At 39.4% G+C, this 60,948-nt stretch overlaps 1 protein-coding gene across 2 annotated transcripts; it reads left to right on the top strand.

Annotated features, from left to right (window-relative positions):
- Nucleotides 1-3,491: 3,491 nt before the first annotated feature.
- Nucleotides 3,492-36,786, top strand: TGFBRAP1 (transforming growth factor beta receptor associated protein 1). Of its 2 annotated transcripts, none has more exons than XM_066313699.1 (12): nucleotides 3,492-3,591; nucleotides 6,259-6,960; nucleotides 13,747-13,941; nucleotides 14,892-15,046; nucleotides 20,689-20,771; nucleotides 26,444-26,785; nucleotides 28,606-28,663; nucleotides 29,989-30,132; nucleotides 31,107-31,253; nucleotides 32,541-32,700; nucleotides 34,320-34,753; nucleotides 35,366-36,786. In XM_066313699.1, exons 2-12 carry the CDS (start codon nucleotides 6,276-6,278, stop codon nucleotides 35,552-35,554), a joined length of 2,592 nt encoding a protein of 863 aa, XP_066169796.1. In that variant the 5' UTR covers nucleotides 3,492-3,591; nucleotides 6,259-6,275; the 3' UTR covers nucleotides 35,555-36,786. The 2 variants fall into 2 exon arrangements, with proteins under 2 accessions (XP_066169796.1, XP_066169798.1); XM_066313701.1 differs by lacking the exon at nucleotides 3,492-3,591 and adding an exon at nucleotides 4,819-4,839.
- Nucleotides 36,787-60,948: the final 24,162 nt, after the last annotated feature.

The raw sequence follows: 60,948 nt of genomic DNA, 5'->3' as shown, positions 1-60,948 counted from the left end.
CCTAAAGCGCCTTATAAGTTCTGTCTCACAGAAACACATCCTTCCTAACCAAATGAATTGTACTGATTAAGATTTTTACCCTGTGATTTTCGTATGTTACTATTTACTTTATAGGCATTTGTACCCAAAATTATAGTTCCTCTTTGATTAACAAAAGCATGTGATCTCACAATAAAGTTCTGAAAAGGATGGAATTTTAATGAGTTATATTGTTTTCATAGATTTGTTGCATGATCCTATTGCATTTCACAGTAGAGATAGTTTTTTGTAATTTTTTGTTAATGCAATGAGGTAATTTTAAATAAATAATACCAGGTATCATTTCCCATTATTTTTCTTTTTAAGATTTTACAATTCAAAAAATAATGCTTTACATCGGTTCTGATGCATTCTGCTTTACTTTGTTCTTTAGCTGTGTCTGTTGTCCCAAAATAGCTTATTTCACCCACTGCGCAAGAGGCCAATGCACAAAGAAAATGGAGATATTTTAATTACTTACAGTTCTGTGCAGAAAGACGTGATGGACAGCAAATCCACAAAGCCAGCAGGATGACCATCAAAATGTAGCATCTACATATTTTAGCAAACAAAGGCATTAATGTTCATTGGCTACAAATGACATCGTTCTTTCATTAATTAGTCTTCTATTGCTCAATGATTCCCTCACTTCTCACGCTAATTAGCCCACATGCTCAGTCTTTCTCTTTTCTTGACCCAGTCGGTTTCTTGGGTGGGTGGCTGTGAGCCAGTGATTGTAGCTCTCTCCCTGCCGAAATTACTTTTTACCCAGTCAGAGCTGATTTCGGCGGAGTAGTTGAGCAGGCTTTGCCTGTTTCTTCCCTTTATTGGGAACTCTGCCAAATATATTTGTGACCCACAAAGTCTGCATTCCTTGTGTCCATTATCAGTAGCACACCACTCTTGCCAAGTTTCGTTAACCTCCTCCTAGGTCACTGAGGCATGTCAAGCCCTAAATTTTAAGAAGGCAATTCTACTGACAAGTAATTTATATTTTTAACATATAATAATTGAGGGCTTTATTTATATTTAAAATTTATATATATATATAATTTGTGTATAATTTAAATATATTATACATAATATATTTTATATATATAAAAATACAACTATATATATATATATATAAGTGTATATATATTATATGTATATATATAACCTCAGAGTTTATATATATATATATATGTATATGTATAAGGACAAGAAATGAATGAAATAGCATGGCTAATGGGAAAAAATAATCTTCACCAAAGGGAAAACAATCAAATGGATTGGGATGCTATCAACTGCAGTGAAAAAAAAAAACCAAAACAAATATGCCTAAATTTACCTCACAGAAATCCCCAAATCAGCGGAAATCTCAAACAAAAAGACAGAAAAGGCAAGAGAAGAAATGTATGACATGCCATGGCAGACAATAAAATGGCATCGGATAGCATTAAATGCCTGGATACGGACCAAAGCTTGAAGAATTGATCCTCATTGAAATCAGAAGATTTAATTTCCTTTCCTGGAAGGAAGAGTTTTTCTTCCAGGAAAGGAAATGAAATTTTGAAAACAGAAGAGAAAGTGTTACAAACACTCTGGAAGGAAGATAAGATCAACTCTCAAATCAAATGAAAAAAAAAATTTGGAAATGGAGTGACTACAAGCAAATGGATTGGCAAGAAATGATTTACAGTGAAAAGGACCAAAACTTCCTAAAATTTGCCGTACTGAAACCCCAAATGCAGGAAACAAACCTAAAGAAGTAGAGGATGAAATGACATACAAAAGGAAAAAAAAAAAAAACACCTTCACTGAATATATATATATAGTATAACTATATATATGGGGATATATATATATATATGTTATAGATGAGTGTAGACGAGTCTGCGGACAGCTGGGACAAGGAATTCTGCTAACCTGTATTTTCTAGAATATGTGGTTTTATTGCAAGGGTCGTGGGTAAAAGGGCCTTGCCTTCAGCCACCAGCCTCGACTGAAGGGAAGTCCCAAAGAGAGAGGGAGAAAGAACAGGAGGATATAGGCTAAGTGAGGAGGGAGTGAGAGAGCAAGGTGGCAGGGGAAAGAGAGTAAGAGAGAGCGAGGGTAGGGGGAAGAGGAAGGGTAAGAGCGAGCAAAGAGCAGCAGGAAGGAGAGGAGGAGGATGTAAGAGGAGGTAAGAGAGCGAGGTCCTTGTTACAATACATTATATCTACTTTTGTGATGAATATTCTAATTTTCAGTGACCAACAAACACAAGACACAAAATCTTATAGAATCTACATACAGCCTATAAGAACCACTACATTACCATACTGTGTTATATTTTAAACTCTAAAAACTACTTTTTAAACTTCTGTTTTGCTACATTGACCTTTGGATCCCTTAGCCAGCAGAAAGGTATTGTTCAATCAAAAGGGATTCTCCTTCAGCTAGCTAGACTATTGTTTTCAGGTTATATAGTAACTAAAACTTAGTATCCTACAACTGAAAGTAAGCTTTCATTTCTATTTCGATTATAGGTTTCATATTTTCAGAATCTTTTGCTAAGCAATCATATTTATAAGGTTTCCCTGATTCATCCTCCCCAACAGATGAGTAATGAGATGATTTGCTCTCACAATTAATGTATACATGTTATGTATATGTTAGAAGAAGTTTTGTAGATGTATAGTAATGTTATTTTGATATGTCCTCTCATAGTCCTCTTTCTCTCCCCGTTATATTTTTGTCACGGGACACCCTCGGTGGTCGAGGCATTTGGGGGCGGGCAGTCTTGTTCCTATGGTAACAGCCGTCCTCCAATCAGGTTGTGAGGCAATGATGTCCACCAATAGACGGAAGAGAAGGAGTTGACTGACAAGACTTTGAGAGGGGCCAAGCAAAAGCAGAGCATCCATTTTGTAGATGAGCACGTGGCTGGTGGTCACGGAGACTCCTAGCGCTGCTCTTGCTCCTTAATCAGACTTTTGTTGTCTTTTGTTAAGGTTTAATAAAACTTTTAAATTTTTAAAAGTGAGCGTCGTCTCTCACATATATAATAGTATAAGTCTCCTGTAATATATGAGACTTATATAATATATTGTATGCAAATAGCATTATTGTAAGTCTCTCATAAGAGATGCAAGCCTTATTCTGTTACTAAGTCAAATTTGAATGAAGGCACTTTCTGGGAATCTGAAAAAAGCATCTCGCATATATATATATGTATGTGTGTATATATATATATGTCAAGGCTTTAGATTCTCTTATGTATATACTATAAATATAAGCATAAAGTAAATGCTTTTATACATATAAGAAATAGAAGTGTTAGTCTCTTCTCCCGGCGGCACGGTCGCAGCGCTCCCGGAGTCGCTCCCGGCCGGAGCGGCCGGCGTTTCCCGCACGTGACCGGACGCGGTGTCCCGCGGCCGCCCGGGCCCGGTGACGCGCGCTGGGGGCGGGGCCGGCGCCGCACCGGAAGCGGCGCGTTGCCCCCGCCCGCCGCCGGCGGATCCCAGCGCGCCCCGAGGCGGCCCCGGCCGCCGCCACCGCACCGCGAGGCCTCGGAGCGGCGCGCCCGGCTCCGCTGTGCGCCGGCAGGTGCTGGGCGACGGCAGCGGGAGAGGCTCCGCGTCCCGCCGGGCGGAGGCGGGCGCACCGGGGCCGGCCGGCGGCGGGCCTGGCTGAGCGCGGTGTGTGCGAGGGGACGGGCGGCGTACCCCTGTCCTCCCGGGGGCTCCGCGGCTCGGGAAAATTGTATCCACAGGTTAATTAGAGCCCGCGCAGGGTGTAGGAGTGCGCGCAGGTGAGGGAGCGGTGCGGAGGTGAGGGAGGCAGGGTGTTGCTCTCCAAGGCAGGGAGAGCACAATGTAATGCAGGGTTATTGCTTCACTGGAGCGGGGGAGAGCTGCTTCCCACTTCTTGCAGGAAATGAGTACGTGCGGGGTTATTACTGCGCTTAAAAGTCAGTGTCTTCTGGACTGATAATTTTCTTAGCTATTGTTTTATTTTTCTTTCACAGCAAAACATCCCCGCTATCTTGTTTTCTGGACTTCAGAACATGTAAATGCAGCATCAAAAATACTGTCTGTAACTATGGAGTGGCCTCTTCCACTTCAAAGGAACAGCGTGTTCTACAGAACCTGTTTCTTTACAGTGCTCGCTGGCCCCTAAGGTTTCGTAAATGAGAACCAGAAAAAAAATGCTAAAAAAGAAGTTACGTCCAGGTCATGAGTTCCTAAAAGCTTTTTCTCACACCTTTTTTATTTTTTTCTAGAACAAATGCTTTCATTTATTTGTTACCAGACTTATGTAGTACTATGGATTTTTTGTTCTTTCAGTTCAGGAGTCATGAATCTGTTAAGATTTCTTTCATGCTTTAATTTTCATCAGCTTTGATTTAGGAAATTCTTTTGGGCTTGTTAACACATCTGGGTCAGGAGCAAAATTCTGTGTTTCTCTCAATGGCACATATTAACATTTTTACTTTGGGTTACAGGAACATTAACTAAGTCCTTGGCAACTTCAGGTATGAAAGCTGCCTGACCTCTGCAGATGGTAGTTTATCACTTCAGGCTACACACACAGGCTCTTAAGAGCTGTTGGGGTTGTTTTGGCAGTCAACCTTTGGACAGCCCTCTCTAACTTAAAATGCTGTGTTTGTTTTGATCATGTTGGAGAATAAGGTGGCTATGTTGCCAGACTTGCATTATCATTTTACCCTTGGCTATTTCTCTAGTGCTTACTGGGTTTGTTTGGTTGTGTTTTTTGGGTTTGGGTTTTTTGTTGTTGTTGTTGTTTATTTGGGGCTTTTGTTGTTGTAGGTCATGCCACTAATTTACACTCCAGGTGAGGATGAAACTTGAGAATGTCATGAAGGCCCAAACTAAAATCTTTTTAACTCCTGAAAAAACCCCCGAAAATGAACTCTGAACTATTTGGCTACCTGCACATTGAGTATCTTATATTTTCTCACTCAGTTATAAATATTTTTGGCCATGGTTTTTAGTATTCCCTTGCAAAAATGAAGGGGTTTGTTACCTGTAACAATTGGAAACTAATTTTGTTTTGACTCTATTTAGTTTCAGTTTTGTTTGCAGGAGCATTTTGTTGATTTTGGTTTCTCTGTTGGTCCACAGAGATTTCATTTGATGTTTTGTATCACCACTGTACATGTGGAGTAGAAGTTATTGTGTATCTTTGAGATATTTAGTGTTGTGTCTTCCCTTGCATTGGCTAAGTGGCCATTACAGACCAGTCATGACAAAAGGTGATTAAAACAAGGTCAGCAGTTTCTCATCTGCTCTTCTTTGGAGTGTTGAACACAGCTGCCTGCTGGTTTCTTATAAAAATAACACGAGTCTGGAGTATAATAAAATTGCATGGACTGTTTTTAAAACACTGTTATCTGCTTCGTAAATTATATCTGTCCCTTGACTATGCTTGATTGGAGGAGGGTAGGTATACTTTGTAGAATAAATATTAGAAGTGCTGGTTAGCACTTAGAGACAGACTTTTGGAATTATTGTGGTAGTGGAGAACAGAAACACTCTGAATTTCTGTGATATTGCATCTTGAGCCCAATGAATACTTTATGGGCCATGCACTCTGCATATGTTTAAATAAAACAAACAAGCTACAGACTCAAACCAACAACTTTTATTATAGGTTGGATCATACCTTGTATAAGTTATTATTTAGCTGGCTTGGGAAGTATGTATTTCTGATTGCTGGAGACTAAGAAATGTAAAATATGTATTAAAATGGAGTATACCTGTGATATTTTGTGGAAAGACTATGTATTAACAGTGAAGTGTAAAGCAACATGACATGTTAACTAGGATCACTAAATGCCTTGTGGCCTCTCAGGAAATCTAAGACCAGAAGCTTGTCTATTTTCCTGTACAGGTAATAGAAAGCTGTGCATGATAGGTTTATAAGTAACTACTGGCCATCTCCTTTTTTAATGCCAGTGTCTGAGAGAGCCAATAACATGCTGGTTACTTGTGGAGAAAGCATCACTTCAAAATAGCTGGGTGCTGTTGTGAATCTGTCTCAGAATAGATTAGAAGTGGAAGCATACCATTTGATTAATTTCTGTGGTTTTTAATGTGCTTGCTCTGGCTTGTGTAGTCGGGTTGGAAATAGAGTCTAGACTATTAAAAAATGTAATAGTTAAGTTTTTGTATCAGTGAATGTTAAATTGCTATCTCTGATATTTGGTTCTATGTGCAGAGGTAAATGGCAGTGTTTTTTCTCTTTAATTAGATCACCCAGAAGACACAATGAGCGTTAAAGCCTTCAAGCTCGTTTCTGCTGTTGAGCGGGAGATGTTAATGGGAGACAAAAATTACATCAACATCGAGTGCATTGAGTGTTGTGGGAAGAACCTCTATATTGGAACCAATGACTGCTTTATCTATCACTTTCTGTTGGATGAAAAGGTATCAACAGCTGGAAAAATAAGTTTTGCTGCCACCAAGCAATTACACAAATACCTGGGTTTGAAGAAGCCTGTGAGCGAGTTGAAAGCAGCTTCTGCCCTCACCAGACTGCTTGTGCTTTGTGACAACACGATAACACTGGTGAACATGATCAACTTGGAACCTGTCCCCACTGGTGCTAGGATCAAAGGAGCTGTGACATTCACTCTGAATGAAAACCCTGTGAGTGGGGATCCTTTCTGCGTTGAAGTTTGCATTATCTCGGTCAAGCGTCGGACCATTCAAATGTTCATGGTGTTTGAAGACAGAGTCCAGATAGTGAAGGAAGTGTTTACTCCAGAGCAACCCTGTGCTGTGGCTGTAGATGGTTACTACTTATGCCTTGCCCTTACTACACAGTACATAATTTTGAATTATAATACTGGTGTCTCCCAGGACCTGTTTCCTTATTGCAGTGATGAGAAACGGCCAATTGTGAAAAGAATAGGCAGACAAGAGTTTCTGTTGGCTGGCCCTGGAGGCCTAGGTGAGACTAAGGATTTTAATTTTTTGCAATTTTTTAACTACTCTTTATTTCTCTGAATTTCTGAAGCAAAGCTTTACTAATTAAGTGTTATGCCTGATAATGTTGCTTTCCTTCACAGGTCTATATTGGAATGCTGAGGTATAAAAAGGGATGGTAAATTTTTGATACTTAGTACTATTATAACTCGGTAATACTATTATAACTATAAAAAACGCACTAAGGTTTTTTTTTAATGCACAAGGTTTTATGATTATTTTTATTCTAATCACGTGTTACATTTTAATCAAAGTTTCATTTCATTGTATCTTGCAGGCCTTAGCCAAAAAGTTGTTGGGTACCTAGTGAAATTTCAGAGATTGATAGACAGTCTGTAGTGACTAGGGGGACTGGGTTTGTGGAGCCCCACATTGCTAAAAAATTGTTTAATTAGTGTAGATGAAATAATTTTTTTCTCTATTTCTGTTCAGAGGAGCTCATATGAAGTCCATTTTATAGGTTTTAACAGATTCACAAGGAGATATGTTGTACTACAGTGTTAGTTAGAAATTTTAGTGGAAGTAAGTTGCATCCTAACTCCTATAATAGTAAATGCTGTCCTAAGTGTAGGGATTATCAGATACTACCCAGTTTTATGCTCCCATTTGCTTAACGTTTTTAGTAGTACTTTTCAGCTCTGTGTTACAGAAAATGATAGTTTAAGTATTTCAAAACCAAAGTTAATCATGTGAAATTATGCTCTTGTCTAAGAGATGACTGTAAGGACTACTGTAATCTATCTAAATTGACAATATGTGAGGTTGGTAATCTTGGGCTTTTTTTGGAAAAGCTGCAGTGTCCCAGAGCTGACAGACCACAGGCAGAGTGCTTTCATGCTGTTTGCCATATGACTCTCCTATCAGGAGACACAGTTTATGTATTTTCCCTGAAACATTAGGAATAGCATGGCACAAAGTTCACAGCTATTTAAGTTCTTAATTCAGGTTTGACTTTTTAATATAAATTCCAAAGAAAATGAGTTGCTTATATTGAAGTTTTCCTTCATGACTAAAATGCAAGATGTACATCAACTCACCAGCTTATCTCTAAAGTAGTATACTTTCAGTAGAATTGGAATTTATGTGAGTAAAAGATGTTCCAAGATGAACTTGGAGTGGTTTTTTTTTTTTCAGATACAGGGCTTTTGTAAGTCATTCTGGCTGCCCAGTTCCTGTTAAAGTTCTTAGTTGTTTTAAGTATGGACGTGTAGTTTTCACCATTAACTGTTTCACCAGTGCTAGAGAAGTTAAAATTTGTGCATTAGCTGATTTACTGAGAAGATTCCATTCTTACTTTAATTTTTTAAAAAAATGTAGGCATGTTAAACTAGACTCCATTCAAGTAATTTCTCTCTCTCTCTTTTTTTTTTTTTTTTTTTTTTTTTTTTTTTTTTTTTTTTTAAAGAATATAGTTCCAAAAGCATCATTGTATTTAGTTAGGAATCAGGATTTTATTTAGTCTGACTTTTGCTTTTGTCAGGTATACTGTAAGAGAGATACATGAAAAGAAGGTAACTTATAAAGTCCAACATCTTTGTGTAAGTAGAATGTCCTGGGGTTAGAATGTTAGGTGGGAGATCTAAAGCAAATGCACTTCTGCTGCTGTAAGCATGCTATAAACCACTCTTTTCCTTATGATACAGGTAAAGTCTTGTACTGCCTCAGAGACTTTTTGGAGTATTTGCTATCAACTGTACAGCTTTTCCTTGCTTAATTTATCTTTTTTTAGCTCCTGTTCTCTCCCCACTGATGTTTTGACTAAGTATAATCCATCTTGCTGTTCCACCTTGGTAGAATTCGAAGTGTCTTTAACATTTGTCTCTGAAGTTATGAAGATGGTTGGGCACATTTATAGTAGATAAGTGTTGTGTATCTTGATATCTCAGGTAGGCCTCTGCTGTGGAATGCATGGACTTGAAAAGGCCTGATGTAGATCTTCACTTCTAATTTTGATTTGCTTTTATATGTCTCATTGATCAGGGCATGCTGGTTTTGCACTTAGCATCTATGCTAAGTTCAGCCTCTTTTACAGAGGTGGAGATATTCTGGATTAATGCATTTGGCTTTAGAGTATTTGAAGTGATATTTATATTAATTTTCTTTTGAGTTAAGACTGGAATTTAGATTGGCAAAAAAGCAAGTGCTCAAAATGAAAAAGTAAAACATTTCTGAATTTATTGTGTATGTAACCTTTTTCTTTATGTGGACACTGGATTTTAAGCTGATTGTTAGAATAATTGATAGCAGATCCTCAGCCATTTGGTAGATTGTTGTCTTTACTTGCAGTTAGTGTTTAGATCCTTCTTTGAAAAGGAAAAGAAGCTTAATTTTTGGTGCTTCTTCATTCAGTAATTAGTTAATTTACAGTTGAAAATCAATTCTTTCTGATATATTTGAAACTACTTACCAAAATTCAGTTTTTGAGTTTGTGAAGCTCTGGTTGCATATTTTTAACCAGATTTCCTGCTTTTCAGAGGCTTTAAGTGTTTAAAATAACAGCAGACACTTCTTGATACTGGCACAGGTTAGGCTTCCCAGCACCAGCTGCTCCAGAAGGTCTCAGGTGCTGACTCAGGCTAAGCTCCCAATGGAGGGTGCAGCTCCTCACACTTTGAGCTCAACAAAGTGCCTCTTGCTGAGACTGGACCAAGTAAAAATGCTGTCCTTGCCCCATGAGAGATGTGTGCTTGGTTGAGGATTTCTGCTGCCAAGTAAATGGGATGCAGTAGGAGGTTAGCAGAGTACGTAACACCAGAGATGGTGAAAAGGAAATGGAATCTTCTCCAGGACCCAGGCGTGAGCCTTCGACCTCCAGCTGTACAGAGGGGAAGGACAGGCTGAGCATGTGCTGTTCTGTGATGGCCTTATAGTTTCAACACTGGAAACTTGTGACTTCTCATAATTGGAAGATTTCTCCTTCTCTGCTTGCTGATCTACATCTATAGAATATGCTCAGTGCTTCCAGTAGCAGATGAAAAGCAGGAAGTGCTGTCCAACAAATCATCCAAGCCTGTACAATGCAGTATCACCAGGAGGAATTAGCAAATAATAGTGGGAGACTCCATCATATTGGAGATGGAGGTTTTCTCATCAGTCCTGCTGGTGAGGAAGAACATCTTGAGGAGGAGTACTTGGCTTGTGCAGATCACCAACTGTGGTGATACAGCTTGTGGGTGATGGGTTTTGTCTTTTACGACTATGGATCCCTATTTAAGGAAGATAAGGGATCCACCAGGTCAAGCGAGGCAAAAATGCTTTTGTCAGCTTGACTGAGCAATGTGGTAAGTTGGATTTAGATTAAGCGTGGTGGTAGTGATAGGCTGTGTTGGCAAACAAATCAGTGCAAGATGGTGTGATAAGGGACTTCATAAGCAGCAAACAGAGCTGAAGAAATTCTGCTTCAGGCATATGCAGAGAAAAAAGTCTTTACAAAGCATCATGGTAGTTAGTGGAAGCTCTCTCACTTTTTCTGGGAAATCAGCGCAGCTGTGTTTTAGCAGCTGAGAGGGGAGTTACCCTTAACATGGGAGCAGTAGGAAAATGTGGTGGGGTGCCTTGGAACAAATGAGAAGAAAGATGAGAAGAGAGTTTATGGATTTGGGTTAGAGAACAAGCTGACATGGGTGACAAAACTCATTGTGGTGAGTGTGTGGAACAGACTTCATCAGGATGAAGATGTAGGTAAGGGAACAGGAAGAAGTCTACATTTGCTGGTTACTAGTACCTGCTTAAGGGGCAGCACAGCAGGAGACAAGCAGGCCAGGAGTTTTCTGGAGTGCATTGATGGTGACTGAGGAGCTGATGAAAGGGTGTGCTCAGTTGAACATCAGTGTGTTATCAACATCATTCTCATACTGAATCCAAAACACCAGCTGCTAAGAAGAAAATTGACTCTATCCAAAACCAGGATAAAGGCCAATGTCCATCTGGCATTGACTCTGTTGAACACTAGGAAGGGCAACATAAAGACCTTTTACAACCATAGCAGCACAGGAGGACTTAATGAAGCCCACTGTTAAATGGGGTGGAGGACCTGATGCCAAAAGGCATGGAAAAGGCTGAGGTACTTTTAATGCCTTCTTTATGTCAGTCTACTGGTATGATCTTCTTTTGGGAATCATCAGCCCTTAGGAACAGCAGGAAAACCTGCTCTCAGCAGAGAAGGATCAAGTTATGGAACATTTAAATAAACTGGACAGACAAATCCATGGGACCTGCTGGGATGTTCTCATGAATGCTTGAGGGTGATGGGCAATGTCATTGTGAGGCCAAATTATTATCTTCAAAAGGTCATGATGATCAGAGGAGGTTCCTCAGGACTGGAAGAAAACAAATGCTTTCACTCTTGCTTTAGGTGACTGAGAGAAAGGAACCAGGGAAGTACAGCTGGCCGTGCCCTGTTCCTCAGGAAGGTGATCTGAGAAAATCTTGGAAGCTGTTTCCAAATATTGAAAGGGCAAGAATATGATATGAAGTAATCCATGTGGATTTTAAAAAGGGAAATTGCCTGACCAGATTGTCTTCTGTGATTAAACGCCAGCTTGGCAAATGAGGGAAGAGCTGCAATCCTGTGTCGTTCAGCAAGGCTTTGACACTCTCTGCCACGACACCCTTTGTAGACAAACTGATGAAGAATGAGCTGGAGAAACAGTTGAGGTGGACTGAAAGCTTGGCTGAAAGATTTGTAGTCAGCAGTGCTGAGTGCAGCTGGTGGCCAGTCACTAGTCTTGTGCCCCAGAGGCCAATGCGAGGTCAATACCAACATCATTTTAACAACATGGCTGGTAGGGAAGGGCACACCTTCAACAAATTTACAGATGATGCAAAATATTTCTGTATCTCTTGTGCTGAACACAGTGTAGCTTTGTATCAGGTAACTCTTGTAATCCTTGTAGCCTATGCAATGTAATATGGAATTGATTGCCAGCCTTATCTCAAGTTTCATAAGATGCATTCCTATACTATAAAAAGGCTGTGGTTTCTGGTTGTAGTTATATTTATTGTTATCCTTAGGTGAGAGCTGGATGAAGAGGGAAAATTCATCATTCTGTCATAGAAGCCCTAGCTATTGAAGGCAGAGGGGTGTAGAGAGACATTGACTTGAATGCATAACTTTTCATTTCCATGAAGGATTTTTTTAATTACTTAAAAAAGAGCTTTTTCATTTAAAAAAGTATGGGGTTTATAATTATTTGTTAGAACATCACAGAAATAGAAAAGCATAAGAATTAGTCTTTCAAATATAATAAGCCCTAAGTTTAGTACTGGTTAGTATGTATTTAGTACAGATTTTCTCCCACATTTTGAAGTGGGATTATATAATGGAATAACTACTGAAGGCCTTTAAAACTGGACGGTACATTTTGCCTGACATAACATTTTAGTATCAAGATCTATAGAGTAAATTAGGGATTATATATTATGACCCAGAAAGTATTTTCTGTAAGGTGCTCTGGTTGAAAAGCTGATTATTGTAATGAAAAAAACCCCTTAGTCAGGGGAAAAGTCTGATCATTTGAAAGATGTTGTAAGGGATCCAAAAGCTTGGTCTCTAAACTGTAGTCTACAACCTTCTGTTTTGTTTTCTCTGTTTTCCTTTTTCCTTTTTTTTTTTTTTTTTTTTCCTTCCAAGAAGGTCCTTGTACCCAGCTTGCCTTGCCTCATTATCCTCTGTTTGGAAGAGATTTTGTAAATTGAATAACATAATCTTTTAATCTCTTCTGTTCTTTAGGGCTCAGATTTATTCTACCAGCTGTCAAGTGGCTCACTGCTGCCAAAGATCAGTTTTCATGGGCATGTCTTTTTAATGGCATGAGAATACTTGGTTTAAGGGGTCTGAATTAATATTTAGAACAGAAGTTTAGACTGGTAAATCTTTATGAAAATAGGCCTGAAAATTGTGACTGAAATTTCTCTTCAAGTCATGTCTCAGAACTGGGAAATATCAAGTAGCATGAGCAGAACTTGTGACATGTGGTCCTAAAGCAATTGGAAAGTCTGTTAAGTTAGGAGAAGAACGGAGGACAGAATAAACATGAGGAAAAGTAATGGCAAAAAAACACCCTACAAATTAACTGAGGATTTAATATGATTATTCTGAAGACAGCATAGGAGTGGGATAATAGAAAGTCTTTACTCTGTGCTGCTTTGTACACAGCCTCTGCATTTTTTCAAATGATTGAAAAGGCAGATACTTTACAGGGAGTGATTCACTCCAAGGAGCTGGGCTCTTGTTCTCTGAAAATGTTGGCTGTAGCAAAAGTGAAAAAGTGCAAGTAAGCAATTGTGGCCGCTAAAATGCTCTTTAGACATTAGACACTACAAGAACAAACACATTTGCATTGCCAGATGGGTCAGGTGGTGCGGCTCCTACTAAGGCAAGATTGTTTGAAATTTGGGTGTCAATAAGTGTTACTTTTCTGAAATGAATCCAAACTACATGGCATAATTCCTTTAAGACAGCTCTTACACTTACTAAACTTGATTAATTCTTGTGAGTTTGTTTCAGTACTCATCTCAGTTTTTGGCATTGTCTGTTCCTGTGCTAAAGGAGAATGGAAAAAAAAATGAACTGAATTAACCAACGTATCTGTCAGGTCCTGGGAGGTGTGCTGTGTTGTCATCATGCTGCCTGATGCTGCACCTGCTCTGAGACTTTCCATTGCTGTACCGTGGTACCCATGCTTTGTATTGGGAAAGCAACAGTCTTCTACTGGCATGAACCTCAGGCTTTGTTTTTCCCCTTTTGTAGGCATGTTTGCTACTGTAGATGGGATTTCACAGCGTGCCCCAGTGCACTGGTCAGAGAATGTGATTGGGGCAGCTTTGTGCTTTCCTTATGTGGTTGCTCTCGATGACGAGTTCATTACGGTGCACAGCATGCTGGACCAGCAGCAAAAGCAAACCCTGCCTTTTAAAGAAGGTCACATTCTACAGGACTTCGAAGGTATTAAAAAGGACACTTTGTTGCACTTTGTAATTCTGGAGCAACCCCTGCAGCCGCTTGGGGTTTGTTTTTTAAACAAAGTATCTAACAAGTATGTTAACTGCTGAAACTTTTATTGCAAGGGTTTTCCTGGTTAGATTCCTTGCAGATTTCAGTAATTCAAAATTCCACAGTTCTAACAAAATGTATGCTCATTAAATGTGCTGTAATTGTCAAGTTAATTGTTGGGTAGGAGTCTATGGAGTTGGAGCTTTTTCTTGTAACTTGATTATTTCTTTCAAAGGAGCAATGTTAATTCAATGCTACAGCTCAGTAATTGTGACCTACAGGTATTTGTCCATAGACTATCCTGACAAAAGTCTTATATATTAGAAAGGAATACAAAAGAATAATAGCTTTTAAAATATCTGTGTAAGAGGTTTAAAATTGGATCTTTCACATAGAATTGTTAAACAAAAAAATGCAAACATTTCTATTGATTGGTTCTTCAATTGAGAACCCTTAAGAGTGGAATATACTATGCTACTTTTTTTCTTCCCCCAGTAAAGCTCTAGCACTGTGAACTGTGTATTTCTTGCTAGATTTGATGTATGGCTTAAAATTTTCAAATATAACCCTGAAGAAATACCTGTTAGTTGAACGTTCCTACTCTCTGGAATCTGGGCAATAATTTCAGTGGCCTTAGCAGCTTAGTTCATCATGAGTGATTCTAGCCAATTTCTCTTACTTTGAGTGGAACAAAATCTGCTGTAACTAAATAAATTTACCATTATCTCTGTATTTCTGAGGTGGAATTTGTAGGTAAACTGTACTATCAAGTAAACATAGTAGCAGCAAAGGTCACTTCTTCTGGGATTTCACACTGTATCTGTTCTGGTATCATAAACTGTGTATTTTAAAGTTATTTCTGTAGAGGCTGTAAATTGAATATATCTGTTTGTTTTGTGCAGGAAAGGTGATTGTTGCTACTAACAAGGGTGTGTATATCTTGGTGCCACTACCTTTGGAAAAACAGATTCAGGATCTTCTAGCTAGCCACAGAGTGGAAGAAGCCCTTGTTCTAGCAAAAGGAGCTCGAAGAAATATTCCAAAAGAGAAATTTCAGGTCTGTCCTTCCTTTAATTTTCATGAAAACCTAAATTTCACAGTGGGCTCATGTATTCAATTGGTCAAGTGATTGGAGAAGGTGGGGGAGGAATTTACATTGTAGAGAAGTTGTAATACCTTTTATGATTTCAGCCTGAGGAAACAAGTATTCTTCTAAATTGTTTTGTTCATGCAGAAGCTGGGACATTGGCAGGGTTGAATGCTGTTGTTCTTCTTTTGTTGAATTTTTTCAAGTGTGTAACTTGAGAGAATTGAAAATAAAGCAAAATCAGAAAGCTAGTGGAAAACAACCCAATGGATGCTCCTTTGGTACTAGATTCAGTTATTATTTGCTATTGCTGTTTAAAAACGTATACTTTATTTCAAATTAGAATTTTGAAATTTTACTTTATCAAAGATTCTCTCTGTATCCTAAACTCCATGGTAGCACTTAACTTCAAAGTTAAGCGATGGGAAATCTTGAGCAAAAGCATCTTATTTCCAAGCTCTTACAAGCATTGGTTGTACTGCTGTGTAACTCAGATTTAAAGGTTTTTGTGTGGTGAAGTGAAGTACAAACTCTTTGATTATAGTGTTGATTAAAGATTTGTACTCATTCCTTTCTACCTCTGATTTATATTGCCATACGTATGCTACATATTGCTCCTGTTAAGAGACTTCTAAAATCAGCATGACATCTCTACTCCTGGAGTAGGTGAATGAACATTTGACTTAGTTTCTTTCCTATTGTAAAAGCAAAATTTGATCTGTAACCTGAAGAAAATCTGTGGTTTCCCTTTTTTTAATATATTTTGGAGCCTTTTGTTGCCGTTGAAACAGTTGTATTACTTTTGGTTTGTTTAGAAATGTGTAACATTTGGAACATGATTCTGGAAGTTACAGGATTGCAATGGTTCAAAATGATTCTGACTGTCAGGATATTTTTTTTCTTCAAGAAGCTTTTAATTCCTTTTCAGTTTTGGTCAAGGCCCTTGAAAGGCAATCATTAAATGAAACTTGTATCAGCTTTCATTTTGATCCTTAACTCCTCTCTTAAATGAGCAGCTGGGAGACTGGGAACTAAAAAGCTTGTTGTGAAAAGCTTTCCTATCCTTTTATGAAGGTCCAACTACCTGAAAGTACTTGAAGCTGAAATGTATTTAGGCAAACACAGAGTTCAGTTTCCAGCATGGTTTGCTTTGCACCTTCACTTCCTACTTTTCCCTTCCAATCTATTTAAAGAAGCAAACAAAACTCTCACTGTGAGGGCAGGATGCATGAGCTAATCAATTTCTTCTATGTATGATAATTTTCCAGTTATTTCTTTACAGTTTATATAGGTTTAGTGTGGGAGATGACTTTTTGTTTTGCCACAGGATGAATAACAATTCATTATCTAAAATACATGATGTAGAATCTCATTCCTCCTCAGTTTTCTTGCATTTAGAATTTTTTAGCCTTTAAAATACGTTACTTTCTTTTCACAAATACCTTAAGTGCACAAGTTTAATCTTCCTGAAACTAGTTTCTTGAAGAAATTCTAAGTTCTTTCTAACTTAGTATGCTTTTAAGTGTGTTTAGTTACTTTAACTCAATGCTACCACTGAAAAACAGAAAACACAGTACTTGCAGGCAAAATAGCCGGTTCTGTTTCCGGGGATATTTGCAAACTGATATTAACCAATTATCAAATTCTTGAGTTGGTGGAGTTTCCCACTGACTCCTATTAAAATGACTTAGCTTGGCTTAGTTGTTGAGACATTACTCCAGTTTTTCAGAGCTTGTCTGGAGCTAGAAATATAAGATGTTGAGTTTGCTTTCTAAGGTGACTCTGATGCCTGGTGTCATTACAAGTTTGTTACAGGCACATCAGACTTCCTTTCCTTTAGTCTTGTGTAATGTAAGTCTGATGAACTTCAACCAAATTGAATGCCTTACATATGTTTTTGCAACATTTCTTTGAGATACTTTAACTGATCATATAGTCACTCATTTCTAACTCCTTTCTGAGAGCTGTCCTCAGATAATACATATCTATTAGAGAATTAGATATCTGTTAGAAAATTGGTATTTTCTAATAGGTATCTTCTGGTATCTGTTTTGCAGGCATTACAAAATCCTGAGCAGCTGACACTTCGAAGGCCTTATTTTGCCATTTTGTACAAGCAGTAGGATGGAGTGCATAGGGTTGGCATCAAAATATTGTGTCCAGCCACTATAATATGGATATACGTAATAGTGATTATTATTGTCTGGTTCATGAAAGTAGTGTTCCCTTTGTCACATGATGCTTTAGTTCTGCAGTTTGCAATGGCTGAATCCAACTTACTTGTCACTTGAACTCAGGGCACTGCAGGGCAGATCTTGAGGACAAGGGGATTTTTCCCTACAGTTCAATACTTTGTCATTGCATGCATACATGAGTGCATGCCCTCCCTCTGTATAACAGCACAAATATGTATTTGTGTATATATATATATGCTGGTAATGCAGAATGATGGTGGAATAGCAACAATGAAGTACTGTACTCTCAGAATTCTTTGTACAGTCAATATTTAGTTATTGCAAAGTAGCAGGCCATGCCTTAGAAGCTCTAGCCTGTTATTTAACTTGTGGTCCCTGCAGACTGCAAATTTAGCTCTGCCATAACAGATGAAAATTTTTTTGGTTTTGAGCATCAGGAATTCCTGCTAGATAAAAAACAGTAAGCAAAAGTGTTCCAAGGAGATGGCTTGGCTGGATATAATTTTTGACAGAAGAATACAAAGGCCTTTCTACCATGCTACCATGAAATGACTGAATACTACTTATTAATTTTTCAGGACAGCTGACGTTTGCAGAAATCATGGTTGATGGTAGTGAAGACCTTGGTTAGATTGACACACATCTTGCATAGGTATCTCTCTCTTCTTTTTTTTTTTTTTTTTTTTTCCTTCCTAATTTTTTAGTTTCAAAAAAACATGTTAACTCCACCCAAATCTGACCAAAAGACAAAGTGGCCTTCTAGAAAAATTCATTTGGAAAGTGTAGTTGGTAATTCTGGCAATTTTAAAAAATGATTTTTTTAGCAGTTGAGAGAATTAAGACTTCACTACAGCAATCACTTCAGCAGTCATCTTTCTTTTTTGTATTGCTTTTTCAGATGTGAATTTTTTCAAAACTTATGTCATGTTTTTGTAGCTACTGGGTTTTTTTATGTGAATTCAGTCAACAGTGCAGAATTTGCAAGTCCTATGGTGGTTCTTCAGAAATTATAAAGGACTAAAACAATGTGTTGAATTTTGACTATGTGTAGCTTAATACCTTTTTAAAAGAAGCCTGTTCCAGATCTGACAAACAGATCTGGAAGAATTGAAGGGTTCTTTCTGTCATAAACAGAATTTAACTCTGTATGTTTGACATGTAGTTCTAGCCCATTCTTAAAAGTCTGTGAGAAAGGGAATATTGGATTTTCTGTTTTCTGCTCAGTTTACTTCCATAATCTTTACCCTAGGACATCTTAATATCTAGTGTTTATATTGTCAGCTAAAAATCTACCTGGGCACTGCTAATCTCATCATTGCATCTTTAAAAAGTTCAGAAAGTGTCTGCCTGTAGATATTCTACGATTTTTTGTTGCATGTCTGTAAGGGAGAATTGAAGATCTGTCAACATTTAAATGAAAGTGAATATCACTTTATCAGTTCAAATTTAAAACTGGTTCCTTCAGCCTATAGTTACACTATTAATGAGCTCTTTTCCACTTTTTTGTTAAAAGATACTTTACAGACTAAGCTCTGCAATTAAAGGAGTGCTTTCAGTGAGATTAATTCAAACTTTATTACAATATCATAATTGACTGAATATGTAAATTTTAGTGATCACTCTACTGTAATTGAAATTGAAAACAGGCTTTGGAGGGAGTGGGAAAAACCCCAAACTATCTACTTTTGATACTAGTCAGCAGGGTGAGAAGTCTTTCCTTGGAAAGTCAGGCAGGATTTTTAATGTTTCTCTGCTGCTATGAGGTGCAAATATTTGCAGAAATAAATTCTTCAGCAGTGTCCTTAGGAAGGTGACCAGATTCATAGATTACTGTGTATTGATGTAATAACACTGTCAGAAATCCAAAATATTTTGGCTATTTTGTGAGTCAATCCCCAGAAGAAGTTTTACTTCGTAACTCTAATTAAATTCTCTTTTAGCTTTAGTTAACTCTATTTTTAATCATTACACTTGAATGTAAAGCATTAGTTAATATAAAGATGTAATGAAATATTGTTTGTTTAATTTTGTATTGTTATATTTGTCTGAAAAACTGCCTGATAACATTTCTGTTTCCCCTTTTCTTTTATACACTGGGGAGGCAAGAAAAGGCCCACAACCTTACAAAGCATTTTAGAGACTTGCTAACAACAGAGATTAAGTCTTTCCACTAGAAAAACCATTAGTAAAGCATGCACAGACTAAGTGGACTGAAGCCAAGCTTTTCTGTTGGTAAATCCATAACCTTTAATCAAGGTGAAAAATCATCAGTCAGAGTATCAGTCCACTGTACTTGAGGCCTGGTGCCTCAACTTCAGCAATTCCTTCCTGGAATACTACCTTGTATTGTGGTTTCTCTGGGTATTTTTATTGAAAATGTTTTTTAAGTCTGATATTAGTAACAGCCTTCTTGTACAGTGTGAAGCATTAGAAAGCTGTGTATTCATGGGCAAATTGAAGGGAAAAACTGAGGATATGAAAAGGTAGCTGGGTGTGTTTGCCAAAATGCCAGTGTTGTCATGAATGGGAATGCTCTGCAGAGCAGTTTATATTCCTTGCTTTTAGTACTTCTCTTTTGCTGTTGGAAATACTCTGAGCACAAGGATTTAATTTAATCTTCTAATTGGTAGTTGGTTGACCATTCAGATTTAATAACTACTTATCATTGAAAGTGGTTTTTGTGTTTTCTTTCTACTGAGCTTCATTTAAACATTTTCTGTCTAGGTGTGACCTTAACAGTAAGACTTGCTAACAAATAGCTTTTCATATTATTGTTTACTTGGTTTTTAACCATATTTTTATGGTACATTGTGTAATGTACTGCATATTTGATAGGTAGAGCTGTTTTGGAAGAACTTTTTATTTAAAAAAAATCAAAGTAGCAAAACTGGCAGAAAGTCAAAAATATGGCCATCAACTGGGGATGAGACTATGGGAATTGCCAGCAATTTTGCACCAGAGAGATGAGACAGGAAGTAAGTGGCTGTGTGTGGTCAGGTGGGACCCTCTTTATTATCTGTGCTTACTGAATTGTGAGGAGCTTCAAAGACAACCATTGGTTTTTAAAATAACTCAAGAAAAAACTTGAGGCAAGTCAGTGTGATGTCAGCTAAGTCATTATTTGAACAAGAAAACCTAAACTTGCTGTTTGTTGATTTTGCTTTTAGTAGGTATTCATGAGCAGCGTTGTGTTCACGCACATTTGTGTAAGAAACTGAGTCTGGGCAGCAAATTCAATATATTCAGTTACATAATTTAAAGTGTAGGGGATCAAGGTTTATTTTGCTTGTGACTTCTCAGGTGTGGCTGAAGATTGTTCGTTTGGTGTTTTTTGGCAGGTAGCTATTGCAGTAGTAACTAGCAGTACATAAATACAAATATAATAAACCTTTTTTCCCCCCTCCTTCTTTTTTATAGGTAATGTACAAACGAATCCTGCAGCAAGCAGGTTTTATACAGTTTGCACAGCTTCAGTTCCTTGAAGCAAAAGAACTCTTCAGGTAATTGTGTGACAAGAAATTTAATAATTTACCTTCTTTGAATAAGGAGTTAGTGTTCTTGGTTTGAAAAACTTAGTTTCTTGAATGTTTTTTGTTGTAGATGTGAGTTCACTGTAATAGAATGGTTTGGTTGGGGTTAAGAACAGAGTAACATTGAAACAACTGTATAGCTTAAGAGTTAATGCAACTCATTTTTTGGGGGGATGCTAGCATATAATAGCATTAAGAATTTGAGTGTTGTATGTATGGAGATTTTTTACTTTATGCCCATGAAGGTCAAGGCTTTATCCACTGTGACTCTGTGCTGTGATTTACAGCATAAACAGTGCTTTGTTCTTCTTTTTTTTTTAATATATATAATACTTTTTAAAAAAGGTATAATTTAAATATTAGTTACAATTTAATTATTATTGACACAATTGCACTAATTTTGGAGGATGCTGATACTGTATTTGCTTTTACACTTGTTCTGCTAGACCTTTTCCAGAAGACAGATTTGTTCTTGAAGTCTGTACTAACCTTGCCAATTTAGCAATTTCAGCAGTCACTTGTTTATAAATTGACCTTGATATTCCACTTTCATTCCAGAAAATGCTGCTTGTTATCTTTATTCTACTTGATAATTTCATTTCTGGTAGCCATGCCTCATTCTGTGATTCAGTAGTGTCTGTGGTTAGTGGAATGCATGCTGACCACATAAAATAACTCTCCTTGTTATCTGCTGAAATTCACTTTAAATCAGTTTAGAGTCTATGGAATAGGATTAAGGTTAGACAATTTTCAGTATATCAGAAGTGTATTTACAGTGCAGGAAAAATGTTGTCCTTGGATTTATGGAAATGTATTGAGGAAGGTAAAGCTTTAAGGAATGTTGCTATTGGTGAGGGACTTTGCCATTTTGCCTCCTGCTCACTATTATGATGGGAGACACTGGGCTTGGATGAGCAGTGTACACTGAGTGAAGATGAGGGAATGACAGGAAAGGCCTGAACAGCATTTAGTGACAATTTGTTCTGGCCACAACCACTTCCTCTATTACTATTCACCTAGTAATTGTTGTCATTTGTGAGCAACTTGCAGTCTTTCTTCACCCTTATAATATTTCAGACACTTGTGTATCTGACCCCTGGGTCGTGTATCTGAAGCAGAAGTACAAAAGGTCCATAGTTATGAATATTTTAAGAGCATTGAAAAGAGGGAAATGTATCCTGTGAGGGGTTCTACCACCTTGTGGAAGGAGGCAAGATTGCTTATGCATCCTCCATCCAACTATCAGTCTATCTGACAAATAAGCTTTAATTAATAGGATTGTGAGAGCTTCTGTATAGAAACAAACATGCTTCATGAGAAAATGTGCTGTCCAGCCACAAATTTTGCAGCTGAGTCAGCATCCCAGGGTGTTCCCTTCCTCTAAAAGCTGCAATTCCTGAGCAGAACAACAGTTCTGCTGATGAATGAATTACTGGTATCCGCTAAGGGAAGATAGCCAGAATAAGTTTCTGTGCTTTTCTTCTGTCCAGCCATATATTAGCTAAGCAGAGTATTTTGGCAATTCTGAAAAAACTTGTTATGGATTCTGAAAAAACTTGTTATGGTAATCAGGTTCCTTGATTTTCAGCCCTGGTGGGCACACTGAGTTAGCGTTAACAGCTGGGTGTGCCGTGATACAGTCTCAGTGTTGTTCATTTTGAACTTACTGATGCTCACAGGCAAAATGGGAAAGATAGTGGCAGTCTATGAAAACACTTCTCCCATCTCAGTGTGTTGCTCTGCAGATGTTTCTACCTTGTCTTAGAAATCACTTCAGTCTTAGTATCAAAGGGACACTTGCTACCTATCTGAGAAAAGAGAAATTTCAGCAGTGAAAGAGGGTAGCAGCAGTACCTCAGATCTTGGTGTGATACATGGGCCTGCTTCTGGCTAAATATGGAGAGAGACTGTCTTACTACTTGGAAAATATCTGACAGTCACAACTTAGCGGGGGAATGATACTGGATTAAAGGTCTTCATTTTCTTGCAATATTACTCTTCTTGGATAACCTTGTCAAGAAACAGTTGTATCTTATGCTTAAATTTATAGTTCTTAAAGACTGGAACTTTTAAGAGGAATAATTTGTCATGTTCCTTGTGGTTAATGCTGATGCTTCTGAATACAGAAGAAGGTTGAAAAAAAGGTAGAATGTGGTAGCTTTATTGCAACTCAAGTAGTTCAACAGCAGGAGGATGATTTTCTTCAGCTAGATCCATTACCCTTAAAACTGAGTGAGAAGTAACAGTAGGGCTTCTTTGGTCTGACAAATTCTGTTATAAGCAATAACAGAATTGTGATTGTGTTACGTAGTTGTGATTTATAGTTATGTTATTTTATGTTGCTATCTTTATAGTTATACCAAATAGTGCTCTTTATGAGGTCATTTGGTGAATTTTCCATGCCTTACTGAGATGTTTGGCAGCTGTCATAGGGAAACCAGTTCTCTTCAGTGTTTACTGGTTAGATATTACTTGCCTTCTGACCCACTGGATACTGGAACTTTTCTAAACTTTGCTCTTTTTAACAAATAAAAATGCTAACTCTTCACACAGTATTTCTCACCTTGGAAAGCCTTCAGATAGAATTTAGGTATAAGTCCCTCCTATACTGAAAAGGTTAAAAAATTGCCAGTACTTGTACCTGTAGAAAAAAAAAGTAGGAATGATGTGAGATTTGCATCTTAAATGTGATTCAAGAATATAAGCTTCCAATACAGCCAGTGGGATTTAGGCAGAAGAGTTAACACTGTAGGCTTCTTTGATGTCTCTGATATCTGTAGATACGAGGGTTTGAATTTAGACCTAAGTTTCCTGAGAACTTGTAGATTCTGCCTGTTGCTTTGCTTATATATATGAAGCCCAAAGACAATTAATGCAGAATTGCTCAAAGGGAAGTTACCTCACAACACTGATGTCTCAAGAGTTTGTTTTCTACTGTGTGATAAGTTCCTATCTGTATTTTGTTGAGCCTGAGATGCAAGAAGCTGAAGGCCCAGACATGTTTTTTAAAAGAGATGAGATTCTTTGTAGCTGCTCTGGAAGAGTTTTGTCCATATGTGATGGAAGGATCCACAAGACATCCACAAATCCCAGGAGCCATAAGCCTTGAGCTGAATGTTAGCCATTTGTGCAGGTGGGGTCATTGTTTAGTATTTGGTGTTTTTCTGAAGGACCTCCTGGGCAATGTGGTGCTTTTAAGGAGGCTTCTTGATTGCTGCTTACCACTGCTCTGGGGGCAACAAAACTGTACAGCTGAGCTTGAGTCGGACCTGCTGAGAGAGCCACAGGTGATTCACAGCCCAGGCTCTGGGCTAGCCAATGTTGAAGGTGGAATTTACTTTTGGAAACAGATCATCATTGAGGCCAGAATCTCTGAAGTCAGAGGTAAGGTAGCTAACCTCATCTAGGAAAACTTAGATAGTAAGGTGAAAGGACTCAGAAGCTACTGTAGAAGTTGAAAAAATTATTAAAAGTGGCATATTAAATATAGCATTTTTTAACTTCATCCATTTCTATGGTCATAGTCTCCACCTCAAGCTTAGGCCATCTCCAAATACTTGATGGCATAGCTATAAATATACTTGATGTTTATATTTGAATTTCTCCAGATTTATTAAGGCTCCTTTTTTTTGCAAAAATTTTGAGCAGCCTGTGGAAATTATTCAAGTTATGGATTGGCTTTTGTTCTAAAATGAATCAGGGAAGATTTGTTTGGATTTGAGGGAAAAAAAAAAATCATCTTTCTTCAAATAGGGCTTATTTTCTAGTGCAATGCATCTCATATAATATATTTAATCTGGTGGTCCTCAGGACTTGAAATTTCAGAGTAGTTGCAGTAGCTAAAACTGCAGTTAGGTTACTGTAGTAAGTTCATGCTGAAAACTCAAATGTTCTTGGAAACGTCAGGTCATGCCACTGACAGAACTTGATACTTCTTGGTTATTCTGCCTCTTATCATAATATAGATCTAAGAATTTCAAAGCCAAATCCCGAAAGAGGGATTAAAAGAAACTTCAGCTGCAGAAATCTGTGAAGTAGACCTGAGTGCTTTACCCTCAGTTAGAGGTGGGTCTTTCTAGTGTAGAGGTGGGTTTTAGGCTGTAGGAGTTCTCTGCATGAATTGGGAAAACCTGCTGTTCAGACCTTTCCTCGTGGGAAGGCTTCCTATTTTTGTCTGTTGTGGTTCATCTCTGTTGTCTGTGTTGCTTCTCCTGTGCTCTGCAGTCACTAGGTTCTGGAAGAGAGGATGCTGCTTTTAAATTTGCTGTTGTTGCTGTCTCCCAGGATTTCTTTATTCTGGTATAGATTTTTGTAGTAAAGGACTGTATTAACTTGAAGGAAAAGTTCTAAATGGGGATTGTCATGGCTGATGGTTCCTATTAGTTTGTATTTCCTGGATTGTTTTGGAATGGTGTCTCTGGGAAGAAATGAACAATGCAGGGCATGCCTGTTGTGAAGGGATGAGCCTGTTTATGATGATCTTTCACACTTCATTTGCCTGTAGAAATCTGCTACTTTTCTACTTATTTGTTATCATTTGTTTCTTTTTGGAATTCATTCCAATCAAAGTCGTAAAGAGAACGTCTTTGAGTTTGCTGATCACCTGGTAGATAAGGTTTATTTTTAAAAAGTTCTATTTGCAACAAAAAGGGTTTCTTTTAGAGAACTATCAAATTCATTTTGATTTTTTTTTTCAGCAACAGTATTTTCTTCACTTCAGGAATGTTAATTTTTAAACGTGAATTCTGGGTAAAGACTTTGACAGTGAAATAAAATATTATAAATATCCTGATGTCTTGCTGTTCTTCCAAAGCAAGGCCTGGAAAGAAGTTTCACTCTAGCTGTGAAAATTAGGGATTGTTTGCCATGTGTGGAAAAAACCAAATTCTACTATCACAGCATGTGTTCTTTAAAAGCTTGAAGAATTTCAATATAGGTTGAAAGAAAAATGTTTTGTGGGGCATATGTATGTTACAACTTGCTGTTGAATAAAAGTATAGGGTGTCCTTCACACCAGAAGTGGAAAAGCCACTCCAGAGGAGCCTCCATAGATGCATACCCAAGGCCTCTCTGCCTGTACAACAGACTTACTGGTTAAATTGATGCATAATCAGTCTTTATGCATCAATTTGGTTTGCTTATAGAGCCTCTGTAAGAAAAGAGCCAGATGAGGAATCTGGTGCATTTTAGGGTTGGGAAGAATGTTTTCATCATGTAAACACAATGTTCTGAAAGCTTTAGTTTTGTAAAGGAAGTTGCTGGTTTTTCCAGAATTACATTGCCACAGTTTTTGTGGCTTGCCTGAAAGGATTCACATTTTTTTTTCTGCCATCAGAAGCAAAATGTATGGATGAAGACTAGGGCAGTCCTAGGACTGCTGTAGGGCTGTTCAGCTGATTTTTGTATATGCCATAGAACAGCTGTGGAAGGTCAAAAGCAAAAGGCTGGTCAGTCTCTGAATTCTCAGAGCTTTCAATGTCTAGAGGAGGAGGAAGAATGATAAATAAAGATACATCCAAAAAATATTCCAGAAACTACATGTTAGTATCCTGACTAAGCATATGTGAGCACACATATTTTTTTGTGCCTATGTATACTTTTTCTTTCTTTTTGCTTCATCTAGTTTGACACTGTAATTGCAGAAGCGGCCAGCTTGATGTCCGGGAGCTGATCTCTCTGTACCCCTTCCTGTTGCCTACTTCCTCTTCATTTATCCGGTCTCATCCCCCTCTGCACGAGTACGCGGACCTGAACCAGCTGACCCAAGGGGACCAGGAGAAGATGACAAAATGCAAACGATTCCTCATGAGTTACTTGAATGAAGTCCGCAGCACTGAGGTCGCAAACGGCTACAAGGAGGATATCGACACAGCTTTACTCAAACTCTATGCAGAGGCAAATCATGAAAGCCTCCTGGATCTCCTAGTTTCAGAGAATTTCTGTCTTTTAACAGATAGTGCTGCCTGGCTGGAAAAACACAAAAAGTAAGTGGATTTTTTTTATTACTGCACCTTCTAGACCAGAGGGAAAATTGCCTTAGATGCTCTTGGCTTCCAGAACAATGTGTTCAAGTACTTGTAGCTCCTGTGCTTACACTTGTCCAAAAGACAACTCAGTCTGAATTAACATTGTTAGCCTTTAAAAATGTTGGTGAAAAGCTACTACTCGACAGTCTAAGGTAAAGGAAATGCATTCCATCTTATCCTGGTAAATGCACAATTCTCCATGAAAGTTTCTGTATCCAGCACAAAAATGAAGAATCTGTACAAGTCTGGAAGAAAAAAGTTAATTGCTTGACCTTGTGATAATGGGAAAGTGGAATGGCTGCAGTAGTTGTACACAGACAGAATGAAAAGATGCCTTAAAGTGTGCACTACCTTAGGTAAAAGCTATTAACCAGCTAGTGGCTTTAAAATTGTAGTTGCTTATTCAGGGAAAGAGCTCTTCTGAATGGCAAGCTTTCTGTGTTCCTCAGAAAGATTGACCAAAAAAGGTTCCTTAAGATGGCTGCAAATGACTTCAAACCAGAAATGCCAGCAGACAGAGAATTGACTCTCATTAAGCAGGAAACATTAGATAGTAGATGTGTAAAATACAAACTCCAGCCTTAGGTAGTATTGATGCTTTGGGAAGGCTGACTTGAAACAGAGACTGGACAGAGCTAGAGAATTAAGTGGATATTTATTAAAAGGCCTTTTTGGGTACACCCTGGGCAGCACAAGAGCCTGACCAGGGCTACACCCAAGGTGGGCTTGGAATGATCAAAATGGATCACCTGTTATGACCTCTTACAGTTGTATAAATTTTGGGCTATTTGCATATTGAGGTTTAATTGTCCAATTGCATCTTCAGGTTGTGAGGTCTCATCCTTCTTGTTTTCTCTCTTCAGTCCATTGTTGTTTATGCTTTTGGGCCTGAAAGTTGTACTCCTTGTCTTTGGTCTTCAGCAGGAAAAGGATTTGTCTACCTACTCTGTGAAGAGAGCTTACTAACACTTAATATGGGGCTCAAAACTACACCCCTAGGCAGCACAGAATCTGAAAAACATGAAAGCTAAAACTTAAGGCATGAGTATGTCTATTTTGGTTTTCATTTCTTTAGCTTTAAACTCTGGTGCAGTAGTAACAACTGTAGTGGTGAGGAAGAATCTTTAATTGTGATTATATTTGGAGTGATTTCATTTATTTTAGCTGCTTTGTTAAAACCTTTTGGTAAGTGTGGTTTCCATGGCATACTTTTGCAAGTGTGAATTGAATGAATGTTAGAGCATTGTTCACTGAGGACAGCCATTACAGAAATCGGCTGTATTTTTCTTAGAGTGCACAAAACCCTCTCTGTAGTTGCACTGTACAAAGGTCTTCTTTGCCTGACCTCAGTCCGTGCCACAGTAAAGAGAAAAATTTCTGATAGTAAAACAGAGTTTTAAATAAACACATAATAAAATATGATTTAATGACAGCTGATGAACAATTGGAGGAATAATTACTTGGAGGTGTGTGTTGTGTCTGTACATGAAATTGACAGAACGGCATGGGAAACATCTCTAATTGGTCACATACTTTGTGTAGTTAGATCTAGTAACTACAAACTGTCCTGGGGACAGGAGTGACGAAGACACACTTTTAGGGCAGAACTTCTCTTCTTTCATTCATAAAAATAGCCTACAGAGGCTTGTTCAAGTGTAGACATGGCCATGTGCATGTCATTGTAAGCCATTATTTGTTGTACTCTGTGCTAATCTGTCCATAGTGAAATTAGTGGGAAAGTTCTAGCAATTTTGATAGTATTTTCTCTTTCTTTACAGGTATTTTGCACTTGGTCTCCTGTATCACTACAATGGTCAAGATGCTGCAGCAATTCAGGTTAGAATAAAGCTTTTAATGTCATCTGTAAATCATTCAAAAATACTGTTTTATCTCTGAGATAAAAATCTGAAGTCTTAAATTAGCTGTTTGAAATGTTGTGAGGTGTGTGTATATGTATATGTGTGTATATGAGAAACTTATGCTAAGACTTCCTTGAATAAGTTAATATGCTAGATGTGAAAAGCCTGAAACGATTATTGAAGTTGACTGCTATTTATATGCTTGTTTGATATTTTCAAAGCAAAACTGTACATATCAGAACATGTGTTTATACTCTTAAAAGATTGACAGAAGGGGTAGAATAATCAAGGAATCGCTTTAAAAGATATTTGTGGGACTGAAGGAGCGTGCCGTGTGCTGATTGATCTATATTCACACAGCAAAAAAGCATTGTAATCTCATGGCGGACACTGACAGCAACTGAGGATTTATTTCCTTACCTGGTGATGAACAGTGAACACATTCTGCAAGATCTGTGGGTTTCAGATGGGTTAGTAATCCTTAGGGGATCTTCCATCTGATGTCACTAATACTAGTAGTGGCCTGTACACTTCAGAGTAAAGAATTCTGTTCTTCCTGTCTGCAAAACTTCATCTGGAGAAATTAGAATGTTCTTGATGTATCTGAAACCATATCCAGCATCTTAAGTTTGCCTTATTGTGTGGCTTTTTGAACACATTATTCACAGTAACCCAATCAGACACATTCAGGTTAGTTATATAAATAGTAATAATGGCCTGAGAAGAAAACAGGTAAGGGCAACAAAACACATTTGTCACGTGCAAGAAATCTTGGAAGAGTTTTGATGCTGCAAAAACCAAAGTTTATTAGTTTATTGTTAAAACTGGTCTGCTAGATGTAGCACATTTTAATTCCAATTATAATGTGTATAAAAACAATATCACATGGTACTTGTAGTTTCAGTCAAAATGAAAGAAAAGCAGAAAACCAGATTTTCTTCTAAATTGCTTGTATAATTGGCTTTTAATCTTACACACACAGAACACATGAAAAGTGTACCATGCATTGGAGAAAAGGGGTTTTGATAAAAGCTTTCCTTGTGATTAGTGTACCTCCATTTGTCACTCTCAGAAGGAGAGCCCACATGATATGGGGCCTGAATTGGGTGAATATGGCAGGTGCAAGAGAAGGGTGTAATGGCAAAAGTGAGTGACCAGCAATGTTCCTTGCAATTGGTGTTCTTGTCAACTCTTTCTAACTCCACAAGTCTAGGTCTAAGGATTTTAGTAGCTCACATAAATTTTGAGCCGGAAGAGCTGGTACATGTTTTAAGCACTTTATTCTGTGTTTTTTTGTTGCAGTTATGGGTGAAAATAGTTGATGGAGACATTCAAGATTCTACACGTTCAGATCTCTATGAGTACATAGTAGACTTCCTTACGTTCTGCTCAGACCAAGACCTAGTGTGGAAGTACTCTGAATGGATTTTAGGAAAAAATGAGGAGGTTTGTGATTGATACGCTTTTCACAGAACATCAGTATTTCCCTGCAGTGGTGTTTGGGTTTTCCTTAGTGTTGATTTTTCTTGATAACTGATTGGATCTTTTGCAGAATATTTAATGCCAGTTAAATAGTAATCAGCAGAAGAAAATTTGCAGGTTTCTTAATTCATCCAAGTCCCTCTATTAGCAAGTGCTAGTAATAATTCCCTCTTTTTATTCTTAAAATGTAGTTAAGGGCATGAAAAATACAGTATGTCTTCTGTTTTCTTCATATTGAGTAAGAAAATTTTTGAATCTTAAAATAAATAAATAAATCACCTGGCAGGTTAGATGTTGCTGCTGCTTCTTATTTTGAAGTGGATGGGAGATATCTGTGTACACCAGGACATGGAATAAATAACCTCCACTCAAGACAAAATTTCATTGCTAGAAGAATTAATGTAATCTAAAAAAAAAAAAAAAAAAAAAAAAAAAATAGAAGTGTGATGCTCTATCAGACAGTCTGTGCTGTTGTAACTTGTCACTGCCTGATTTATATTAATTTCAGCATAGCTGTTTTGTGCAGTGGCAGATTTCTCAGCTTTTGGTTTGGTAATTACAGAAGTCTCTTGCTCTGTCTATATCATCACATGGGAAAAGGCTTACAACATTCTGGCCTTTAAGTAGAACTTTCCTGTTGCAAAGGCTGAAGTCTCTTGTTCTGCTGTGCAAATCCATTTAATACTTTTTGGGGAAGTTGTGCCGAAGCCAAGGTTTATAGGCTGGGTAATGTATAGACTACAAATTGAGGTTAGAGAAGATAGGAGTGAGTGAGATCACAATAAGCACAGGATAGTGTAATCCTGCAGTGTTTTTCAGGGTTTTGTGTTTATCTTCCTAAATAATGTACTAACAGTAGTGCTATTCCTTTTTCATTTTCATTATTTATTTAATAAAATTATTGTCACTGGGTTCCTAAATGCAATTAACTCTTCTAGATTGGTGTACAGATTTTCACTAAAAGGCCTTTGGAAGAACAGGAGAAAAACAGCATTAATCCAGATGATATCATCAGTTGCCTTAACAAATATCCTAAAGCACGTGTCAAATATCTAGAACATCTAGTACTGGAAAGAAAAATACAGGTAGGTTCTGTGAGAATGCTGAAAGTAGGCATAGGATTCAGAATGCAGATTATGATCAACAAGCCTAAAAATAGGCAATGTCTGAAAGAAATAGACATAATATGAAGTCTTTCAAATGTATTCAGAGTAGGGCAGGAGTATTTTTAAAGTCAACGGTGAGGAGTGAATACCTTCGTTATTTTTAATTTTTCAATGTTTGTGATAGTAAGACAGTTGCTTATGTCCTCTCAAGAGTTTTGTGGGGTTTTTTTACATCTGGTTATTCCATACTTTTCTGTTTTACTGATAAGGCTCAAACCTTCTTCTGGTAAAATCATAGAAAATTATCAACAACATGTTGAGCAACTGCTGATCCTATTGCACTGCGGCAGCAATATATTAACATTGCTAATTCAGCGTTTTACAAGTAAGAATGTTTTATTCTGTCTTTCTGGAGAGATTTGAACAATTAAGAATAACAATTAATTATCCTCACTAGAAATCCAAGCCACTCTTGATGTTGAATGCCCCAAACATGCATTCACAAGTCGTAAGTGACAGTTATACCTTTGAGGGTTTTAACTCAATACAAAAGAAGCAAAATAATGTATTTGGATGAGACATTTTAAGCACAGGGGAAGTTCTTTAACCCAGAAATCAAGGAAAAGAACAGTGAAAGAACTCTGTAGAACTGATGATCGTTGCACAATTCATGTTCTTCAAATACACATCAGATCAGGGTTTCCCCTTATTGGTGTTGCAGGTGTGACTGATGAATGTACTGATGAATGTACTTGTCTCTAATATCATGGATATTTCCAAACAAGCTTTTTGAGTTAAACACAGTGCCTTGTAGAATATTTATGAAATATTTGATAATAAAATCTACTTGCTACTAAAGGCTGGGTTATAAATCAATTTGGTCTTTAAAGATTACTAGATTATTGTGAATGATTTGGTGAGAATGTTTAAAACAGTCAAATCACCAGCCTCTTTTGATGAATATTGGATAGTGGATAACAAAAAAAAGCACTGTGCCTTCAGAGTGCTTTTCTGCCTCTGGTGGCTTTGTCAGAAATAGAAAAGGTCAAAGAGCATACCTGAGTATGAGGAATCCCATATTTACAATGCAATTTGTGAGGCTGCCCTAAAATAATTATCTATCTGTATGGACAAAAAACTTTGTGATTAATTCAGATTAAGTTAAAACACCTTTCTATGTAATTAAGTAAATATTAATCACTGTTATTGATGGGGACAAGAGATTGTCATTGCAAACTGAGCTAACGTTGTTCTGTTCATCTGTAGAAAGAAAAGTACCATACTCATCTTGCTGTCTTGTACTTGGAGGCAATACTTCAGCTAAAATCCGTGACCACAGATAATTGTACAGAAACAACTGAACTGCTGTTGAAACTGCGCAGTCTGCTTCAGAAATCTGATCTTTATAGAATTCGCTTTATTTTAGGTAGGTTGCATGTTGTCTGTTACAAATGCTGTATGAGATTTCAAGCTGGACACAAAATAATAGTCCTTTCAAGATAGAAGAATAAGAGATCTAAGGTTTCTGTGTGTATTTGTTCGATAGGCTGTATTTCTAACAGACAGAGGTTAATTTAGAAAGCATATGTGTTGGTGTTGTCCTTGGTCTCCATAGCTCCAATGGTATATTTGCCCCTGCACCAGAGACAAAATACCAATTGGTCAGAACAAATATCTGCATACAATTTTCTTAATAGTCACCTTCTTTTTAATGATGAGCATGGAACTTTTGCATGACATGACATGACAACCTTTTGCAAAAGAAAGACCTACAACTTAATTTTTTGAGCAGCCTGCTTCTAATTAACAGAAATTAAACTTTGAGGAATCTATTTGCCAAGGACTTGTTTGTTACCCATAACCCTGAAACTCACTCTGGGGTTCATGTTAAATAAAAATATGAGCATCTTTTAAAGGGAAAAACAGTAACATACATGTTACTGTTGCTATAAGACAAGCAACAGTTGAGCTAAATATTTTCCTTGGTCATTGCTTATAATGGTTAATTTTTAATGTTTCATTTACTGGAATGCAAACATACAGTGCAATTAAACAAGCCAAGTGTTTGAATCTTCTCTAGTATTCTCTAGATTATGGCTGAAGAATGATGAAATAGTGGATGAAAGGGAAGTAACTTGTTATTGAACTGAAAGATGTGAAATGAGTTTTTGAAATTCAATGGAAAAAATTTCCAGTGTATGTGGAAATAAAAATTGCTGAGTAGCAACTAAAGTAATTGGCCAAAGTTTAATGCTTCCTTGCCTTTTCAGGGAGCAAAATGTTATATGATGGATAATGTACAAGTAGAGCACAGTCAATGAAAGTCTTGTTCTTTTTCATCTTTTGGTCAGTTTTTAAACAAAAATTTCAGGTCAAGAGTTACAAAATGGATTATTATCTTGAAATCCATGTGCTCCAAAACAAAGGATTTCTTACACGACAATTCTTACGTTACATGAATGTGAGATCAGTGCAAGATAGTGTGTTCCTTCCTAAAAACCAAAACATTTTGGTGAGAAAAACGTTATATTTCCATGCATTTTACATAGGCTTGTACCATACCTTTATCACCTTTATAGTAATTAGATTATTTTCTACTTTATTTTGAAATGCCAGATGAACTTGCCATTTTACCTGCCTTTTGCTGACACTTAAACTTTAAACTGGATTAAGGGTTTGTAGTGTCATTTTCTTAAAGGGAAGTACTGTTTGATTTTTACTGTCTTTTATGGAGTTTATTCTGTGACCTCCTATAATATTGGGAGAAGCAGAGGTAAAAAATATTGCAGCTTCGTCTTACAGTTTATTGCACATGGTAGCAGTGTCTGCTAGAATTTAGAAGGTGTCAGTGACAGTGGTTTATCACCTATTATTTAGTAATTTTTTTGTCCCATATTTTGTGGTGCTCTTTTGTTAGAGATGTGTTCCCATACATCTGAGCATTCCTGTACTTACAAGCATCTGCCTTCTCTAGTTGCACTGACTGGGAGAGGGAGCAGTTGTCTCCTCCACTGAACAAATATTGGCTTGTTTCTCATTTAACAGACAAAATCCAGGGCACAGACCTTCATATGGAAAGTGCAATTTTATATGGGAAACTAGAAGAACATGAGAAGGCGTTGCATATCCTTGTCCATGAGTTGAAGGACTTCCATGCTGCTGAGGAGTACTGTATGTGGAACTCTGAGAACAGAGACGTGCAGTACAGGCAGAGGCTTTTCCACATGCTGCTGTCCGTGTATTTAACTCCAGGCACATCGGATTGTGCGCTCGTCGTGGCTGCTGTGGATCTCCTGAACAACCACGCTGCGGAGTTTGATGCAGGTCTAGTTTTGCAGGTGGTGCCTGACAGCTGGTCAGTGCAGCTCCTCTCCCCATTCCTGGCTGGAGCAGTGAGGCAAAGCATTCACACAAAAAGAATGACTCAGGTGGCACTTGGGTTAGCGCAAGCAGAAAACCTAATCTACAAGCACGAGAAGGTAGGTTACTGGGGTGTTTTTAAATAAAAGCACTTTGAAGCTTTACAGTTGAGTCCTTTGATACACACTAATCAAAAGAAGGTTGAAGAATTAGTACAGAAGCTATCTTTATGGTTTTGAGATTTATTAGGCTTTTTTATTTTTTGCCATGACTACTAGATTCAAAATTAGTTTTATGTTTTTTCTGTAAAGCAAAAGGGAAAGTGATGGCCTTGAAATTGGAATAACCTTTTTGAGCGTCTAGGCTAAGTATGAAGTGAATCTGGGATGTGCAGATTAACAGAGTTCTTGCAGAAAATTTAACAAGTGTGAGTTAGCATTTTTTTCATTAGGAGAAAGTGTCAAAATTTCCAATTCAATTTTTTTTACAGTGTCACCGGTCAAAATTTGCCAGAACTTATTATTAATTGAAGCTTATTAGTAGATTTTGTTAATGGTAAATTCAGCTGTGAAGTTTTCATCTACTGCTAGCTAGGGCAGTGTTGCTTAGAGTTCACAGCAGATTCTTAGAATTGTTTTTGTTTTATCCATTTGGTACAGTTGCAATTATGCTCCATCCTTTCCCTTCCTGTCTTGTTAGATTCACATTTGGATTTTTTCCCCTCTCTTTAGGTTAAACAAAAAGGAGCCCCGATTCTTCTTTCAGACAAAAAGGTGTGTCAGGTGTGCCAAAATCCTTTCTGCGAGCCTGTGTTTGTAAGATACCCGAATGGGAGTATGGCCCACACACATTGTGCTGCAAACAGACATCTCCATTCCAGTGTGACTCATCACTCTCCCAGCTCCAGCAATCAGACTTGAAATATTCCCACAGTTCCCATGACTTACACCCCATTGAATGTGGGCTGGAAAGAAAAAAGTGCAGCTACTTTAAGTATAAATGAAGATGGACAGCTAGGTTTTTGGTTTAATGGGAAGACTTCCAGTAAATATGAAATACTGCTATGTATCTTTTTGATTTCTAATGAATGTAGATAGAAAAGAAAATTCACTACCAGATGTGGAGAGGTGCAAATATGGGCTCTTCTGTGAATAGGAATAAACACCTAAGAGAAAAGGAGCCTTTTCTTCACAGTGAGGATGAATGTTATGGGAGTGAAGGCAAACAGTTATTTTAAGAATTGTCACTTTGCACTGACTGTGGTGTTGATAAATTTGTGGAGGGGAAGATGGCATCTGTTGGAGTTGGAATTCTTAAAGAGTGATGGGACAAGATTTGCATCATGCAGCTTACTATGAAGACAGAGGTGTGCATCGATTTTAGTGCTTGCTGCAGCATGTCTTCTTTTGGGCTGGATTATCTTCTCCAGGATCACATTATGAACTTCAGTTCTTTTGCCCTACAAAATGTTGGCTTTTGATGCACTTTTTAGTACCTCCCTCCCATGCACTTGCTATGTGGAATTCAAATGTAAGCACTGCTCTGTTAGGTTTCTGCTCCTGCAGTTACTGTAATGTACTGAGGGGAAACCAATAACCTCAATCACACAGCTGAGCTTGGAAGAAGAAAAAAAAAAAAAAGATTGTCTGGTCAGACTGTAGTCACTTTTATATGGGGGAAGAGGCCCTGACTTTAATACTAATTTATTTATTAATATACAAATATGCTGTACATACAGTTGAATAAATTGATCTTATTCTAGCATTTCTTTGGAGGATTAAGGTGTAGCTGATACATAAGTGTACAGATTATGTGCTAAGTGTTTGCTATAACATAACTTAGGCAGGTTGGGACTCCACAAAAATAGGTTTTAGTGCTTATGGATGACTTTGTGCAATCAAAACCACAGAGAGAAGGCTTAAAATTGTAAGAATTCTACAAAAGTGCACTACAGAGATACTGGGTTTTTTATATTCTATTAAATATTCTGTAAACTAAAATTTTTCAAATAACAAAAACCCCTTACTTAACTGCCCTCATATGTATTCACATTGCTATTTAACCATTTTAAAGCAGTTGATTTAAAAGATGCAGCTTCTCCCAAGAGAGGTTAAAAAAATCACAACTTTAAATAAAATTTAAGTATTGCAAAGTGCAAGCATTTCTTTTAATTCTGTGAAGCTCTAATGAATACCAGGCTTACTGACCAGCATCAAGTTGAGTTAGTATGGCCGCACCATTTCAGAATTCCAAACCAGTGGAGGCTTTCAGCAAAATGGAGTCTCTGCTTGGTCGTATCTAGAGTCACAGAATAAGCTGAATTGGAAGGGATGCATCTGGATCATCGAGTCCAGGTCCTGGCCCCACACAGGACACCCCAAAGTCACACCATGTGCCTCAGAGTGTTGTCCAGCCTCCTTGTACAGAAAGGCTGGCTTCTACATACAGTGCTGCCTCGAAGGAGGGGCAGCCAGACCTCATCCAGGGGAAGATGATGTCCACAGTAATTCTCACAGAAGCGTGGAATGGTTTGGGGTGAAAGGGACCTTAAAGATCATCTAACCCACCTGCCATAGGTAGGGATACCTTCCACTAGGCCAGATTCTTCAAAGCCTCATCCAGTCTGGCCTTGAACACTTCCAAGGATGGGTTGTCCACAGCTTCTCTGAGCAACCTGTGTCTGTGCCTCACCCCCCTCACAGTAAAGAATTTCTTCCTGATATCTGATCTAAACTTGCCCTCCTTCAGCTTAAGGCCATTCCCCTTTGCCCTATGGCTGCTGTAGCACAGTGGCAGGATCGTAAAATGCTCCTACCTTGTTGAAGCGTCTTCTTCAGAAGCCGCTCAGAGCAGGCCCCAGGAGCAGCCATTTTCAAGTCCATGCACACATACATGCCTCAGCAGAGGGAAGACAGGAAGGGCCTCCTGTATGATATTTTCCTGCAAGGTTTATTTCAGCATGCTGAAGGGATCGTGGACGGAAGACCCAGACCATGTGCTGCTCAGGGGGTTTAAGTATGGGGTCAGTGGCTAATGATCTGAGGGCACAGGGGCCACAGAAAGGGCAAGGCAACCTATAGAGGGGTATGAGGGATGAACAATTCGGGAGGGCAGGGTTAAGTGACCAATGAAGGAAGCAATCCGGGGTAGATTGGCAGTAGTTCTGCAAGACACCATGCAGGAAGTTGTCTGTTTCAGCCTAGGCAGGGAACTCTATGGTAAATCTTTCCAGGGCAAAGCCTGGAAGTTTCCATCTGTACAAAGTCCCTCTTCAGTTCCCTTGCTGTCTCCCTTCAGGTTCTGGAAGGTGCTATAAGGTCTTCCAAGAGCCTTCTCTCAAGGCTGAACAGCCCCAGCTCTCAGCCAATCTTCATAGGAGAGGTGCTCCAGCACTGTGATCATCACTGTGGCCTTACTCTCAACTCATTCCAACAGTTCAACACCTTTCTTGTATTGTGGGTCCCAGAGCTGTACTCAAGGTGTGGAATACTTTACTTTAAAGCAAAACACCTTTGAATCTTTCTCCTTCCTGATTTTGAAATTAGGGAAGTATTAACTGTTGTCTTGAATTTTACTTATTTTTGAAAGCCCAAGCAAGGAATTTTGTAGTGCTTTGTACTAAGACATGTAAGCCACATTTAGTGAGAGGCACTTCGAAAGAAGTCAAGTGTGGGCATTTCTGGCTCAGCTCTGGCAATCTAATTCTGCTGTGGGCACTGGTATAAGCAGATTCTCTATCTTACAGTCATGAGTTTTAAACATTGCATATACAGCTGGCAGTAATGGTATAGAAAAACTTGTAGTCCCCTGTCCTTAAAATGCTGATAAGAGGTGAAGTGATTTTTACAAAGACCTTATAAACCTTTCATATACACTAGCATGCATTTCTTAAGAAATACTTTCTTTTGCTGCCAGCATCGCAAGTATGTTCTTTTTATCTATTTACTAGGGAGGTACTAAAATAAAGACCCCTCTCCATGACTTAGAGTAATTCTAGTGACTTAGTCACTAGATGTCTATTAAAAGATTAAACAATTCTGTATTAATAGTCAATTTTTTTTTGCAGATAGGTACTTTGCAGTAAAATGCAGCAAAACAAATAATTGTACATACAGAACAAATACAGAAATCAGAATAATCCAAGCTAGCATTTTTGCAGTCAGAAGTGTGATTAATATTTAATTTGGGGGCATCTAGTTCTTTTAAGCCCAGTCCCCCCAAAATGTGGACTGGAAGAATTGATATTGATATGAATATATGTTGTTACCTGTTGCTTTGTAAAGCTTTATACTGGAAGTCATTTGGATAAATTAATACGGAAATTCCACGGTAACTAAAGGAAAAAGCAAAGAAAGCCAGTGTGAGGCTGAGGCAGAGCAAGAGCTCAGCAGAGAGGTGGCAGGTGAACCATGCTCTTCCTGTGTGTGTGTCCAGCACAGGAGCAACTGGGATAATTCTCAACCAGAGGAGATGTCAGCCCACATCAGACTGTGTGTGGTATTCTGTGCTTTGTCACCATGAAATTTATGAAAGGTCTGCATTCAGATTTCCTTAGGTGGGACAACTGAACACCCCTTGGGTAAGAGAGTTCATTCTGGGGAACTGAGTTCATTGCTTCTTTTGTTTTGGCACTGTCAATTTGATGATTCTTGGTTTATGTACCTGAGATACTGGGCCAGCATTGCTACTATGGTATGTTACGGCTGCAGCAGCATGGAGGGAGTGAACAGGGAAGAAATCAGATTTGGGTACTAATTGCTGACTGCATTTGTGAAGGAGGAGAAGCAGGAAAGAGGAATATTTCTCTGACTGCTCTTCTAGTTTGGAAAGTAAATGCTTTCTGGGAGTTAAAGCTAGATGTGATCTTTTTATCTCCAGTTAGAGAATGTGGTGTCTAAGACCTGCCCTTGGAGAGTGGAGATTCTGCCAGAATATTTATCCTTAATTTAGCTGTTACTAAATTATTTGAAATTCATCTCTCTCACTTTTTCCAATGCGTCATCTCCAACTTTGTATGTGTGAAACCCAAAACAGTAGTGCAGAATTTTTTTTTTTAATGTGACACTGTGTCTGTGATTCAGGACATCATAAATGAGATTGGTCTCTCACACTGATGTCTCTGCAGATATTGAGACACGTTTGTCTAACATGTAACCTCTAGTAACTAAAATGTTGCAGCTCTGACTTTTTTTTTAGCCATCCACTGTTACAGATGATCACACAAACAAACAAACAAACAAAAAGCACTTGTTAAACTTTCTTTACACTTTCATATCTCCACTTTTCCCCACGTAAAAATTACCTATGATGTGTGTATGTCATCATATGTAGTTTTTCCCCTCTTTAACTCAATAAGAGGAAAAATCCTAATAAAAAAAGAATTGGGCACTCTGCTCAAAATAAGATCCATGGCTGTATATTCATGAGAAAGAATTCAGTTGCATCTTTGTTTCTTTTGTTTTTAAACAAAAACATCTACATCTTTGTTTAAATGGATAACTTGTCACATTGAGATCAGTATTCTTGTAATATTGTCAAAGCCAGGGGAAAATAAGCAATTTGGGGTTTGTTACACAGAGCACACCACAGACAGCTATAATCTGACTTGTTCAGGCAGCCCATACTGAGGTGATGTGCACAGAAGTCCAGGTTACAGTGAGAGCTTCTCTCTTTGTTCCCCTTGCTCCCAATCTCCAGAGACCTTCCAGCCTTTGTTACCTGATTAATGTCACTCTTCTAGCACTTAACTGGCATGGGTACAAATCTTGAGAGGTCTGGGGGACTCCTGAGCAGATCTGTCTTTAGTAAAATGTCACTTTATTACTCAGCCACATGAAGCCCTGCTAATGTGAGCTGTGGAAAGGTGGTGGTGGGGGCGGAGTATGTGTATGTTTTCTGAGAACTTTATTACATGTTTAAACACACAAGCATTATCCTGACTGCTGAGTCTTTATAACAACATCTGTTCTTCGCAGGACTCCTGTCCTGAATGAATTAAAAATATTTTGTTTTATACAGGTCTATCAAGAAGTAATTTTTTATTTTATAACTCTTCCTGGTTTGCTGCAGTCTATTCAGCATGGCTCTAAGTGTTTTATTAACATCCTGCTGTTCATAACAGGCAGCAACTAATACATTTTCATTGTGAGCTCTCTTCCTATTGCCTATATTAGCTAATTAATTTTTCTCTTGCTGTACAACACTTTGGGGCTTATGCCTTGTGAACACTGGTAATTAAATGTGCTGCTACATTTTAAGGGAAAAGAAGAGAAGTTAATAACCTTCTGTAATGTATGATTGATTTCAAAATTGAAGCTCCCCTGCAGTAATTTGTTCAGATGGAAGTTTGTACTGTCAAGGCTTTTGGACTTAGTGGTTATATTGGTGAACATACACAGCAGTATGTGGAATGTAAAAATGTATAAATATGTTGATTTTTAATAAAATAAAATCTTTTAATTATGTTATTTATGGATTCATAGATACATAAACCCTGGAATATGAATGTCTAAGTGAAGGGAAAAGATGATCTCTTGATAAACAGGGGATTCTTCAGGGTGACTGACAGAGGAGACAGATCTCTGACATGTGGAAGTGAGGCTGGTGTTTACACACTGCAGAAGTGTTGGTGTTCCTCATCTTCCTCCTCACCACTTAGGACTAATGGTCCTGGCTTCAGGGCCAAAAGACCATCTGCTCCCTAGTTTCAGCAAGAGGGGCCAGAGCCACCTCAGTGGCACTGTAGGATAAGGAAATCCCAGGACAGGAAGGGTGGTAAGCCAAGGAAACTGGTATGATCTCCAAGGGGAGTGAGAGAGGAACGCAAAGAAGTGCAGAAAAGGAGTGTTTAGGGCATGCAAGTGTGACCTAATTCAGCTGCTCTCCAGCCCCACCCTGCCAGGCAGTGCAGGCACTGGCAATGCTGCAGGCATCTCTTGGGTGCTGAGGACAGGTTGTGTGCACAACTTAACTGGGCATCCAGCAGGGCAAAAATCCAACACAGAGCTTCAGGGAAAGGCTATTGTTTTGAACTTCAGGTCTGTGGTCACTTGACAAGGTTCCTACAGCCCTATCAGGTAAAGTTTGTTCCTTTGGCTGAAGTGAAGGCTGTGGGAACCTTGGTGGGTCCTCAGGATGCTCTTGCAGATGGTGTTTGGGATGCAAATATTGAGTGCAGCATAATGCTGGTAGGACTGAAAAATTAAAGCAACAAGCATGACTTTATTAGCTCAGCCAGCAGGAAATACACCCTGGAGAGCCCTGGTTTGCATTTCCCCACCCACCCATCCATCCATGCATGCATTCATCCATCCATCCATGGAAAGGTAATGCAGAAAGCGTTAAGCCCCAAACCCAGTTGTGGCTCCAGCACAGTGGGATTTCAGCTAGTTTTGCCTCTAGACAGTGGTTAGAAAATGGTCCATGCTAATCATCCAGATGGCAACTCCTTCCAAGACAAATAATCAATAGAGTATAGCTGACTTTAGGCAGAAATGAGTCCCAAAGGTCCAGTTCACTGCAACATCTGTAGCTGCAGGACAGCACAGGGTCAAAGAGGCCAGGGCTGCCAGAAGAAGGCTGATGGCTGAATGCAGGGCAGGTTTTCAGTAGCTAACAAGGCTGATTACATTGCCTAAAATCCAATAGCAGTCATGAACATCATTACCAATGCCTGTAATTGCCAATAACCTCCTGAAGATACTGTCCCATAACCACCTTGTCAACATGATACTTGCATCGAGTGGGGCCTCACCATCCCAATGCATGTTAAATTCTAGAAAAATCTAGGCTGCTTTGGTTATTTGGAGATGGTGTTACCCAAGCCCAACTTGATGCATGGTCATCCTGTGTCAGGTTACTTGTCTGGGTTTAAACCAGTGTTGACAAGCCTGAAACCACATTGGCAAGGGTCCAAGTGTCTTCTTGGCATGTCTTTGCCAGAGGCATGTATTGTGTAAACATCCAAAATAATCTCTGTTAAAGAAAGGTAAAAGGCTAAAAGGTACATTTGTCTTGAATAAATAGTTTAATTGGGGGTGGAGTTGTTATTTGGTTGTTTTTTTGGTTGGTTGGTTTTTTGGTTGGTTGGTTTTTTGCTGTTTGTTTTGTTGTTTTTTTGTTTGGTTGGTTTTTTTTTTTTTTCAAATATTACAGAAAGAATAATAAACAGGGAATTTCTAAAAGTTAGCAAGTTACTGGTGACAGCTTCAAGATTATGCACTTTGTGCCTCTCTAACCTAGAGAAGTATATTCAAATAAAATGCAAGTTCTTTATATCTGTTTGAAAGTCACAGACAGCATGCAAAGATGTTTCAATCCCTTTAGTCCCTCTAACATACAAGGTTACTCTGCAGTGTCTTGCCAGAAAGCTCCCAGAGTGTGACAGAAGTAGGGGTTTTTCTGCTTGAATCACAAGCAGTTGAAGATGGGGAGGGAGTAGTACAGGATGGATTTGTATCTGCTTTTTGAAAATATGTCATTCACTGGGGATTTGTATTTGCAAAGCGAAAGAAGGTTTTCATTTCTGTCCTTTTTTGATCCATCTTTAGGTTTTAACTTGTCATATCTCATTTCAAAGCATCTCTGTGGCCTTTTGTGACACGCTGATTTGTCAAGCAGAAGTTTTAGTGTTCCTGCTTCAAAACCTCCCTGAAATCTCTTGTTCTCGATAGCAGCCACTCAGTACATCCCCTCCAGACACTCCAGTCAGCGTGTCAGGAGTACTTCTGCTCACAGCTGCTCATTCTGTAATGTGAATGGCCATACAACTGTGCTGGTGTCATGGTTTAGCCCCAACCAGCAGCCAAGCCCCACAGAGCCCTGTGGAAGCCCTGCTCACTAATAACAAAAACATCTCTATATTATCAACTCTGTGTTCAGCACAAATCCAAAACACAGCCCCATACCAGCCACTGTGAAGAAAATCAACCCTATCTCATCCAAAACCAGCACAGATGGTCAACACTAAAAACTACAAACCAAAGAAATCTCAATCCCAGAGGAGGGAGGAGTCTCTTGTTAAGCTGCTGTTAACTATCAATGCCTTAATACCCAACGCTTTTGGTTTTCCCATCTGCCTGATAGCAAATCACAAGAGTGTGTAGTGTTTCATACAAATAATCACTTGTGCTGATAACTTGCCTCCCTATGGAAGGGAAAAGGGGAAGATTTTCTTGATTGAAGCCATGCCATTACAAGATTTGAAGGCAGCCAAAAAGAAGACCTGACAGGGCCCTTTTTCAAAGCAAGTGCCCTTAAAAGCACTAAAAGGGGTCTGAATGTAAAAGCCAGGCTTTGTGAAATCATGAGCTAGAACAATTTTAAAATGGAAAAAGCTCAGGAGTTGAGTAGGGAGAAAGTTTTAGAGATTTGCAAGCAAATTCCCCACCTTGTGTCTTGTCAAGTCAGGTTTTGACTTCTGATGAAGCAGAACAAACTTCACTGACTTCCAGAATGGCAGAGGTCCTTCCACCCAGCCCCTTCTCACTGCCTTGGGATTGAGCCACACTCCTCCAGCTCTCAGGGCCTGCCAGGCTGTTGGGGAAGATGAATCAGGGAAACCTTATAAATATGATTGCTTAGCAAAAGATTCTGAAAATATGAAACCTATAATCGAAATACAAATGAAAGCTTACTTTGAGTTGTAGGATACTGAGTCTTAGTTACTATATAAGCTGAAAACAATAGCCTAGCTAGCTGAAGGAGAATCCCTTTTGATTGAACAATACCTTTCTGCTCGCTAAGGGATCCAAAGGTCAATGTAGCAAAACAGAAAATTCTAAAGAGTAGTTTTTAGAGTTTAAAATACAACACAGTATGGTAATGTAGTAGTTCTTATAGGCTGTATGTAGATTCTATAGGATTTTCTGTCTTATATTGGTTGGTCACTGTAAATTAGAATATTCATCACAAAAGGACATATAATGTATTGTAACGAGGACCTTGCTCTCTTAATTCTTAGCTCTTACCTCTTACCCCTCTTACCTCTTATCTCTTACCTCTTACCTCTTCCCTCTTCCTCCTCTCCTTCCTGCTACTCTTAGCTCTCCTGCTCTTCCTCTTCCCCCTACTCTTGCTCTCTCTTGCTCTCTTATCCCTGCTCTCCTACCCCTGCTCTCTTCCCCCTGCACTCCTCCCCCTGCCACCTTGCTCTCTCGCTCCCTTCTCTCTTAGCTCTCACCCTCCTGTTCTTTCTCCCTCTCTCTTTGGGACTTCCCTTCAGTCGAGGCTGGTGGCTGAAGGCAAGGCCCTTTTACCCACGACCCTTGCAATAAAACCACGTGTTCTAGAATATACAGGTCAGCAAAATTCTTTGTCCCAGCTGTCTGCGGATTCGCCTACACCAGGCTGCTCTGTCCCCAGGCTTCTGGCAGCCCCTGGCCACCTTCCCTTTCTTGGTCACACCTTGTTCCTCCATGTCTTCCTGGCTGCAGAGCTGCATGGCTTTTGGGGCTGTGCAGGCTGGGCACTGGGGTGCTCCCTCTGCCTGGGTTTGAAGACTTTTCCCCTCACGTGTTGTATCAACTTCATACAGTTTGATATTAGGCTTTAGTAAAATGCTAGAAGATAAAAAAACAGGCAAAACTAAACAGAGATTCCTGACTTTATTAAACACTGTTGCATAAAATAAAAGCAAAGTTGTGTTTTAACACAACAATTCATGGTCTCTTAACTTGGTAGAAATATCTTTTTCTGTTGAAATGTTTTCATACACCCACTAGTTTAATTAAATCTCTATGGTGAAATGTTGTTTTTAAGGATTCTACTAAGGAAGTAGTATCTAATACATCAGCTTACAGTTTTAATACCAAAAGGAGTCTGAAGACATTTGTAAGCAGTCCTGTCACATTCTGTCCAGGTCTGCAGAGGTCTGAGGAAGCCAAAGGGACAGCCCTGCTGCCTGTGGACTGGCATCATACAATAAACAGCAAGTATCTGTGGGGGGGTAAGCTGGGGGACGTGGAGGAGGAGATGTGTCCCATCCATATGGATTCATCATGTCTTATCTAGATACTGGAGTATAACACCTAAGTGTTGCGTGCTACCTGCAGCATCAGGTCAGACCCATCCCAGAAAATTCATAAAATGCCTTGTTCAGGTAGTCTCAGCAATGAAAATCATAAAAAACCTAGCAGCTTTGATATGCTTATTTTATGCATCATTACCTGCTTTAGTAGTTTTACACAACTGTCCTCCTGCTGTCAGAGCACTGGGAATGCTCTGACATACAAAGAGTTTTTCCCTGCTATTTGTAACATTTAAGGGGAAGAAAACTGTACCCAAGGTGGAAAACGACCTCATTTCTCCTTGAACACTGTCATGCCTTACCTGTGAAGTGACAGTGGTGGTTCTAAAGCTGTGCTCTCACTGACTGTACTTTCCAGTAGATGATATAACCACAATGCAAAGGAAGCTGGCAGCACCAGCACAAGTGTGAGTCCTCACCAGTATAACCAGTCCTTGGCAGTATAACAAATCCTCTCCAGCATAACTTTGCTCCCAGCACATGTTGGGTGTTATGGAGGGAAAGAAGCAGCTCCAGCACTGTGGTGGGCATGAAAGTCAGAGGCAAATGTGCCACTGGCTCAGATGTGCAGCAAAACCTGCTGGTTCCAAGGCTGTCCTTTACTCATCCTTTTCTGATGGAGGCTTTATCTGGGCCAGGCCCAGCAGCAGGTGGGAGGCTGGGCACCCAAGAGGAGACATGTACAGTACCTACAGTGCTCTTCCTACAGTGCAGTGACAGAGAGATGCATCGAAGATGGGTACCAACTTTAGTGCCACACACCCTACAGCAGAACAATAAAAGTATAACAAAAACAAGAAAGATTGACTTACAGCATTCAGCTGACTCAGTGATGCCCCAGACAACTACTCTTGCACTTGAGCTGGCCTCAGGAGGAACATGTTCTGATGAGCTTACCCAACCTGGCCTCAGGAGGAACATGTTCTGATGGCGCCAGTGAAGGTGACCAAACAAATCCACAAAATAAAAAAGGCTGGCAGCTTTATTTTTCAGGGCACGAGGAGGCAAGTAGCACACAGAGGTGATGTTTATTCAGGTCATGCTTGTCACTCTATGTGGATTCTTACTAGAAAATTTTAAAACCTGAATACATGCCCCAAAAGATGAGTACATTTTTCGTCTTATGTAATGGTGGAAAATAAATTTCCAGCCTTAGCTGGAAAAGAGCTCTAACACTGTGGATTTATGCAAGCAAGAAGCCCCTCTTCTTCCTTCCTGCTCCTTGCCCTAGTCACCTTTGGGACATCTCTATTCCATTTGCTGTCTGCCACGACCATATTTTAAAGTGTGTGGTCTTGTAATAATGCAAGTTCCATTCCTGCACAGTCAACACATACAGCTGATTAATTCAGCCTTTCTGAAATCATGCACACTGCATCAATATAGTGTTTCACCCCTTAAATAGTGTTTAAAAAAAAAAGATCCCACCACATTCTCTCATCAATAGTACTGTAGAAACTCTGAAAAAACCCATGCGCACAGAAAATTTCAGGGGTCTTGTCCAGGCGCCCTGGGCTTACAAACCTGAGTTTAAAAACAAACTTGTACCTGAACAGTTGTCAGTGCTTTACGTAGTTACATTAATTATTTTAGGTTCAGCACAATTCGAGTTGTTTTTTACAGAGAGAATAGAGAACAGCTGCAACAGAGCAAGAGAAAGAAAAGGCAGAGAAAAATAAGACTTCCTCAGTGCCCACTCAGCACTTAGGACTGCCTTCAGGGCTGGAGGCACCCACATATGCCACCAGGGCATTGAGAATGGTGGTCCAAAGAGCCAACTGAAATCTCTCCCTTCTTTGTCTCCTCTCTTCCCTTTGGCTCATCCCACCTTGCAGGACTCAGGCTGCACTCTCAAACACAGTGGTCCTTTTGTCACTCTGACCTCTCTGTGCCGGTGGCTGGGAAGGGACAGGGACTGTACCTGACTCATGACATTCTTGTGTACAACCATATCACTATCTCAGTGATATGGCAAAGTTATACCAAGCAGATTCACTGCAAAGGTGAGTTATTTACAACTTGAAAATATATACAAAAAGGACAATAACGAGCCTACTTAATGATCATGAAACAGATTTAATGCCATTTAATTACTGCACCTGTACTAAAAGGCAGAAGGAAAAATATAATTAAACTCCAGAATTAGAAAGAAGGGGAAAAACAGTCTAATAATAGCTACTTCACCAATAAACATAAAGGTTATAAGTGGAATCCCCAGAATTTCAAAGCCAAAATATATTTGTAAAAGTGAAAAGGTTAGAGGCAGAAAAATAATAATCAGGCAGTAAAAGGTAAATAATCCATTAATCATGCACATCTGCTGAAGCGACTGAGAGAGCAGGATGCGGGTCGGGCTGCAGAGAGCGGGGGCGGTGCCCGGCAGCCGCCGGCACATCCAGCCCTGCTCCGGCAGCGCCGGGAGCATCGCCTGCAGCAGCCGGGACCATCGCCTCCAGCAGGAGAGAAACAGGCACTAGGAACGGGAATTAGGAGCAGGCACTGGAAACGGCTCCCGTGGGAAATGCTGTGCTTGCAGGGGAGAAGCATATGGTGAGAGGCAAAACTCAGCGGGCTGCGGCTGGTCAGATGCCTGTGGAAAATCAGGAGTGATGTGATGGAGAACGCTGTAGGCAGAGGAGAGCTGGCCAGCCTTTAACCATGGACATGGCAGCTTCACTCTGCCACTCACCCACTTCAGCTTCTCGCAACAATTTCAAGTCACTGACATGATTGAAAAAGAAGGGTGTTATCTTTTCACTGAAATTTGCAGCTTGCTGCATTTCCTTTGGATACATTTGGGATTTAGGTCTGTAAAACCCATTAATGGCCCCTTGGCACCTTGTGCAGAATGATGCAAATGGACAAACCTTCTCAGATCCGTGAAGTAAAACACTGCTACATGCCCCAGCACAGCATTGTCTGGCCCCACAGCACAGGCAGGGATGGGCACAAGAAAGAAGTTCCCACACATCTCACTTCCCACATCTGGAAACAGCTGCTGTCCTGGTACCCATATTACTGCATCCCTGAGTGGTGACCTCGGGGGTTCTGTGTCTGTTGAGGCACTCTACTGAAATGCGAGGTGTCTGTTGAAATGAGCCACTTTAGCTTATTCTGCTCTGAAGGAGAGGCAGTGTGGGTTCTAATGTGGGTGTATTTTTTGGTCACCCTTACCGGGTGTCTCTCCTGAAGTGGTCCTGAGGTTGTGAAGGAACATTTGTTCCCTGTCATTTGAATAACTCCCGTGTCTTGGCCCAAGGTATGGAATTGCTGTGATGATCATTTCTCTTTGTGCTCAGGTGCTTCCCCTGCAGCCCACCCTGCTCTGAGGAGGTTTGCAGATCATGTGTTTCACTTTTGGATGTCAGGTGGGATGAAATACCACCACAAACAGGGATCTACTGATGCATTAGAGCAGGAAGAAAGGCTACCAAAAAGAAAAAGGATGATACTGAACAAGGAGTGAAATCAGGTCGTTCCTATAAGATCTTGCTCACTAGATCTTAGACAATAATGCCTTTGAATGAATTAGAGCATATATACAAAAATACTTCCTCGTGCCTATTTTTGGTCCAAACTCATAGCAAGAAGGCTGATCCTTTCATAGAATTGCAATGCTGAAATGCACAAATAACCCTGGTTTAGCAAGGCTTACTTGCATCAAAAAGCAATATGATTTTACAGTGCTTTGATAACCATCATGGAGATTTTTCTCTGAGGGAGGTAAAGATCTGGATTTGGGAAGAAAAGGTCTTTGGAACAAGAGCACATTTTGGCCAGTGTTTTTTATTTTCCTGGAGAAAACAGTTCCTTCAAGTACTCTAAGCAATGCAGAATAAAATATTTTTCTACGTCAAAATTCTCTGGACTCTTGAAAAGTGAGAAATGTGAAGCTGATTTTCATGCTAGTTATTGGGCCAAAAATATGCACAGGGAGCCATTGAGAACCATTTGAAGAAACATTTTGAGCTTAGACTATAAAGTAAAGAAAGAAGACATGTTTTTTTTTCTTGAGGAAGAAGGAATTTAGAAGTTGTCCTGTAATTCTAACTGCAGAGAGGTTCTCCAGGACAGAAGAATCACTCCACTGCAAGAACACATACCAGGCTACTCAAAGGCCAACAGAAGTATCTTTAAAAATTTTTAAAGAAGCTTTTTAAAGATACTTTAAAGTCCAAGCCTTTTGCTGTTTTGACTAAGAAGCCTGCAAGTATGTCAAATTAATTGATGACTGCTAATTTAGATCCCCCTGCTAGCACACAGACGTATTTGTTCTCAGTCTAGCTCCTGGATATTCTCCCTACCAATGCTTAAGGCTGATCTTATTATTGAATTGAAAGCTGAAAAAATGCTTCATTTTTATCTTACAAATTAAAAAACAATATGTAACCAGGAGGTATCTCAATTTATCTACATTTCACCTTCAGTTGCAAGCAAGTTTTAATTAAACAGCCATCTTAATTCAGATGGCATTAGAAAATTGATTTAGAAAAAAATTCTTTAGATGATTTAGAACAGAGAAGCTTGCCTAATTCAAGGAGTTGATGTAGAAACTCTAATAAAAGAACTAATTAAAAAAAAGTCACACCCACTACCTTGAAAGTATGATTGTTTTTTCCTCTATATTAGCATTGTTGTACTAAGCTGGTTCTCCTCTCCAGATAGGTGGAGCCATTGAGGGTTATCATTAATTAATAGTTTAAAAAGATTTTAAATTGAAGATTCAGAGTAATAAAAAAATCTTTAATCTATTCAAAATACAGCTGGATCACACAGACCTTCGAAGCAGGTATGCTAAAAATGCCATTGTTAGAAAGCCAAAGGTGAACCTTTGGTGTTCCACTCTGCTGCAGGGTGGCAAAGTTGCTACAGTGACCGTGGTGAAAAGGGGCTGATGAACTGCAACACCTGTGGTTTTCCTGCAAGGTCCAGAGGACAGCTTCACACACTGTGCCTGTGCTGGAAGCAGCAAAGTGACAGTGGGCATTTGATGTGCATGTGTGTTCCGCTTCTCAACAAATTAATAGAAAAATATGTGCCGAACCAATTTAAGAGGAATCTGTTCTTCACTGAAAAATTCATTCAAATAACGGAGAGTTCAACATAAGCAAAGTAACATAAAGAAATACTTTTTCCATTTTCTTGATCACACGTCATAAACAGTTCTTATGATTAATATCAGTGCAGTAGAAACTTGTTTCTATGGTGCTTTACTAGTACTCAACCTCTACAATTTTATATTTAACAATAATTCCTAAGCCTGGTCCTCTACCTGTGAAAGCACAGCACGTCTCTCCTTGTAGCTCTGGTAACCTCTTCTGAATCCATTAACTTTGCCCACTTTTCTATCACTTCTCCCCAAGTCCTTTGCCTCTGATGCAAATAATTCCCAGTGGAAGATGCCCTATGATCAAAACTGGCTTTTAATCCCTGAAGGAGGGCCCATGCAAATGAGATGCTCAGCTAAATAAATCCAACCAGTAAAATAATGTCGTGGAAACAGACCCCATAACCTGCCTTTGCTTTTACTCACCACTTGTCAGACATGATCACAACAATAGCAAATTAACTTTAGGGGGAAAAAAACCCTGACAAAGATACTTGGGCAATATTCAAATGAACCACTTAACCTTTTGGAACTAAAAGCTTCCTGCAATAATGACACATTAGTCATTAACTCAATATGTGCTTTGTTAAATATTAGACAAGAGCTCACATTCAATTTAGCTCTCACATATACTCAGCGACAAAGAGCCATCTGTGTCGACTACAATCTCCAGGATGGGAAGTGTGCTGTGAATGGCACTCCAGACTAGTAAAACTCTGCTGAACTGGGGAAAAGCACACAGCAGCCAGTAGAGCAGGGGAAAAGGTGATCCAGAGAGGAGGATAATCCTCTTCCTGAGGCTATTCGCCCTCCTCGGTGCTACGTAAGCACAAAGGACAACTGAAATAAAGCAGCTGCATGTAGCTCCTGGGCAAGCAAGGGAAAAGCTCTGCCCAAAGCAGGGCATGGCCCGCGATGCCCCCAGGGCTTCACCAACAGGCTGCACCATCTCATTCCTTAAGCTGTTAGCTGCCACTCACCAGGTCACTGGATGCCACAAGAATCGTACCAGAGGCAGTGCTTTCGTGTAGCACTGAAGGACTGACTTCCCCTGAAGCTGGGGAACAAAAAGGGGAAGAGAATGATGACTTTAAAATATTTGCCCAGTTAGGTACGTGAACAAAAAGGCTGCATGAATGGGACCTATATAAAAAGTGGTTTGAGTTTCTCCCCAAGTAAAGGAAAAAAGTAATTGTAGATTTACTGTCTGTCGAAAATTAATTTTGTCTCCTTGAGTTCAGTGCAGAAAATTGCTGTGTACCTCCCTTACCCACCAGCTTCCACTTCCTTAGCCCTTCCTGGCTCCCCAGTCACCTTGAATGATGTGCAGTTGCCAGTTGGTAGATAAAGTCAGCTGGGCTCCTATGCTTGATATGAGGTAAAAAACATCCTGACAGACCTCTGCTGGTCACCTGGTGTTAGCCCAAAGCACATTAGTGGGTCTTCAAACAAAAGTCCTTCAAAATACCTAGGTGTAAATTTAATTTACTGTATGATAAAAACAATTTCCAGATGAGCTTCTAGGCTATAAAATACCCCATTTTTTTGTTTTGTTTTTGTTTCAAACGTGTGGCTAAATTTTTCTTCTTTTTCCACAAGAACTCAGGAAGTGCTTTAGACACTTCCTGACCAAGACACAGTACAAGTGTTATCTTGTTTAGCTTTAATGATATTGCTCTGGGCAAGGTCAGGTATTTCATACTTTTCTGTCAAGAAAAGAAAACATATAAGCAATAAGATCTGTAAGGTTTCAGGCCTCCTGGGAATCCTCCCTGTAAAGTTCACTACAGCAGAGTCTCAACAGGAACAGTGACAAAAATATGTAGCAAGAGAAACAAGGTTCTACAGCATAAATTAATATTTTTAATTATTTCTAAGATTTTAGAGTCAGAGAAGTGTTTTTACAGTTTCTACTGATCCCTCTATAGAAGGCTTCTCAACAACACTTGAAAATTCAGAAGATTCTTCAACTTTACAAGTTCCTGATTTGTGACATATATCCAAACAAAGTAATTCTTATTCAAACAACTCAGTTAAGTTTCTGGAAGCTAACTAAGTTCACTCAGTTAGATTGACAACTCAATCCCTCAACTGTGAGCCATGATTTCTGTATATTTATGGTCTCTGTGTGAGTTAGTTGCTCTCTTCTTTCAAAGGACAGAAACAAGCTCTACTGAATCTTGGAAAGTCTACAGAAACTTTGCAGTTGCAAGCCATAGAAATTTTCAGCTGGTGTCTTGTCCTTCTACAGGAAGATGTCAGACAGAAACAACTGAAAAACAGCAAGAGATCTGCTACAATTTGTCCTGTATTTGTTATGACAAAGATTTTTCTCAACTACTTCTCTATAGTATCTTGCCAGACACAGTGAAGAACTGAGAATACATTGAATGCCAAAACATAAAGCTGAACGGTTCTTGTCACAGTACATTATGATATGATGATAGTGCTTTTTCTGAATTGTTCCATTAGAAAAGCTATTCTAAGGGGGAAAAATCCGTGGTTAGCAGTCAAAATATTAGGAAGAATTCTTAGTAAATGACTCCTTTAAAAGTCTACTAGAATAGCTATGGAGATTGCACACATGTGGAATGAAAAAAACCCCAAACCAAACAGTACCTGGGTTTGACTGAAAGATTCAATCTACATTAGTACAGCATAGGTAAACAGGAAAAGATACATTTTTTAGAAATATTTATGGATTTGGGTTAAAGATAACTAATAAAATTAATCTGTAACTGTGGATACATGCTTGTACTGAGAAATATAAGCAGGCCCCGGCCTGATAATGAGAAGCAGTGGAAACATCAGCTTCAGTCATAGCCATTGCATGGTCTGGAAACAGGCCCTGAGACAAATGTTTTACTTTAGGTTACAAATGAGCACAATGAATTTTAAAACCTCACACTACTTTATGCCCATGAGGGGTTATTTGGGTTATGGTGAGTGGTTTTACAGATGCACAAAGTCTCTGTTCCCTACTATCATAGCACCTGACATTGAATTAAGAATCAGAAATACTGAAGTTCAGTGGCAAAGAAAAATCAGATCCCAACAGATTTCTCTACTACCTGCAGATAACCTCTCCTTTCTGGAGAAAGAAAAGCAAAGCTGTACTGTCAGAGCCAGCACAAGACGGCTCTTATTTGGAGAGGTACAGCAGGGAATCTACAGACACCATCCCCGTGTCATTAATCCCTTGCCAGCTCTCATGGGGGCACTGCCAGACTCAAGGTTAAGGTCTGGTCAGGAGCTAGAAGGGTGTGAAGCACTGAGACTTGGAAAGTGAACATGGTGCTATCCTGGCAGAGCACTGTCTCACTGCTGTGGGATGTTGCTGGGCAGCCGGTGGGGCTGGTGCTCTACATTGACCCTCTTCATTCGGGGGAATTCAAGTGAGGTGAAGGAATCAGAATTCTGGTTATTAATTAGGATCTGGGTATTTTCTGCATTTAACAAACCTGTGTATGTGTGAATTGATTATGGTATAAATGTTACTATCTCAAATCTACAGTTAAGTCATTGTTATATTTGTAGTGAATCACTTTGTAAATGCTAAAGTACTCAATGATTAAGTGCTGCTAACCCCTTTTGCAACCTCATCTTTGCATCCACCTCCTTGGCACACTTACCTCTTTTGCACTCCTAGCTTCCATGTAAATCATTCCAAATTGCTTCTATCTAACTTTATCATTCTATGGATGCCTAATCTTGTCTAGTAAGTAATAAAGTGAACCTTGCCATCAAACTCTGTGTCATATTTTCACAAATTTATATTAAACCCTGCTTTTGCCAACACCTTTGACAGCTAAGTGATCAAATCACTCATTTATAACAAAAATTCATCACAGTAAACCCAAATAGGTCCACAGGAGGATTGCAAGCAAGGCTTCCCACAGCTTTGCAATGAGTTTGTTGCTCACTCCTGAGCTGCTCAGAGGTGGTAACCAGCACCAGCTGCTCCAATGGGGACCTGCCTCCCTTCCCTGCACTGACACTTTCAGGAAACCTGGCCAGGACCATACCCAGGGAGCTCTGCTGACCAGCTCCAGGGCCCTGGGGCTTGGTGAGGGACTCCCACAAGGGTCCACTGAGGAAAGCAAGCTTGTCTTTGTACAAACTACATATAGCTGCATGGGATATTTGGAAAGGATTTTCATCTACCTTGGGACATTCCTGCTAGGCTTCGAATCTTAAAAAGAAGGATTTAAACTTTGACTTGAATATACACTATGTATTTTATCAATGCATGTACAAGACATATATATGATTTATTTGCATATATATATATATATATATATATATGCATGTGACCTATATGGACCTCTAGAATTGTCATTATTAATGACTGATTCCTACAGAGAGGCAAACTGGCCATTGCGTGGATGTCTCATATAATTGTAACAAAGTTTTTCCAGATTTGGGGAGGGGGAAGATGGGGAGAGGAGAGGGAAGGAAGAGAGAAACTGCATGTGAACATTTTTGTTTGGGGGGATTGAAGGCATTTAAGGGACCTTTACAAAAATCACATTTAAGAGACCTCTTGTTCATCTTGCAAATAGTACAAGAGCTTGCAGGAAATGATAATTATCTCCTACTACCACTTGCTGGTACACTATAAAATATTCTTTTAAAATATCTAATGCGTTGAGGTGTGTCAAGTAGCTTTTTCACCACATGATGTGTGATAAACAGGATATCTCTCGTAATCAGAAATCTAAAGCATGCGGGATGTAAAGTTTAAAAGAGCAGTGTTTTTCCTTAAATGAATGTAATCAATGTGCTTATTAGTTTGCTGCGGCAGGAGGAGGGAGTGGGTGGGTGTTTCAGAGTTGGCACATGTCTATTTGGCAACAGTGAATAGCCTGAGTGTTTATAGAGAGAGCTCTGTGGAATCCCTAGATTCTGCAGATTTTCTTACCAATTTTGTCTCAGATAATTAAGGATTTTAAATAATAAAAGAAAAAGTTAAAGAGGAAGTATGAGCTCCAGCTGGATCAAATAAAAAATAATAAAAAAGAAAGAAGAGTGTTTAAATTTTCAATATTGCCTTAAAACTAAAAATCAGCAGTAAGGCACAATTTGGCTCTTAAAAGTAACTATGGAAAACTGGCACCTGCTTCCTTCAACAGATCTCCTCCCTGGGTGTATCCAGAGATATATCTTCTTAAATTAGTGATTTTAAAAAGTTTCTACAGCTGTTGGACCTGCAACACACAACCCAGAAATGGGACAAGACTGAGCTAGAAATGTCCTGGTCCATACCTGGCTGAACTTCATCACTTCCCTGATGCTGCAAGCAACAACCCCAATGTCTCGAAATTGCACCCTCTCCTGAAAGTAAAGGATAAAATGTTACAGCAACCCTAAAATGAAAAAAAACATCTAAAGTTTGCACAAATGCAGCTGAGCCGCTTGCTGGTCATGTCTGGGAATAACTGTGGCAGACCTCAGCTGGACAAAGCTTCTCTTTCCTGCCTGAGGAGCAGGACAGCTGAGGGTTAGGCACGGCATCACCTGTGGGAGGATACTTCTCACTGTGACAAACTGGCCACGGTGTCAGAGCCTCCTTCAGGTTTCAGGCACACAAGAGCCAGCTCAGGCACCAGTGCTGGCATCAAGGAGGAGGGGAAGACACAGAGAAAGGATATAATTAATTTCTGAGGAATGATATACTGCCACCTCAAGCAGTGATCATTCATGGCATCTCCCGCATTGCTAATGGCAGCAGAAACTAAAGGTCTGACCTTTCCTCCTGCCCCATCCTTCCTCCTTTCTGTAGCTCAGCCTCTCATCCTAAAAACACAGTTCTCTTTTATCTACAGTTCTCATCCTAGAAACACAGTTCTCTTTCATCTACAGTTCCAGTAACCCATAGGCCAGTTTTGAGCACCAGCTAAAAGCTGTGTAGCCATATAAAGTTCAGGAAGTCCCAAAAGCCAGTTGAACTGAGCCCTTGTGGGTCTTGTGGCAGACTTGGAGCAGGTGAGGAGGTAGCACAACTATTCTCTGAGAGCAGTACCTCTGGTGCCATCAGGCACAAATACTTAGCTCAGGACACAGCATGAGGGCTGCAGGAGAAGCTGCAGGCTGCCTGAGAGCAGCCATGAGGATGGACAGACAGGGCCAGGGTGACTGACATTAGCATGCTCATATCTGGACTCTCTTCTGAATGCTTGGACACTGTAATGAGCTAATTTAGATCTCCTGTGCCATTCATTGCCTCTGTTCAAGTATTACCAGATGCCTGCAGCTCATGGTCAGGCAGTAGGCAATTTCTCCACAGTCACATATAAGTTCTGGAAAGGAGAAGGAGTTCAACTGCATGCTCTTCCAGCATCATAACAGCTTCTTAACTGCAATCTTATTCTGAATTGTTCCAGACCTTACAGCTAAGTCATAACCACAGCACAGTTATCAAATTAGCTCAATGAATTATTTACTTATTTAAATCAGATAGAATATTGTATCTTCCCTAGTTCTAATTGATGTGTGTAATATCTGGATGCAAATGTGTGTTCATGTATACATGCATATAATACACTGATCAAACATTACTACTTTATTATTAGGTGTTAGCAAGTGGTTGACCACAATCTGTTTCCTGCTTCTACTCTGACTCAAAGAGATTGATACTCTTGGGCAATCTATTCTTTTGCCAATTATATTAAATGAAAGCTAAGCATCAGCAGCAACTCAAAATGGGGAGAAGTCTATATATTGTAAAGATGTTATATCTCATTTTGCCCAGTCAGTGGCTAAATTACTATATTCAATAAAGCAAAATACATTTCTTAAAATATATAATACTAGGTGCACTTTGCCCATTATTCTTTTTAAAATTTAATATTCAAAAGTTACACTGAGCCACTAAACCATATACCTTGAAGGCTATGTGTAACCTTAATTCACACATCACAGGTCTCTGCCAGACCCCCACTAGGTAGGCTCCCTCTCTTGTGAAGGCAGCTCATTCTCAAACACTGACATCCTTCTCCTTCCCCCAAAAAAGAAAGATCATGTGTTTTTATACCCTCTCCAAGAGCCATGTTCATGCACTGGTATCAGACCCAACGTCCAGTCCCAGTTTGAAGTAATCTTTGCTTTAAAGCCATTGCACTAAGGTCTTCCTGCCTTAGAGGCATCCTCCCACCTGAGGAAACACCCTCAGGGATCCAGCAAGGGGCCCCAAAAGGCACAGCAAGGCTTGCAGCTCTCTCAAGGAGTTCAGTGTTTGATGCCACACCAAAACAGTGTCACAGCTTCAGAGGCTTTGCCAGCTTTTGGAGCCTCACCACACTTTTCAGATCAACAGCTGCAGAGCATGGAAGGAGCCTCTTGGCTCAAGACATTTCTGTCTGGTGGGATGCAGACGGAGAAGGGACAAACCTCCATTCACTCTCCAGTGGACTGGAAAATCTGAAAGAGTGCAGCCCATAAACCACACTGTGCTACGGGCATTGATAGGAGTTTACCAGAGAGATCTTGAATCCTTAAAAATGTAAGGACCTGATGTAAAGGTTTCCACTGACTTCAGAGCAGGTCCTGAGTTTAGCACACAGTGGCATATTATTCTTAGGCAAGTCCACAACAACACCCATCTGGAAGAGTCAGGCTGAGGAAAGAAGTGTTGCTCATCCTGCTCTGTGGGGTACATCCAAGGCCCCATCCCACATCCTTTCTCCATACACATAGCATCTAGATTTGAACACTTTAAACCATATCCTTCAAAGCACTTTCCCAACTATTCAGCTTTGGCAGTGACCCTTTTCTCATGAGATTTTGATTACCCCTACCATTTCCATGACCATCTATTATAAATAATGGCCATGCACAGAACTGTGTAGGTGAAGCACATTAATTTTGATACTGCTTTGTGACGGGGGCATGCGAAGCTGCTTCTTTGGAAAAGTTCCTCCTCCCCTCCTATTTTGATTTTTCTGCTTCTATACTTGATGACTAGCAATAAAAATGGGTAAACAGAGATCCAAGGGAAATGAAACTACATCTGCAGAACATTCAGAGCCAAAATACACAAGGTGGATAATTTGCATGCTGTATGTAAAAAGTAGTTATGCAGCTTTCTTCCTACTCTTTATATCTCCATAAAACATAATAATAGATTTCTAATTATACATCCAAATAATAGGCAAGCTGCAAGATGCTGGGAGAAAATTAGAAAGGGGGAAAGAAACTAACCAAAGGTACAGATGTAACGAGGGTAGTGACATTTCTATAAAGACGCTTTAATGGTTGTTAAGTAGTCATTTTGAAACAGAAATTTTTTAAGTGTCCTAATAGGAGTTTTCATTTTCAAACAATTTGCTGTGCAGTTAAGTGATGTCAGACTACAAGCTGCAATCTACTACAATGACCAAAGAAGAGCTGTTTTCACACCCATCACAATATATAATTGATTCCTAAATTGGCTTTCTACAAAAGAAACCAATCAGATTTATGCCAAATTCAGGCAGTGGATGAAGTCTTGACTTTGGATGTTAAACATCTGATAAACTTTATGCTAACATAACACGCTATATTAAATGACAAGTTCCTCAACATAAAAATAAGCTCACAGTGGATCATGAAACACAGCCAGTGTCCTCTTTTTATTGGCAAATAAAATCAGCTGCATTGCTGTACAGAGGGGTACAGCTGGCCAGGCACAATGTGAGAGTTCCAGCCAGCAGTTCCTCCTTCCCAGAGAGAAACTCTTCCCAGACTTTGTCCTGCCAACCTGAGAGCAGCCCAGCTGCCAGGTGGGAGAGATCTGGAACCCCATTCTTCACGAAAGCAGGGTGATACCCCAAACAGTTGAAGCACTAGACATCATCACTCACTCAGTGCCACAGCTTTCACACTGAACTGCAACTTACCACCTGAGATGGCTCCTCTCCTGAGGTGACTCCTTTCCTAGGGCTTCCCCAGACTTCAGCAGCTGGCAGGGTTGGCCTGATGCTCTTGGAAGTTCAGTTGCCCCTGACTCTCTATAGCTGCTCTCAGCTGTTCTGCTTCCTGCAGTTTTTGTTTCCTGCTTGGGAATATCTTCACGGGGCAGCTGTTTTGCACGTTCCTGGTCTGAGGCACAAGTCTTCCAGAGGGTAATGTGTATGCTTTGCACACTCAACCCATCCACACCAGCTCCATCAGCACACCTGGTGCACACCAGCTATCTCTGATGAATTAAGGTAGAGATCACACAGAAATCTGGCTGTTGGAGAAACAAAGAACCAAATGTTTTTCTAATGAAAGTTTCTAAATATTGTTTTCCTTTCTCATTTTGCATTAGTCAAATAACATTAAGGGATCTTCACAACTTGAGTACAAATGAGTCAGCTTTGGAAGCATGACTTAGAGAAGAAAATAAACTGCCTGTTTGTTTAACCTCTGAAATTATACAGAGTTCAGAGGTAATATAGGGGAGGAATTAGAATAGGTCTCAAAGTGATTATCTCACAGGAAGGAAACTCTTTGAGGGAAGCTGGATGTTAAATCTGTGTCAGCTCTCCTAGCAGAAGTAATAGCTACCACAGGTATCTCAGATGAAAGATGCAGGAGGGACCCCTGCAGCCTTGGCTCAAAAACATCCAGGAGATGCCAGCATGCATGTCAAGGTCTCACTAAAGAACATGCTTTTTAATTCCTAAGAATTTAAGTGCAGCTGAGCAAGGAGAAAAGCAAATTCCTCACTACCTTGCAGTAGTGATGTAATCTGTGGGCAAATTTTTACGAAATAACAGATCCTAGATTTCTATTACATGACCAGGAGCAGCCCTTGCTTCAGCGCTGCAGTGGTCCCTCCCCACCAGAACACCACAGCCTCAGTGAGATCTTTCTGAGCCTCATTTCCCTTTCACAGCAAACCCAGAGAGCAAACACACCAGCAGCGTGCCTGGACTGCAACACACTCTGCAGGAGCTGCCTGGGGCTTTTGTCAGCTGTCCCCGAAGTTCATTCCTGAGATGAGGGTGTCCAGCTCGGGTTGAGCATGACAGGTGACATGTAACAGAAAGGTATAAGATCCTGACAGCCCAGCGGCCATGTGATTTTATTTGTGAGCTGAACAAGGAGGACACTGTGGAACCGTGTGCTCCTGTTCTCCTTTTGCTATGAAGTTGAAGGAAGCAGATGCTTTGTCTCACACAGCACTGTCATTATTCATGTCACAGCCTTCTTGGGCA

The sequence above is a fragment of the Sylvia atricapilla genome, chromosome 2 (genome assembly GCF_009819655.1).
Source record: "Sylvia atricapilla isolate bSylAtr1 chromosome 2, bSylAtr1.pri, whole genome shotgun sequence".
NCBI classification, from domain to species: Eukaryota; Metazoa; Chordata; class Aves; order Passeriformes; family Sylviidae; genus Sylvia; species Sylvia atricapilla.
This window is presented reverse-complemented; position numbering and strand designations above follow the sequence as displayed.

Excerpts from the sequence above, each read along its gene's own strand:
- TGFBRAP1 (XM_066313699.1), top strand. The coding sequence starts at position 6,276 with ATGAGCGTTAAAGCCTTCAAGCTCGTTTCTGCTGTTGAGCGGGAGATG. Across the intron at positions 13,942-14,891 it reads CATTCTACAGGACTTCGAAG|GAAAGGTGATTGTTGCTACT; the intron begins GTATTAAAAAGG and ends TGTTTTGTGCAG. Across the intron at positions 32,701-34,319 it reads TAGAATTCGCTTTATTTTAG|ACAAAATCCAGGGCACAGAC; the intron begins GTAGGTTGCATG and ends CTCATTTAACAG.